Genomic DNA, 72089 nt, shown 5'->3' on the forward strand with positions numbered 1-72089 from the left:
GCAAAATCAAGGTGATGCTGACTGTTTTCTTTGATGTCCGTGGAATTGTGCATCACGAATACGCACCGGAAGGACAAACGGTGACAAAGGAGTACTATCATGATGTTCTCCGGCGACTCAGTGATGCAGTTCGGCGCAAAAGACCAGACATGTGGACGGCGAACAACTGGCACTTGCATCACGACAATGCCCCCGCACATTCATCCCAATTGATCCACACTTTCTTGGCCAAACATGGAATTACAACCGTTCACCAACCTCCCTACTCTCCAGACCTGGCTCCTTGCGACTTCTGGTTGTTTCCAAAATTGAAGACACCACTGAAAGGATCCCGTTTTGAGAGTAGAGAAGAGATAATGCGGAACGCGACGACGGAGCTGAACACCATTCCAAAAGAAGACTTCCAGAGGTGTTTCCGGCAGTGGAAGGATCGGTGGGCTAAGTGAAGGGGCCTACTTTGAAGGGGATTAGGGTCCCAACCCCGTCAGGTATTTGAAATATTTTTTCTGGCTAAAGGTCGGATACTTTTTAGACAGGCCTCGTATATTCATAAATTCTTGATTTGTAAATTATAATCAGAAGATTATATTCTACAACAAAATCATAGGTGTAACATTTTATTTTAAACTGACACAATACAGTACATTTACAGTAACACATTACCAATGTTTATTTACTCACAATTCGTAACACATAAGCAAAATGTCTTTCACCTGCTTCAGTGCACGGAAGGACATATCAAAACATAGACTCTTGTACCCTTTCAAAGATCTCAGGTTCGCCCCAAAGGTTTTGCAGGCATGTGCTGGTAATGTGTCTCTTCATTTGCAATTGGAGTTGCGTAAACAAGAACTTTTAAATATTTCCACAGATATGTCTAATGGATTAGGGTCAGGTGAATGTGTGCGCCAGAGGACTAGTGCTCTTTTACCTCCACTTGTCATAATTAGGCTTGTAATGTTGGGGACCGATTACACAAATTGACTGCAGCATGGTACAGCGCATGCATTTTGTCAAGACACTCGCGTTGTGCAGTATGGGAACGTTTCTGTTGAGGGAGTAGGAATAGAAGGGAAGGTCGGGTTCAAGGCAAAGACAAACCCATTACCCCAATAATTCATAAGTAGATTCATCCGATATTGTGTGCAGCTCTGTAGGAAGAGTGGGGGAGTATCTGGACATAATGCATGCACTGTACATAGACCGGGGACATGAGCTAGTATGAGGACATTGACTTGGTTCTGTGATCGATTACGCGAAAAACAAGGTGCATGTAAACAAATATGGATGGCTCTAAAAGTAAATGTACGCTACATAATATTACAAGGCTATATTTTTATGTACCTTTCGTTATGTGCAGAAGAATTATCGTAGAATTATTCGTGGGTTTGAGTTTCCTCTTTTCACGAGGATTTACCATCCTTTACAGAGCTTAATTCCGAAGACATTCTGAACAAAAAATGTCATATAAACATGGGTCCTATTCTGAATATTTACAGAGTTACTTTTCGTTATTGGAACGCATTGTTGTGAACACGTGATCTTGGTCAGCATGCATTCAGCAGCCAGGGTGAGCGGTATGAAAATCAAAGATAGCCATATGCAGTTACGTAGAATGACAAGTGCTGTTCACAAGTGTGCAGTCAAGTGTACTCAAGTGGACGGCGACATTTTTAAAAATGTTTTGTAAACTCTCCAAGAGCGTAAATTAGGATGCAAAATTGAACTGCAAATAATTAAGTCTGTGGAAATGGTGTGATTTGTAATAATTGTTGCGATAAGTGCGTAAGAGGAGTTCACAGCACATTTCTAGCTTCATAATACTTGCCAATTAAAGAAATGATACTTCTGAATGGTTCATTCTCTATTTGTTTTATTCTTTTACCTTCAAACTAAAGAAAAAACGTATTTTGCAAACAACTTGTAACTCTGAAAATATTGAGAATAGGAACTATGTTTATATGACATTCTTGCTCAAAATGTCTTCAGAAATAAGCTCCGTAAAGGACGGTAAATCCTCGTGAATCACCCTGTATAATATGCTTGTCATCTTGTATGTTTGTATTACATAATTTACATAAATGATTAAATGGCGATCTTACTCGTGTTAATTATGTAAGCATGTGTGCCTTACAGCTGTTTCGGTGCTATTTGACACCATCCTCAGAGCCTTCTGTGTCTCGGCATCATCTCAACTTCGCTACCTGTTGTGTGGGTGCGTTCGTGTGATGAAGAGTTGAGTCAAATAGTGTGTGTGCCCTGAAATTGATCTGTGTGTTGAGAATTTGATAGGGTGTGTTTTAGTGTGTCTGTATATTTCATATTGTTCTAGTGTGTTGAGTTTTTGGTTTCTGGGTTGTATGTGTAGGATTTTCATGTCTGTATTTATGTTATTGTTTGGGTGTGGTTGGCATAAATACAGACATGGAAATCCTACACATACAACCCAGAAACCAAAAACTCAACACACTAGAACAATATGACAACAGGCCTCGGCCCGCGAGCCGCACTATAAATACGACCGCACAACCAGACACAGGATCAGTTGCCTCAGGTACGCTGAGAAGAGTCTTGCGACCTAGGATACCACTCCACTGAAGATGTCTGCCGCAGTTGCAGACGAAACGTCTGGTATAAAACCAACTAATAGACCACGGCCTCTCAGCCCGGAAAATGAATCTACATCTATAGACTCCGGCCGTGAAAGCCTACACTGCAAGAAGTAGTATTGTATATCTCAACGGCTGTCATCTCCTTCGGGAGGAATTTCATTCACGATTTCAAGACTTGAACGTATGGAGTCAGATTTTAAGATTTTCATAGCATAGTGTTGGAAAAAGTTCTCTTTTCAGAACTTTTCCAAGTGTTCCGGTTCCAAGAAAGTATTAGTTCCAAAGAATAGTTTTGAAATAACAGCAAGTGTCTGACATCGTAATAATCACCAAAATATATTGTTTTGGAACTAGTTACATTTCCAAAAATCTTAGACCATAATATAATTCGAACCATGGCAGCTGTTATAGTTTGGTGTAAATGCAGTAATTTATGCATACTATAAAACATCGCAATTGTTTGATCATTCCTTCTGCTAAATAAAGAAAATTATTACAGTTCTACGTGATATTAGTCTGTGTTAAAGCTTTATTATCTTATTTGTAATAAACACTAAAGTTAGTTGAGCTACATTTGCACTGTTATGTTACCATATATAAATAAATTTTATAACACAATGCAATACGCTATTTAAATTTGTATAATTCTTTCTTAATTGGATATAATAAGACAATGATTTTGGAAAATAATAAGACACAATCTTACAATTTGAAATTTCATTTATTCTTATCGCTTTATTAATAACAAACAATGTAAATGAATCCGATTAGCCAAACAGACTGAATGTTTAATAATGAAACACGTCCTGTAAATTCATTGGAGTTAAAAATTTCGTGCTCTCCGGATCATACTCACCTGTGAAGGAACTACTGTACATCCAAGGACAACACCTTGGCTGAAGCTGTTATGGTTGGTGCGTGAAAAGGATTAAAAAATCCCAAAAATTGCTGCCATTGTTGAGTAAACTTCAATTCGTGTTTCACAAATAGTAGCAATATTTATTTTTTTCTGTTTCATTCATAAACAATTTATAGTTTCTCATTTCAATTATTTATTTCCTTTTAAACTTAAAATAGTAGGCCTACCATTCATTATGTTCATAGTTTAGTTAATGCATATTTATGTATGTAGTGGCAATCATTCAATCATTTCTTAATTTAGAAATACATACACGTATTTTATTAATTTTAATATCAAGTATTTAATTGAAATTGTACCAGTAAGATGTAAGAATTGTGCTGCAGCTATTTAATGTCTTATTCTGATTGCATATGCAATATATAAATATTCTAATACAATAATAAAGCTAATGTTCATTTATTCAAATCATGTCCAATAGAGACATCGCCACTGAACCTCTGCTCCATTACCACATACTCGGTTGTTCGGAGGAAGCGAGCGCGCTAGTGAGATGCACAGTGCAAATCAGTTGATGATCACTGCTCTAAAGTGAAGCACGCATCTTCTTTACAGATAATGAGGCTATTTCGGTTTCAGAAACACTAGTTGCAACACTCATCAATTAAATGTCATTGTTTCACTGTGAGCTGCCATACCAAAATATCTATTAAACACAATTGGGGCACTTAATTTAATTAGAAACAATATCGAAAGATCATTAACAGTAACTAAACACCTTATACACACAGATGAACAATGTGCCAATGTGAAATGACTAGTCATGAGTTAATGGCAATTGCTCATACATTAGATCATAGTTAACCATAAGATTACCTCTCCCATACACTGCCTCGTCTCGTAGTTGGACTCTTGTCAGCTTCCAACTGTATGTCTCACTCGTTACAGCATTACTAAACAATATTAGAATAGCTGGCATGATGAGTCTTTCCAAGACGGAGACCATGGTTGTCGCAAGAAAAATAAAGAAGGTAAACTTGCGAATTCTAAATGAGACAGTAGAGCAAGTGAACCGCTTCGGATGTACTATAAGCAGTAACATGAGCTGCAGCCAGGAAGTCAAAAGGAGGATAGCAATGGCAAAGGAAGCTTTTAATTTAAAAAGGAGCATCTTATGTGGACCTCTGGAAAAAGAATTAAGGAAGAGACTAGTGAGGTGCTGTGTTTGGAGTGTGGCATTGTATGAGGCAGAAATATAGACATTACGACGAAATTAAGAGAAACGAATAGAACATTTGAAATGTGGATATGGAGAAGAATGGAGCATGTGAAGTGGACAGACAGAATAAGAAATGAAGTTGTACTGGAAAGTGTGCGTGAAGAAAGAATGATGCTGAAACTGATCAGAAAGAGAAAAAGGAATTGGTTGAGTCGCTGGCTGAGAAGAAACTGCCTACTGAAGGATGCACTGGAAGAAATGGTGAACAGGTGAACAGTTCGGGACAGAAAAAGATATCAGATGATAGATGACATTAAGATATGTGGATCATATGCGGAGACTAAGAGGAAGGCAGAAAACAGGAAAGATTGAAGAATGCTGGGTTTGTAGTGAAAGACCTGCCCATGGGTAGAACACTTATTTATGTAGGTATGTATGTATTAGAATCAATTTTTATATATTCACTAGATAGCAATTTGTGAACAGTGTAGAGGAGAGAGTCTTGTTTACTTTGAATCTACCATTGTTTCGATTAGATTATACAAGACAAGAGAGACATTAAACGGTGAAACAAGCGTTCAGCGACTTCCGCCGATTTTCGAATAGACACCGACGCACTTGAACTGCCAACACAGAAAACAAAAAATCACACTCAATCTCTTTCACCTTCATCTTGATGGGATAATAAAAGCCTAAACTAACCTAACCTAAATGCGTCGGTGTCTATTCCAAAATCGGCGGAAGTCGCTCAAAGCTCGTTTAACCCATTAAAGAAATAAGTACTGTAGCTAGAAACAGAATGTTCGATGAAAAAGTTCACAAAAGCTCTAAATACGATATGGGTAATACTATTCAAAGAAAGGTTATATTTCATTACATTACGTCATTAAGGGTTGGATTGTGTACATTTGATTACCCCATTCTTTGTTGAAATTTTTTAAATTTAAAATTTCGTAGTAATTCTGCCAATTCTAATATGTCTGTAATTAGTTCAAGCTTAATGATTCCCTGGTGTCTGATAGATTCCGAAGTTTTGCTCAAAACAAATGTAAATAATTACTTCATGAGAATACGTATATAATACAAAAAGAAAATTCATGCCAATGCTTACCTGACAATACAACTCCCCTCTGCAACACATCATCTATATTCTGAACCATTATCCTCTGTACATCCTGCAGTTCTGTATTAAGAGCCGAAAGGTTGCGACGAGCACGTGAATCTGTGAAAACTTTCTTAGCCTTCTGAATGTAAGTATCTGAAAGACATGTATTAAATGTAAGCTTCAGTTGCAAATTAAAAAAATCAAATAAGAAAGGGATGTTGCAGATAATTATTAAGTTCTTACCAAATTCAATGAAACTGTATGGCCGTGTAACTGTGTTCACCTTCTTCCCATGCTGCGAATGGAATTCTTGGGAAAGATCTTCAAGATATGAAAATGCAAGTCTTTTGGAGTAGTTCTTTTCGGCCAATACCAAATAGCAAACATCATTTTCTATAAGATAACTGTGAAAATTTCAAATATAGAAAACCCAAGTTAGAAACAATGTGTATTATACTTCGAACAAAATATAACAGGTATAATTTACATAAAAATGTTTTACAACGACTCATATTATTTGTTCGGAATACCTTTAGTATCCGTTAACAGCAATGCACTTGACCTGACTTCACAGTCATAACCTAACCTAATTATTTTGACTAACTATTTTATACAAGAAAATGTATTACTGAATCAGTATCATGAGCAACAGGTCAGATGAAAAGAAACTGCCAGCAATATACAGTAATTAAACTCTAACTGTTGGAAAACAATGTGATTGACATGGGAGAACTTAAAGATTCCTTGGACAGAGTAGGCTACAACAAAAAATTCTAATACCATATCAGTCACAAATGAATACTTTCTCAGAAAAAAATTATTTTCTCCTAAATGTTAACACTGTTTCCTTCACTATGTACTATCTGTATGATTCTGATTTTTACTCTTATTGTTAGAGAAACTGATAAGGAATAATTTATCGCTAAATAAAATGGACGGTTTTCTTGCAAATTAAATACAATGATTTACATTTATTCTCATTTCCTCCCATTACGAAGTCTGACAACCATACTGCAGTACATGACCAAGGGATGGTTGTTTCAAGATGGACAAAAACTGTTGAAAAAGAGATATATTGAAAAGTGACAAATTAATTTTGAAATGTTAAAAAATGTTAAGTTTTATTTAGTGATGCTCGCAACTGCCAAGGTTATATCAGCGTCACCGGTGTGCCAGAATTTTATCCTGTAGGAGTTCTTTTACATGCCAGTAAATCTGAGCCTGTCGCATTTAAGCATACTTAAATGCCATCGACCTGGCCTGGGATCAAACCCACAACCTCGGGCACAGAAGGCCAGCGCTATACCAACTGTGCCAATCAGGCTGACAACTAATTGTGAATGTTGTGGGTGTTATGCTAAGTGAATTTAATTTAATTTTCTTGTAAAATGTAAGAGAAAAAAAAAGGAGGTGTTACATTCTGACTGCCCCTCGTCTAAGACCTTTGTTTCTGCAGCAGTTTCCAATGTTTCCAACTATCATGAGTATGTGCACATCGACTTAACTGTTCGTGCAGTGATAACTTCAAACTCTGACTACTTGCTGATTATAGTCAGGTGTTCTTGCAGCATAACAAACCATCACCAACCAAATCATTTCCTGACAGTCAGAAAAATTTGCAGATCAAGCACAAATCAATCTCAAATCACACTGCGCATTAAGATAGTTGTGCTTTACTTTTATCCACTGGACTGACACACACATACTTTTTGCGTTCGTGCAGAGATTGTTTCAAATTAATTCCAAACCGATCATCACTGATCAATGGCAGTAGTTGATGTTGGAACAGTTTTCAAACAGTTGTCAAACCATCACAAACTCACTGCAGAAAGAAACCTATTGAAATTGAAATTGTAAATCGCTACACAAAAAGACGATTTTATTGTTCAATAATAATACGAATGTTATAAAACTGACAAATGCTGAAAATAATGGGTATTCGTAATATGTTTAAAATTAACAGATTGGCAATAATTATAACCAATTTCTTTGCATCATTCCCATCAGAACACAGCTACCACACTCCGACTCAATGTTACAAACTAAGGAAGACGACACGTGCTTTCAATCATAAGAGTTAAACCCCCCTGGTTTAAACTAGAGTAGGCTACAGTATTATCACAGTCTAGTAAGTATATACAGCAGTGGCGTATACTGGTTAAAGGGTTTGGGATACCACTGACCCTATTATTACACAAAATATATTTTTAAATCCCTATAATAAAATTCCTTACATATTTATGTGAATTCCAGACGTCTTGATTGGGACGAAAATACGTTGATGACTTCGTCATTGAAATTACAGTTGAGCCACTTGCAAAGTTTCTGTAGAAATGACTTTTCAATGGACATCAGTGCCAAGCCGGATGAACGTTCTTGTGTATGAGTTGATCTACAGTAGGATTTTATTCTCTTCCAACGCAGAAAATGTTCTTTCTACCGATGCTACACGTAGCTGGTATTTTCACAATTAATGTTGCCAATTTAAGGACTTCAGGAATAACTTGGTTCAGCTGGTTTTCATATATGGCAGATAATATTTCATGGATAGGTATGTTCGAAAAATCAAAGACTTCTGCTGAATATATTACACTTAATTCATTTTTCAAACGTATTTGATCAAAGTGACTGTTATAGGACTGAAATAATTTGTTTACTGCCTCATTCGGGAAGTTTTCTCTATAAGCAGAAAATTTTTGAGAATCTAGAAGATGTGTGAACTGAAGCTTTCCATAATCAGAAAATCTGTCAGTAATTTCCATGTGCATACGATCTAGTATTTGATTCTGGTTGGAGAGAATATTTTGGAGGTCAAGGTATATATATATTGTTTATATATATAAGCAAAATTAATCAGATTCACCTATATTATATATACTTAATATATTAAAATCACCACACAAAGTATAATAAAATAAACGAAAAGAATAACAAACAGTTAAACCTGTGTAGTACAGCTGCCTGTATTTCAATTCATCATCTCCTTTTCTTCGCTTTAATGGTGGTTCCATTGTATTGGCTGAAGAATTTTCATTTTCCATATTACTCCATATGGACGGAAACCCACTACGTCTGAACTCGGATATAGTATTTTTTTAACTTTGATACCTCTTGCAAGTAGTATGCTATGTCTAGACTTTTTGTCTGAAAAATATTGTAGAGCACATCTGTATGTGCGAACACTCTAGCATAGACTTCAAGAAGAAATATATTCTGAAACTGTGTGAAAAAATTCTAATATCCTTGAGCCTGCACAATTACAGCATCATCCCAGTTTTCTTCAGAGTCATTACAAATGATATTTTTAAAGACAGCAGTCCGTTTTTCTCTGTATTCATTTACTGTATTTACAAGCCGAGATGTAAAACTCAATCTAGTTGGTGCTACTTTTGGGAGTTTCTTGTTCATAAATTCCTCGAGTTTTCTGATCTTTTAGGAGATGATGAGAAAAATGCAGCTAAACCCGACAGTGTTTTGAAAAAAATGCGGCATTCTGGAATGGATGAAGTAGTTTGTTGCAAAACTAAATTGAGAACATGGCTGTAACAATGGACAAATAGTGCTTGAGGATACTTTTCTTGAACTTTTGTTTTCAAGCCATTAATATTTCCCGCCATAACTGAAGCACCATCGTATGTCTGTGCAATTAACTTATTGCCGACATAATGTGTTATTGTAATAATATATTAATGGTGGCACCGGATACAGAAATGTGAGGTACACCATTACATGTAAAGAAGTGCTGTGAAGAAATATATATCATATCATATATCATACTGCCGACATTGTAGTCTGCTGTAACACCTTCCACATGCTGAAACAAAGCAGCAGCAGTTTTGTACAAACTGACATTTGTGAATCCTATAAACCATTCTTGAACATTGGCAGTACTGTCGACGTATCTTAAAACAGTGGACAATTGACTCTGATTAGAGCAGTAACTTATTTCATCAACAACAATGGCCACAAAAGGTTTTATGTTCTTTATCATAACCCCAATTATAGCAAATATTAAGTCATTCTGAATTGCGGGAGAAGTACCACGAAATACTGTTGAACTCTCAAGATGATTGGCCAGTAAATGGTCAAATTTACTTAAGGAACTTAAATATTCAATATAATTTCCTATATTGTCTGATTCCACACTCTCGTTATGACCCCGAAAAGCCAATTCTTGTTTTCCTTGAAAGCAGACTGCGTTAATAAGACGCAGTAAAATCTCCAGATTTTTTTTTTCACAAGAGCATTGTGTTGGTTGATGTGTAGAGCTTTTTGCTTATCTAGCTGTAAATCAATTCTTGTCTTTCCAAAGTTTGCAAAGTTCATGCTACTACAAATATGAGCTTTTGATTTGTCGTATTCTAGGACTGCCGTTCGAAGGGAGTTCATATTAGAAAACCCCTCTTTTGACCACACATTAGTTTCGCGGCTAAATAACAAACATGGCCAGCAAAATAGTTTAGACAGTTTAGAACTACCACACAACCAATTCCACTTACCATATGATGTTGAAGTGAAATGGCGTGTGTACTCACGCTGTTTTTCTTTTACGTCCATGGACAAATTTAACTCAGGAGTTGGTTTTTCCATTTTCACAATTTCAACTTTCTCGTTGTTATGTACGATGGTTAAAAGGCACTTTTAATAAGCCTTCTATTACACAGTCATTTTCAACACAAACCTCTCCAGAAACTTGTTCTGCCATATTTTTCACAATATCACTTAATTGGGAAATTAAAAACTTAATAATTCACAATTAATATAACTCTTAGACACTCGAACAAATCACAGATTTAAAATACTGCACTGCAAGAACACAATCACATTCAGAGCTAGCGTACTAAGCGTATTGTTGCTTCGCGCCTGCGAAGAAACCGATCACGAGAGCGGCAACTCACACGCCTACACTATACGATAGAAACAGTAGGGAGCGGGAGATGGGCAGTTGTGCGAAGGACAGCGAGAGTGGAACGGTCACAGGCTACCTCACGTAGCAAGCGGTTTCTCCAGCGATGCCGCCTTGACAACTTGTTTCTTTTCGAGAGCAGAGAGCGCATATAAATCTAACAATTACTTTAATTTTAATTACTATGGTAAAACTAATAATACAAAATTATTACATTATGTTAGGCCTATATTATAAACTTTTTCTTTTGTAATGTTCTTGGGCTACCGCCGGTAGCCCCAGTAGTCCGCAAAATACGCCCCTGATATACAGCCACGAAGCTTGAGTTGTTGAGGGTACTAGGAGCAATACTAAAATTGAGTACCAGGCCTTTCCCGGGGGTAAAAAGCGGTCAGAGTGTGGTGCCGACCACACCACCTCATTCTAGTGCCGAGGTCATGAAAAGCATGGGGCTCTACCTCCATGTCCCCCAAGTGCCTTCATGGCATGTTACGGGGATACCTTTACCTTTACCTTTACTAGGAACAATAGAATGTGCCAGTACTATTTCGCATTGTCTGTGATGAGGCGATAGTAGCGATCCTAGTGGTTAGCAACTATCTATGGATGCATATTTACTACGTATTGAGCTTCGTGACTGTACTGTATATACTAGACTGTGGTATTACAATCCATACACTAACTTTATATTATCATTATCAGTGCGTAAGTTACAGCAAACTTCAAAATAAGTAACCATGAATGTGAACATGTTAAGTGAGATCATCAGAAAATTCTGTATGGTCCCTTGTCTGAAACTTGTAGTAAAAAAAAAAAAAAAACGGACAAGGTAGAGTATCCACCGGCCCCACTGAACGAATATTACACACTTTTATCACTGCAAATGAGACGCTGTAAATCAATTTTCAACTCAAATCCTACCTGATTTTGCCACTGACAGTATGGCTACTTGTCAGCACGAAGTAACGGAAAAGTGGTGAATGTTGATAAAATTATAATAACTATATTTTTCTTAGATGATAAAGGCCAGTCAAAGTTATGAAAGTACACCTTCTATTTCGTAACTCAAAATGCAAACCCTATTTGAGCTCAATATGTAACATTTAAATTGTGCTTTGTACTTTGGAAAGGAATAAACAGATTCCTGAAAGCAAAATAGATGTGTAAAAATGTTCACTTAATTTGTATTAAACCACTAAAACATAAATGTTACAGAGAAAATAACTGCAGAAACTCGCTCTGAATACAAAGCTCATTGCATAAAACTGACACATCAGACTACATTTCTAAATTCCATTTAAACGTAATTAGGGTACAAAAAGTGCACAGTTTTACGTAATTAGGTTACAGTATATAGACTACTCACATAACAGTTTTTCATGTCTGTAGATGAACATTACGCTCTATTTAAGTGTTTAAATTAATGTAAAAACACAAAAGAATAGGGAAAGCGAAGAATAGTCATGTACTCACTGAAATAAATACGGCCCAGTTTCTATACTGCACCGAGATGGACTCAAAGTATTGAGTTTACGAAATAACATTTTAGCTTGATTTTGGTATTCCAGAATACTTTTGCCAGACTGAAACAAACATATTGAACAAATTCCATTACACCAACATTCAATATGTAATAAAACAGCACTGTCACTATACAACCATTCACATATAGAAATTAATATTCTGAACTCTAACCTGTTCATCTTCTTGCATTGTTGCTGCTAACGGCAAGCCGTCGGCTATCCTTGCAATCATAGTCATCAAAACCATTTTGAAATATGTTTTAAAATGTGAAACAAAAAGAATTTTTCAACACATCAATACGTAGAATATCATTTGAAGGCGGCTCAGAGTTCACACTCTGAAAACATATGCAGCGCTAGTTTATGTGGCCAATTATGAAACTAAATTGAAATTGACGTACACGTCACGATTTTCAGAGAGTAAAGACAATTATTTACGTGGCGCAAAAAGGACTTTCTCTTCTACTTTCATTATGAAATGAAAGTTACATTAGTGACAATGTAGAGATGCAACTCCAATTATGATTAAATATGAACAAAATAATTGTGACAGCCACATTTCCCACGCAAGTTTCTGTTTTAAAGGTGGCAGCACTAATGGCGCGTAATTTAAAAACACTCTCGCCCATTCTTTTTAAACCTATTAAACAACATAACTAAAATATCACGTGAAATGGAGGCAATAGGGTACCAACAAAGCCTCTTCGCACCATAAAGTATTTGTTACCTATAGGCCTAGTAAAATTCTTTCTTATTTGGTTCTCCAGCATTTAAGGACCAAAGTGGATATTCGGTTTCTTAATGGAATTTAAGTTTTAAAATATAAGTTGAAAATATTGTCGACCCAATGATAGTTATGAATCTTCATTTTATTGCGTTAAGATGCAGAACTTTGGCGTAGTCAGCTGGTACGGGTTTGGAAATACGTCTAACTTTAAATGTCATGCCAGCACAGTCTAGTATATATAGTCACGAAGCTTGAGTTGTGAGGGTGCTAGGAACGAAAGACTGAGCCGGTACTATTTCGCATTGTCTGTAATGAGGCGATATTAGCGCTCCTAGTGGTTAGCAAGTATCTATGTATGCATATTTACTACGTATTGAGTTTCGTGACTGTATATACTAGACTGTGATGCTAGGTCGTAGTACCCCACTCCAGAAATTCAATACCATTCAACTATGGAAATAAGACTCGAAAAAAAAAAATTAGCGAATGCGAATGAAGGAGAGTACCGATATTTTCTCTGGACCAAAATATTTTTTGCACAAAACCTTGGTTCCAGAATTAACATTGAATAATGTTAAATTCATTAGTTTTTTATTAGAACTTCACCTTGGTACAGTGAGACCTGCCGAAGCGATTCATTCATAGTGTTCTCCCAAATGGCAGATCTTTCACTGCAAACCCAGCATCCTCCAGTCTTTCATATTTTCTGCCTTCCTCTTTGTCTCCGCGTATGATCCACATATCTTAATATCGTCTCTCATCTGATATCTTCTTCTATTCCGAACTCTTCTCCCGTTCACCATTCCTTCCAGTGCATCCTTCAGTAGGCAGTTTCTTCTCAGTCAGTGACCCAACCAATTCCTTTTTCTCTTTCTGATCAGTTTCAGCATCATTCTTTCTTCACCCATTCTTTCCAACACAAGTTCATTTCTTATTCTGTCTGTCTATCCACTTCACAAGCTTCATTCCTCTCCATATCCACATTTAAAATGCATCTATTCGTTTCTCTTCATTTCGTCGTAATGTCCACGTTTCTGCCCCATACAATGCCAGACTCCATACAAAGCACTTTACTAAGTATCTTCCTCAGTTCTTTTTCCAGAAGTCCGCAGAAAATGCTCCTTTTTCTATTAAAAGCTCCCTTTGCCATTACTATCCTTCTTTTGCCAAAGCAATGTGCAACTAGAAAATGAGTCAGAGTCCTGCCATCAATCCGCAATATGCGGAACCCGAATCACGTAAAGTGAAGTGGGTAGGCATTGGATGGATACATACATACATACATATATACGAGTAAAATAAAAAAAAATATTGAAACATTTCTTCACATTTTCTTTTCTTATAAAGTTTCGTATATTCTGGGAGACTGCTTTCTGTTGACAAATTTATCTGTGCATGACATCACAAGCTTGCAGTTGTTATGGTTATTGTAGAGTAGTAATAGGTTTATTTTGTTTGGCAGAGTTTAAGGCTATAAGGCCTTCTCTTCCACTTAACCAGGTTTGAATCATATATTGGCTGTAAAAATCCTAGTCCTGCTTATTAGCATCCAAAGACTGAATTGCAATAGTGTTACGCGAAAATCTGACTGTTTCATCCTATGACCTTAGAATAATGTTATTCAATAAAAACAAAGCAGTCCTGTGCTGTATCAAAAATAGCTATGTATATCACCCAGTTTCGGGAATTAAACTACAGTTGTATTTATTTGAATGTTTTATTTCTGTTTCGGTTTACAAATGGAGAATATGGGTCTATGTAATATAAGTAATTAATGTAGGACTTGCAACATATTTTCTCTTCATATGTAGCAACAATCCAAAAATAAGGCCCAACTCGCAATTAATTTTTCATTATGGTTCACTCAGTGTATTATATGTGTCTATTATCACTTTAATATTGCAGAACACACGATTACAAATCAAGTGATCCCACATGTCTGTAACTACTCTTGATGCCGAGATATTACTGAGAGTCTGCATACCATGGCTAATTTTATACACAACTTTGGTGCTCTCACGCCCGTAACAAGAGGAGGTGGCATTATTAGGCGTGATCACACAAGTTACAAACTCTTTAGAGTGAAACCTCTCATTTACGGACATCGAAGGGACGTAACAGTCTGTCTGCATCTGGGAGGTGTCCTTTATTGGGAGGGAGGCTACCAAACCTAAGAGTAAATTTATAATATGCATTATGTATCCTTTCACACTTTAAATGAAATGTATTACTGTAGTTTAATTCTAAATATAGTATACTACAGTAAATTCTTTGCAACTTTGAATTACAGTAGATAAGACCAAAAAAGGAAAATATGTACAGTACTATGCCATGCAATTTTATTTTAGGTCTACAGTTATGCAGTACTATAATTTACAGTTTTCACTTAACCTTTATGTTCAGGTGCCATGTCTCTCGAAACAGAACAACTGATTGAAATGAAGAGAATAATTCTACTAACCCTATCATGTGTCGAATACAATTTCATGATCACAGAAGCCTTAGACCCATCAGACAGGTTACATTTTATGACTTTGTTATCCACCTGCTTCCAGCTAACAAGGGGTAGGTGGCTGGACTAGTGGTTGCCTTCGAGATCCTTATTGTCTTCTTTCATGTTAAGGAATTTTTGTACAATTCTCAAAACTAAATTTTCAATTTTTGTAACATATTATGTCTTGAAATCCAAGTTCTGTCTGCAGTCCAGGAGGTAAAGCAAGCTTTAGGGCTGTGAACAGCTGTCCATGTCTGAGAGTGTCCGTAAATGAGAGTTAAATGTATCATTATTTCTATATTTCTATATTACGTATATGAGGAGTGTCCATAAGGAGAGGTTTCACTGTATTTCATTTTCACTTTGAAAGAATTTGCAGTAGAGTAAAAAAATTTTCATAAAACCATTTTCGAACTTTTTTAATCACTACAGTGGCTCAGTGCTAACGCATTGGGATTATAAGTTGGGAAGCCCAGGTTCAAATCCAGTTCCACCCTGAATTTATAACTTCTATTGGGCAAGCAACAAGAGATATCATCATCATCCATTACAAGTGTAATGTAGATCCACCACTCATGGTGCATTAAGAATAGTCTCTGATGAACTAAGTGACCCACGCTTCTCAGCACTAGTGACATCTATGAGCTAGAATAGCTTATTTACTTTAATATGGACGCTCAGTAATAATACACTTATTTTATCTATCACCTTCTTATTTGCCATTGGTATTACATTATTACTATTTGCTTCAGTAGCAGCCTAGTCAAGTCTGTGTATCACCACCACCACAGCACCACTCATATTTCTCAGAACTGTGAACAGAAGAAATGAAGTCTGTCTGTTTCTGAATAACCTTGTGAAATTCACTGTAATTTAAATTTTTCATATTAGACTGTATCTGCAGAATTGCATTGAGTGACCTAAGTGGTAACCTGTTCTCTTCTGTCTATTGAACATTCATCAAAGAAAATACTCTTTCAATATTGGTACTATGCCCTGGTACAGAGAAATAAAATTCTACAATCTTTAGCAATTCTGAGTACTGCTCCGCAGAAACACAGCTGTGATAAAAAAAAATTCATCCACATTTTGTGTGAAAGCATATCTTTAGAACTTTCCTCTTTGCTCTCCGATAGGAAAGATTTCAATTTGATCATCTGGTCAAAGAGAAGTCTCTTATTCAGTTCGCAAGACAGTTCTTACATCCACTTGAGTATAATTTCGATACTATTCACAAATTATTGCAATGTTCCAGATTTATGTGTGACTGCATTCAATATCACGAACTTTCTTCTTACACTATAAAATCGACTGTCCGTGAAATCTGTGGCATATGGCAACCTTATGATTCTATAAAGTGCTTGTTTGTGTCTCACTGCACATTTTTCACAAATCACAGACATTAACAAGTGAAACAATTCGTATGTGATAAAACGCAGTTACATAAAGTTAGAATTAACTTAAACTTCATAGCACTAAGTTAGAAAAAAAAACATGTTAGTGTTTTAAAGGTATCCCTTCACATGCCATGAAGGCACTTGGGTGCCATGGAAGTAGAGCCTCATGCTTTCCGTGACCTCTGCACTAGAATGAGGTGGTGTGGTCGGCACCATGCTCTGACCACCTTTTACCCCTGGGAAAGACCGGTACTCAATTTTACAGGGGGCTGAGTGAACCTCGGGGCTGTTCTGGAAGTTTGGCGATGAGAAAAATCCCGTCACCACCCGGGCAAAATAATTATTATAAAAAATAGTAAAACTTTTAAATGACAGTTTCAGTAGATCACATTACAAATTTTTCGGTAATATTCTTATTAGCCTCTTTGTAACATTATAATAAAGATATTTTGGGTGCATACTAATGACAAATGAAAGATTTATAAGTTATAACAGATTTACGGAAGCATGACTGAAAGTAAGAAAGGAAAGATAGGAGGGTATAAATACTGTATAACATCTAGTATATCTGAAAACAGCTCCTTGATCGGAAATAGTCAGATGGACCGACGGATGGACAGACAGACAGATGAAACGAAGTAGATGATGAGAGTCTGAAACATAGAGGGAAAAACAGCAGTAAAAACAATTAACCTAACAGCAAAGTGCTCTCATTTCACGCGAAGTAGAGATATTTGTTTTATTAATAAAAATACTGTACAAAATATAATATTGATATACAGTTTACAATTATTGTTTTTCTGCCAACAGAATCAAGTTTACATTTATCAGCTTGTTTATGTCACCAAGTTACATAGCATATCAATGCTTATAACGTGATATTTATTCAGCATCAATAATATTCTTACTAATTCTTTTTCTTCTTTTTTGGCTTGAACCTGTCTAGTACATTATAATGTTCATTTTGTACTGATATCTTAGAACTCTCACCATCTCCTGAAGTAGTAATATCATCTATACCTGTCTGTTTCATAGATTTCACGAAGTCCTGCAAAATAAACATATACATTTAATAAAGTAGTATAACTAAATAATTATAATAATAATAATAATACCATCATCAGCAGCAACAGCACATCTCTCCTGCATTATCTTTATATTAAATTTACAATTCCACAAATCACAATTTTGAAAATATTTAGAGAAATTGCATTACATAATATTTTTAAATAACAATTATTAATTTTACATTTTTTTTTACCAACATAAAGCATAGAAGGCGTCAACATCTTATTACTGGATAACTTTCATTCAGATGTGCAAAATGAAGATCGTAATCACTGTGTATTTTAATGTATTATCGAAACATTTTGCTTACATAAAGAATTCTTGTTTCTAGCTTTTCTTTTTAACATACACGAACGAATATGGTAAACAATAGCAGTGTGTTTCAATTGGGTAGAATAACATACAGAGCAACTAGTAGCATTCAGTGTAGTTAGACTCTATTCTGTGCCTGTGCTGTATCTCGTCTTGCAACTGGGAAAAGAGAGCTAATGTTGCTGCTAATAATAGTGCCCAATGTAACCTTTTTGTTACTGAAAGCATAAAGTGATTTTTAAAACTGATAATAATGAGCACTAGATACAAGAATTGTTGAAAATTATATCCCTCAACAGAGACATATTCTTGACATCTGTGTAGAAAATTCCTCAGGTATGATTAAAGCATTTCTTGACTGATACTTTCTTTTAGTTCCTCTATTGTGTGAGAGTTATCTTATAATAAACTTTTCCTTTTAAGTTCCCCACATATAAAAATTACAGAGTAAGATTGGGGCTACAAGGGGGGCACAACCCAGTGTTGATAACTCTATCCTCAAAAATTTCTGAAATAAGATATAGTGATTCGTAAGCAGTGTGTGCAGTAGCAGAATTCAAATGAAAGAATGACTGCTGCATTCAATACCTATTAGTTGTTCGAAAATAGGTCGTACTCGTACTTTCAATGTTCTGTTTGCATTCAAACTGCACCACACACCAGTCTTTTCATATGCAGTGAAATTCAACGCACAAGCTGAGAGTTTTCTGTGCTCCAGTACCAATTGTTTTGGCCATGTAATTCGAACCATGCTTCATCTGGAAATATGATTCATTCAGGATCCGATCTCCTAACAGCAACTCTCTCTATCATCAAGTTACTAAATTGGACTCTACTCACGTGATAATGCAGTAGTAATTCGTGAACCACTTTATTTAATAATAATAATAATAATAATAATAATAATAATAATAATAATAATAATAATAATAATAATAATCCGTGGCACCACAGCCCTTGAAGGGTCCAGACCGACCAGCCGGCTGCTGGCCTCATGTTCACATGCCTAAGCAGAGGTGGACGATCATCCAACCAGAATGGAGGTATTGTGTGGTTAGCACAATGATCTCTCCAGCCATTATAGCTGGTTTTCACAATTGGATTTCATTACCTATCATAGCTCCCCAAGTGCATCACAATGCTGGGTAGACACCTGTCCCATAAAATTTCATGAGAAAATTTCTTCCCCCATGAGGCTTTAATTTAAGCAGTACAATGACAATTCTTGTTGAGGATTTTGAAACGTCTGTTTCCTGAGCAAGCCAACAGAGAGATTTTTTGGAGTCAGCCAACTTCGGTTATAGTGAACCTCTGCGGACCAGCATATTTCATTCACTATATCCGAGGTTCACTAAAACTGAAGGGTTTGTTTTTATACTATTGACGTTGCTATACATACAATATTAATGTCCACTTGGGACAGACCACGTTCAATATCAGTAATAATGTTCGCTTTATCTTCCAACTTAAACACTTTACGCTTCGACATTCTGATGTTCACAGTTAGAAACTTGAATTTAATCTAATCATGTAGGTAGTATGCACTGGCCGATTTCGCACCTCTTCCCACTAGAGGTATGCTACTGTGTACTCGGCCTTGGAATTTGCCCAGGTTCACTTTTATAAAGATGCGGGAGGAAGGGTTGAGGACCATTATACACTAATCCTTCTTGTATTTACTCTTTGGTCATTACTCTACTCCCATTTACAAAAGAAAACACTTTCTCTTCCTATTCTTCGAATAACCTCTTTCAAAGGAGTCAGAACTAATCCTTCCTTTCTCCCTCACTGCATACACTATTCTCTTTAACATGTTTCAAGCAGGAAGCTGTCTTTCAATGCACATAACATGTAGAAGGTTTGAGATTTTGTTCTGAACATATTCTTGAAAGTTTATAGGCGAAAGGGTTTCCTAAATTACCATTTTGGCCATTTTAAAATTACATTTTCTTGGAAAAGTTCTAGTTTTAGGTTCACTATAACCGAAGTGAAGGTTCATTATAAACGGAAATATTAATGTACTTTATAATGTATGCAGGTTGGGACCAACGATTTAGGTTCACTATAACCAGGTTCACTATACCCAGAGTTGACTGTATGTTCTGTTATTCACTTATTTCCTAATATTAGTTCCATAGAACTCTGCTTCTGGTAACAGATATTTTGTCATTAAGAGATTCTGTTTGCCATAACTTTTAATAAGATTACAAACAGTTTCCTTACTGGAACAGGATTGCCTGCCAGAATATTTTCTTCACTTTACTATTTTTTTTGCACGAGTTTGTTTTTAATATGTATAGTACAGCAGGGGCGTATTTTGCGGACTACCGGGGCTACCGGCGGTAGCCCAAGGAAATTACAAAAGAAAAAGTTTATAATATAACATAATGGAATAATTTTGTATTATTAGTTTTACCATAGTAATTAAAATTAAAGTAATTGTTAGATTTATATGCGCTCTCTGCTCTCGAAAAGAAACAAGTTGTCAAGGCAGCATCGCTGGAGAAACCGCTTGCTACGTGAGGTAGCCTGTGACCGTACCGTGCACGCTGTCCTGTAGCACAACTGCCCATCCCCCCTGCTCCCTACTGTTTCTATCGTATAGTGTAGGCGGGTGAGTTGGCGCTCTCGTGATCGGTTTCTTCGAAGGCGCGAAACAGCAATACGCTTAGTACGCTAGCAATTGAATGTGATTGTGTTCTTGCAGTGCATTATTTTAAATCTGTGATTTGTTCGAGTGTCTAAGAGTTATATTAATTGTGAATTATTAAGTTTTTAATTTCCCAATTAAGTGATATTGTGAAGAATATGGCAGAACAAGTTTCTGGAGAGGTTTGTGTTGAAAATGACTGTGTAATAGAAGGCTTATTAAAAGTGCCTTTTAACCATCGTACATAACAACGAGAAAGTTGAAATTGTGAAAATGGAAAGACCAACTCCTGAGTTAAATTTGTCCATGGACGTAAAAGAAAAACAGCGAGAGTACACACGCCATTTCACTTCAACATCATATGGTAAGTGGAATTGGTTGTGTGGTACTTCTAAACTGTCTAAACTATTTTGCTGGTCATGTTTGTTATTTAGCCGCGAAACTAATGTGTGGTCAAAAGAGGGGTTTTCTAATATGAACTCCCTTCGAAAAGCAGTCCTAGAATACGACAAATCAAAAGCTCATATTTGTAGTAGCATGAACTTTGCAAACTTTGGGAAGACAAGAATTGATTTACAGCTAGATAAGCAAAAAGCTCTACACATCAACCAACACAATGCTCTTGTGAAAAAAAAATCGGGAGATTTTACTGCATCTTATTAACGCAGTCTGCTTTCTAGGAAAACAAGAATTAGCTTTTCGGGGTCATAACGAGAGTGTGGAATCAGACAATATAGGAAATTATATTGAATATTTAAGTTCCTTAAGTGAATTTGACCATTTACTGGCCAATCATCTTGAGAGTTGAACAGTATTTCGTGGTACTTCTCTCGCAATTCACAATGACTTAATATTTGCTATAAGTGGGGTTATGATAAAGAACATAAAACCTTTTGTGGCCATTGTTGTTGATGAAACAAGTTACTGCTCTAATCAGAGTCAATTGTCCACTGTTTTAAGATACGTCGACAGTACTGCCAATGTTCAAGAATGGTTTATAGGATTCACAAATGTCAGTTTGGACAAAACTGCTGCTGCTTTGTTTCAGCATGTGGAAGGTGTTATAGCAGAATACAATGTCGGCAATAAGTTAATTGCGCAGACATACGATGGTGCTTCAGTTATGGTGGGAAATATTAATGGCTTAAAAACAAAAGTTCAAGAAAAGTATCCTCAAGCACTATTTGTCCATTGTTACAGCCATGTTCTCAATTTAGTTTTGCAACAAACTACTTCATCCATTCCAGAATGCCGCATTTTTTTCAAAACACTGTCGGGTTTAGCTGCATTTTTCCCATCATCTCCTAAAAGATCAGAAAACTGAAGGAATTTATGAACAAGAAACTCCCAAAAGTAGCACCAACTAGATTGAATTTTACATCTCGGCTTGTAAATACAGTAAAGGAATACAGAGAAAAACGGACTGCTGTCTTTAAAAATATCATTTGTAATGACTCTGAAGAAAACTAGGATGATGCTGTAAATGTGCAGGCTCGAGGATATTTGAATTTTTTCACACAGTTTCAGAATATATTTCTTCTTGAAGTCTATGCTAGAGTGTTCGCACATACAGATGTGCTCTACAATATTCTTCAGACAAAAAGTCTAGACATAGCATACTACTTGCAAGAGGTATCAAAGTTAAAAAAAAAATACTATATCTGAGTTCAGACGTAGTGGGTTTCCGTCCATATGGAGTAATATGGAAAATGAAAATTCTTTAGCCAATACAATGGAACCACCATTAAAGCGAAGAAAAGGAGATGATGAATTGAAATACAGGCAGCTGTACTACAGCATACTAGATCGTATGCACATGGAAATTACTGATAGATTTTCTGATTATGGAAAGCTTCAGTTCACACATCTTCTAGATTCTCAAAATTTTCTGCTTATAGAGAAAACTTCCCGAATGAGGCACTAAACAAATTATTTCAGTCCTATAACAGTCACTTTGATCAAGTATGTTTGAAAAATGAATTAAGTGTAATATATTCAGCAGAAGTCTTTGATTTTTCGAACAAACCTATCCATGAAATATTATCTGCCATATATGAAAACCAGCTGAACCAAGTTATTCCTGAAGTCCTCAAATTGGCAACATTAATTGTGACAATACCAGCTACGTCAGCATCGGTAGAAAGAACATTTTCTGCGTTGAAGAGAATAAAATCCTACTGTAGATCAACTCATACACAAGAACGTTTATCCGGCTTGGCACTAATATCCATTGAAAAGTCATTTCTACAGAAACTTTGCAAGTGGCCCAACTGTAATTTCAAGGACGAAGTCATCAACGTATTTTCGTCCCAATAAAGACGTCTGGAATTCACATAAATATGTAAGGAATTTTATTATAGGGATTTTAAAATATATTTTGTGTAATAATAGGGTCAGTGGTAGCCCAAACCCTTTAACCAGTATACGCCACTGTAGTACAGAAGAACTCTTTGTTGTAGACTATACTAATGTTGTGGCATAACTAACAGTGAACTTACGCATAATGATAACAATTTTAACAACAAGTGAGTAACATGTCAACTCAGTAACAAATTCTAAACCTGACTGGTGTGATTCAGTGTCTATTTCACTCTGCAATTATTATGCCTGAGCTTTCACAGTAAAGAATTGCACTCTGACAGCCTTGAAAGCTATTAAATACTCTGTATGATTATTGTATTCTTGATGACGAAGTATACAATACTTCAGTCATTACCAGATAGCGGATTTTCAGTCCCTGCACAGCAATAAGATGTCATGTTCCGTGGTGTATGCAGAGAGCATGAGTTCAATGGCCTCACTGCAACTGATGTATACCTAATATTCAGTATCGGAACCGAAAATCTACTGTCTGGTCATTACATAATATATCAGTAGTAATGAGAACGATGGATAAGAGTATTCCACTTGGATTTCAATCGAAAATTTATAATTAATCAGTTTTTATCGACAAAATTTAATACAGGGGATTAAATAACATGGAACAGCTATTAAACTGTTTAAACTAATTTTAAGGTATGGTCACACGTCGCTACTTTTGCTGTGCAACTTTTGTACTACAGCTGCGCAACCCAAGTGTTGCAAAAGTTGCAACTGGAGGTTGCGAGTCTGTTCACATACAAGGTGCTACTTTTGCAGCTACAGTCTAGCTGCAGGTTTCCAGCTCCATGTTGACTTCTCAATATACATTTCGTGGTTATGTTCGCATTATTATGAAACTCATGCGATAGCTTACTTATCTATTATTTGCTTTTTTTTTAGGCATTTATTAGGCATTTATTATTCATTTATTTATTTATTCTATTTATTCTGGCGTAGTTAAGGCCATCAGGCCTTCTCTTCCACAACACCAGGAATACAAATACAATAATAGAAATAAACAGAAAAAAATACACTATATACAAATTAAAGCTACACAAAAAATAAAGAGAGAGAGAAAAAAACACTATAAACAAAGTAAAGCCACACAAAAATATACACAGGTTGCAGTCACACAAACTTTAAATGAGTGATTAAGTATCATAATTAATTGTATCCTAACTAATTAACTAACATAAACAAGAAACTTACAATTTTAATCTAGATTAAGAAAAAGAAAAAAGAAACACAAATCAATACTTCTAGCAATACCTAAAAACATTAACTAAGACAAAATTTTCCAAATTAATTTTGAATTGTGATAAAGTTCGGCAGTCCCTGACGTCATTAGGTAACGAATTCCAGAGGCGAGGTATTTCTACAGTATAGAAGATGAGTATAAAGACGTTCTATGATGAGGGATAGAAAGAAGTGCTTGATGTCGGTTTCGAAGAGTTGTAAAAAATTGAAAGCGCGATAACAGATAATTCGGAGTAGAAGTATGCATGGTTCTAAACAGAAGAGACAGTGAATGTATTGGTCTTCGTTCCTTCAGACGCACCCATGAAAGTAACTGGAGGGAAGGTGTTTTATGGTCAAATTTACGAGCATTGCAGATGAATTGTATGCACACATTATGAACACGTTGTAGTCTCTCAGCTAAGAGTGAACTTACATTAGTTAGCAAGGTATCGCAATAATCAAAATGGGGCATTACAAGCGTCTGAATAAGATTCTTTTTTAGACTAAGTGGTAGAAATTCTTTCATATGGAACAAGGAGTGAAGTTGAGAAAATATTTTTTTGCAAATGTGTGTTACTTGAGTGTTCCAATTTAGATCGCTATCCATAAAAATGCCAAGATTTTAAACTGTTTCACTGTATTTAACAATAATCCCATTCAATATTATATGTGGTATAGTACTACTATCAAGAGTGCTTCGTAGACGATTATGTCCCATTACGATTGCTTGCGATTTCTCTGGATTTAGCCTTAATACAAATTTGTGTGCCCACAGTGAAATCGAATTCAGTCTTCGTTTATTTTGTTTACTGCGTCACTAGTCTCGTCAGGGTGGAAATGCAAATAAATTTGCAAGTCGTCAGCATACATATGGTATCTGCAGTGTTTTATCATATTAGTCACGTCATTAATATACATCATGAAGAGTAAAGGTCCGAGAACTGATCCTTGTTGAATTCCAGATTTCACGACACACCATTCTGAAGAATAATCGCTTTTGTCCTAAGTAATATTCAGAAATTGGCATTATTTTTACTATAAAGCTATTAAAAACGCCTATATACGTAAATGATAACCAACAGCATATTCACATAATCAATGTTGCCAACCCTCCTGTTTGAAGCTACATTAAGGAAAATTTAAAAAATGAATTGCATCATCAGCAAATATACTCTGACTGTGTTGTACATTTAGTAACTGTTACAAATCATTTATTTTCATCACATCTAACATTAAAATATATCCAAATAATAAAAGTATCGTTGGCACATTTGGATGGCAACAATGGTCGCAACCACAGCAAAAGTTAAAAAAAAAAAACTGATATCAAAAATGCTGCGGCTGCAACCCTGAGAACCCTGCACACAGCATGAAAAAGTAGCGGGCAGCAGGTTCGGCAGCTGCTATTTTTCGGGTTGCACTGTTGTTCATACGTCGCAGTATGAGAGTTGTGCAGATTTTTGTAATGCAGCGCTGCAAAAGTAGCGACGTGTGATCATATCTTTACACTTATTTGAACATAACTGTTCGGCCTACAAATTATTTGGTACACAGATGTTTACAAGATGAATCTTTTCAAAAATATCCATGTTAATGTACTCACCTTTCTATGTTCTTCCTGGACAATTTTCTTTGTCTGTGCTGCTTTCACAGCACCTTTCTTTTTACCACTTTTATTGCGAGGCTGGAAATCAATCTTTGGTGGTTTCACGAACTGCAATAAACATAATATTTAGAGAAAATAGTAAACAGTTCACAGTACAAATTGAACATGTCATGCAAATATTTAACCATATTATCTTTATGCAAGTCACAGCTACATTATTCTTGAACGAAATTTCATTTTATTGCAGACAGTGCATATATTAAAATTACAACTTACTAGCAGCTTCTTTTTAGCTTCCACTTTATCCTTCAGGGTTGGAATATCTACATCAGTAATTACTGTTGGATCCAATGTTATGAATTCAGGTTGAATCTATAAAGAAAGGAACAAACTATGAACTCATGCTGAAAACTTACATTATATTCATCAAATGTATTTCTTACACAACAAAAACTTTACACAAAATATCGTGCAATATACAGTGGTCACAAGACATCTCCAAGCCTGACAAGTGTTACAATAACGATTTTGATTCTTGGGAAGAGAGATACGGTTAGTTGTAGCAAAATTATTAGTACATAAACAAGTTCTTCATACATTTGAAATTAAAAACATCTGCTCACTGTCAGACTATTTACTTCACTGGAAGGAGCAACATATAGAGCAGCGAGTAATGTACGTTTTAAGTTTTAACATGCACACATAACAATCAGAGCAACAATATCACTTGTTTGTTCCTCCTTATCTCACCCTCCCTTGTCTGTGATGTAGGGCAGGGTCGGAGATATCTTGTGTCCACTGTACATAAAATGAAAGTGCTAAAAATGAGACAAAATTGTGCAACATACACTGTGTCCGGCTTAAACGTATAACATTTCATTATTTTATTACTTGAAAAGTATTGTTGATATTTACACTCGGTTTGCTTCTATGGGTAGGGTAACTCAAAATGTTTCCTGTGTTTGCATGGTGGGAGTGTACATCACATGCGCAAACTACGTCGTTCGCGGAAATAGTCAATTAGCATCAGTAACCATGTGGACTCCACAGCAAAAGGCATTCTGTGTGCTTTCTCTCGCGGAGTTGAAATCTGTTACGCAGGTACAACGTCGATTTCGGCGTGAATATCAACTGCGACCAACTGACGATGTTCCATCATCAATAAATGGGACAGATGGCTTCGTGAAACTGGGAGTTTGGTTTCAAAGTCAGGCCACCACACCAAGCGTGCTGTTCCAGTGGCTGATGTCGAATTGATCCGTACGTCTTTCCAGCGGAGCCCCCGTAAATCAATCTGACGAGCAAGTAGGGAGCTAAATTTATTCGTTCGACAGTGCACAATGTTGTCCATAAAAGGTTGCACCTATAGGCATACAAACTTCAGAGTCGTCATCAAATCAAACCTGAAGACAAGCCATTCTACACTTCCGGCAAGGTTAACAAACACAACCAGATCTGCACCATCGCATTGTTGCGCCTGTCGCAAATGTTACACCTGCAATGCTGCAAAACACATGGAGAGAGATGGAATACAGATTGGACGTCTGCCGCGCCTCTAATGATGCACATATCAAGGTGTATTAGGTATGTAAAAACATTTTGAGTTACCCTACCCATAGAAGCAAACTGAGTGTAAATATCAAAAATACTTTTGAAGTAATGAAATAATGAAAAGCTGGATACACTGTATAATTTGCACAAAGTTGCCTAACAATCAATATTCAACTCCTACTATGTATGGCCTAACTAAATCACACCACTCTTTATTACATCATTTTAAGCTCTTTATAGTTCAAAGCAGTGTAAATTTTTAAGAAGATTACATGATCTTTCACTATATACAAAAAGTAAATTAGTACACTTCACAGTTTTCAAACTGTGTAAGAATTCCTACCTTGTCTAACAATGCTTTTACTTCAGCCTCTCTTCTCTGTTGTTTGGTCTGGAAGGGATTGCTCTCCAGAGCATCATAATTTGGTTCACCACTTCCTGTAATTGAACAAAGAAATAACATATAGAGTAAAACCCCCCCTCTTTTAACGAATTTCTGGAGGACTAAATATTTTTTTCTTAAATGCAGGTTTTTCTTAAAAGAAAAAAGTGCAGAGACTAGAAACTGAAACACTCTTAGGTCAGAAATAGACTTTTGGGTATTCAACTGTATCTTGGAACTTAACATTTCCAATGTTTCAGAACTACACATAAGATCCAGCATCAATTCATGTAATTCTGAAATGTTCAGTCCCAGGACACGGTGAAATACCCAAAAGTCTATTATTTCTGATCACATTCACATGATCTAAAAATGCATACTCTTAAGTTACTTAACTACATTATATTTACATATTATTAATGTTCATTAAATTTACTATTAGCAAACATACTCGTATACACTAACAACAGATGTTTGCAAACACAAAATATTTTCACAAAATCATAACAACATATTTCTAAGCACTGTAATTAAATTTACAATTTTCATATGCAAATGCACAGTAACATTTCTGCAAGCTTAATTTCAATTGAGATATCGATATACACAAGTGATTGCAATGTACTCCTGCAAACACTAAAATGGTGTTCTATACTTTGTACACTGTAACTAAACACCTGGGCAATTCCTGGTGGATGCATTCTTGTCATTGGGGGTTGACACTGTTAATCAGTGACAAAAGTTCCACCAGGGACCAAGTATTGGTGATATAACCAAATCATATGGGTTTAGGCAGGAAATGCCCAACCCAATCTCAGTACATCTAGAAGCAGGTCTGGATGCTAAAAGTTGGCAGCTTCAACTCCAGAATTAGGTGCAATAAGCTAATCACCTATTCACCTTAAATTAAGTGAATTTTGAAATCTTAATAGCATAAAATGGACGGATTCTATAATGATGACATTTGATCTTAAAACAAAGAACGTGGGGAGACATCAATGAGCTTGCCAGGAACAGAGTCAGATGGAGGAGTTTTCTGAGAGCCCTAAGTTCCACACTGAAATGATGGGAACATTGATTGATACATTTTACAGAAATCGATCACAAATGTTTGGAACAGGTTTGGAATTTTGTTCAATTGAGTTATGTATTCGTAAATTCATTCAAATGTATTTATTGGAAACAAATTCGGTGATCAACCCACAGATGACGAGAATGAAGTCAAGAGATAATTTCAACCCGAAAAACTGTGACTAGAACAAGCCTTACGTAATATTAAATTAACTCAACAATCAGCACCACTGAAAGACTGTATGAATAGATAACATATACATGAACATCTTAACATGTTAATGAATAGTTTTGAAAATGAGATTGTAAAAAGAAAATGTAAAAAAGTTAAGCATAAAAAGGAAATGTAAAAAAGTTGAGCAGAGTTCAATTTATGATTTTGTGAAGGGAATTGAAGGAGAAAATTGGAAAAATAACGTAAAATAAGAAATAAAGTTCTGATTTCAATCTTTTATTGTTAGCAATATTTTATATGTTTTTATTTGATTAACACAGAAACGCCGTAATCCATTATTTGTGTAAAATAACTTCCCCTATTGAGAGACCACCCCTCTGAAAGACCAATTTTTCATGGAACCAGCAGTGGTCATTTAATACAGGTTTTACTGTACTGCAAAATGAAGAGATGTAAATTAAGAGACATTTTTAAAATACAAGAATATGACTGCCTTAATACTTCAATAAATATTCTTCCTTTTAAGGCATACATACATACATGTACTTTTTTTTTGCTAACATATTTGCACATATTGGTGTATAGTCATTTGTGTTCCCACTTTTTGACAATTATGGAGAATCTTGTTCTGAAGTTGGGGTACACATTTGGTCGGATTCTCTTAGTCCCATACAGTAGGATGACATAGGTATGATAGTATGCAGGATGGATGAGGATGAAGGTGATAATGTTAGTGAAATGAGCCCAGGGTCCAGCACCAGTTACCCAGCATTTGCTCATAATGAATTGAGAGAAAACCCTGGAAAAAACCTCAACCAGGCAATTTGTACCAACCACGATTTGACCTTGGGCCCACTGGTTTTGCAATCAAACATGTTGACCACTCTACTCCAAAGTGATGGACTGGACCTTTTTATTTTTCTCAAGACAGACATGTGGAATGACACTCACGACAGCATGTCAGGCTTCCATATATGAGAACATACGAGGCTCATCCAGAAAGTAAGTTTCCCTATTAAAAAAAAAAAAAGAACACACACTTTCAGGAAAACATTTATTGGCAACAGGTACAGCAATGTTTCAGCTATTTTTCAACATAGCCACCATCAGAATTGAGACACTTGTCATATCGTGGGATCAACTTTTGTATCCCTCTGTCGTAGAACTTTGCCGCCTGTGAATGGAACCAGTGTGTGACAGACGTCTTTAGCTCTTCGTCATTGCCAAAATGCTCACCAGAGGACAGGAATTTATTGAGGTGCAAGAAAACGTGAAAATCGCTGGGAGCAAGATCAGGACTGTAGGGTGGATGATCAAACAACTCCCAGCCAAATTCCGTCAAAACAGCTGCTGTGCGCTGAGCTGTATGTGGACGAGCATTGTCATGGAGGAGCACAACACCTGCACGCCTCTTGTTTTGAATGGCACGTCGCAATTTTCGCAGTGTTTCACAGTAACGGTCAGCGTTCATTGTTTCACCTCTTGGAAGGAAGTCAATGAGCAGAATGTCCTTCCTGTCCCAGAACACCGTGCACATCACTTTCCGTACCGACAGCGTCTGTTTGAATTTCGTCCTGACCGGAGATCCACTATGCCGCCAATGCATTGACTGCTGCTTGGTTTCCAGGGTGAAGTGCGAAATCCAAGTCTCATCGCCCGTGACGATCCTGTCGAGGAACTAGTCGCCATCATCGTGATACCGTTGTAGAAATGTCAGTGCTGCTCCTAAATGTTGCATTTTGTGTTCGGGTGTCAGGTTTTTTGGCACCCACCTGGCACACACTTTTTTGAACAGCAGGTGCTTAGTGACAATCTCATGCAACAAGGATCGCGATATCTGTGGAAAATGGCTGCTTAGCTCCGTAATCGTGAAGTGACGGTTCTCCATGATGCACTGCCGCACCAGCTCAACACGATCATCATTGATGAGGGACGGTCGCCCACTGCGCTCTTCATCATGGACACTTTGACGACCTTTGGAAAACTACCTACACCAGCGACGCACCATCTGCTTACTCATGATGTTCGGCCCATAGACCTGACAGAGCTGCTGATGAATTTCAATTGGTGCAATGGTTTGTGCATTAAAGAACTTTATCACCGACTGAACCTCGCAGGTGGCGGGAGAAGAATAAGAGCTTCCATTTCGGACCACTGCTGCCACGCTACTGGCACCAGGCGGGACCTGTCCGGCTGGCATAGGATTAATACGTCATAGATCTGTTACGCATGCGCAATTGACACGGCTAATTACGTTTACTTTCAAGGGGAAAAAATCGGGAAACTTACTTTCTGGATGCGCCTCATATTAAGGCATTATACTGATAAGGAACAAATATTCATATCTAAGCATGAAATGAATTCACAGATATCAACATTCTGCCTTGACTGTTGTGTGCACTATTTTCAGCTTCAAGAAATATTAAGAACATTTTATTTCTTTATTTATGTTTTTTCATGGTATTGTCCACATTTATTAATGGCATTCTTTGTCTTGTTGATATAATAATATAAAATGAAATGTAATTTATTGGGGGAGGGGGAATAAAATAAAATAAAAGCAGTGTTGGTTTGAGCACTAAAAACTTATTTTAAAATGATTATGCTACGTAATTGTTAACAAAATAAAAGTTATCGTCACTAAATTGACTTAATCTTCTAGGTACTGATATCAGTTTGCTATTGTACTAATTTCTTGTGAATGTGGATGGAAATGATGATGTGATGAGACAAAAGAAAGTCATTCGAGTACTTGTATTACTTGCCTGGAATGATTAAACTAGTGAAGCCACCTCCTGTTGCAACACCCAAAACATCCTCATAAGGACAGAATTGTAGGTTTCCTATCCTCTTACTCATCTTATGTTTCAAATATGGTCGAACAGCAGGTTTCACACAGCAATCTCTATAAACCTAAAAATTAACACCTATTAACTCAAACACAACAGTGGGCTAGTCATGTTGATTTATTAAAAAAATCAAGGAACACTCGCTAGGGCCAGTTCACCTGACTAATCACTGTATTTACTTGCGTAATAGATTTAATAGATGTTATCGCTTAATGTACGCACCCCAATTTTTGACAGTAATGTGTAGGGGAAAAAAATACCTGCATAATGGACGCATTATATTTTCAATTGCTATCTGTGTGAGAATGACGATGATCAAAGTGATATGCAGTAGAGTATGATGGAAGTGATGCTGCAGTAGAGGATGACAGTGATGCTAAACTAGTACCGATAGTGATTAAAATAAGAACAGTGACAGTGTTACCTTCACAAAGTATACCCAGTTTTTGCTTTATTTGTATTCAGTTTTAGGTCATGCTAACTACATTTTTTATTCATTTCATATGTTTCGCACTTTACATTATTACTGCTTGTAAGAGTTCGATATATTGATGCTCTCGAAGTTACACAATCGATCATTTTCAATATTACTCGAATGACCAATGTAGAAACCAGCTGTGATTTATTACGTGGTATGTCAGGTAATTATGATTTTTTTCCTAAAAATTTTCCCCTGCATATAATACGCAACAAAAATCATGAAAAAAGTGTGTCTATTACGTGAGTAAATACAGTAATAGTGAATAATCCTTGCTATTCAAAGCATTCTTCTAAAGCAATACATATTAAAATAAACATAATGAAACTTTCACTTTCATTTCATTCACTCAGTTTTCTGCCGAAGGACAGGTCTTTCACTGTAAACATAGCAATCTCAGCAATCTCCAATCTTCCCAATTTTCTGTTTTCCCCTTAAACTCTGTACATGATCCATACCGCTATACAGGATGTCCCATTTATCTTGTGCATTTATTATAACTTTTTTGTTTGGACAGGTATTGGAATTTTTGTTTTTGAGAGTTATGTTAGTACGAGGGGCTAACGTGAGTATAGAGATTTGGTACATGTAACTACATTATGGTACAAGATACACGTGACATCATCAATTTTTCAAATAGCACTACATATTTTAATCATGTTACATTGATTACACACATTAAGACGAGTTCAAAATTGTATCACAATGTCACCTTCCCAATCAATAACAACAAAATGCAAAATGAATGACATCAGAATGTGCCGTTTGTTGTGGTGCCCCCATTCATCTTGTGCATTAACTTACACAAAACGAAAGACGACTGACGTCCGTACACGTCGTGTGTTGTGTGTTTGCTGTCTTAACATGCAAACAAACCACAACTGTCGACACCACAATCCACGTACAGGGGCCTGCACGTTCTCCGGACCCTGTCGCCACTCGGCTTCTTCCTGTGGGGAAGGAACTGTAAAGGACAGTGTGTACCAGAACATTCTGACAACACCAGATGACATGCAGCAACGGATTCGACAGGCTTGTGTGTCCATTTGGCCAGCAACATGCAGGGCAGTCATACAGTCTTTCAGGGAATACCTTCGAATGTGCATTAATGTGAATGGTCACCATTTGGAACATCTTCTGTGACTCTCAAAGCATAATAATATCACATTGGAAGTACGTTTTTTGAACTCGTCTTAATGTATGTAATCAATGTAACATGATTAAAATATGTAGTGCTATTTGAAAAATTGATGACGTCACGTGTATCTTGTACCATAATGTAGTTACATGCACCAAATCTTCACACTCAAGTTAGCCCCTCATTCTAACATAAAGCTCAAAAACAAAAATTCCAATACCTATCCAAATAAAAAAAGGTATAATAGGTGCACAAGATAAATGGGACACCTTGTATCTTAATGTTGTCTATCATCTGATAATGATACACTTCTTTGAACAATATGATCAATGACGATGACGACGACGACGACGACGACAACAACAACAACAATAATAATAATAATAATAATATTAATAATAATAATAATAATAATAATAATAATAATAATAATAATAATACAATCAGTCTATGATTCTCACCATTTGGAGTTCTGTGGCAAGATGACTGAAAATATTTCATGTAAAAACAAGGCATTCACAATGACATCTCTACATAATTTTCTCTTATGCTACTGGTATAGGTTATGGTCTATATTTTTTTTATTATAATAAATTAATTGTCTTGCAATATATGTTCAGGGATGTTGTATATTTATCAGTTATTTTATAGTTTTGATTCCCTACTAATTTTTTTTTTTTTAAGATATGCACATGTTAACCTTCCTCAATATTTTTGGTACTGAAAATCGAAAAAGGAAGAAGAAAAAAAAAAAGAGTTCTTATATGTGAGTAAATACCGTATCTATCAAATGAATATACACATCAAGTTGTAAGAGCAGCTGCAATACTATTAAATTATTAAAATATGACAGACTTCAAAGGAAAGCTAAGGATGCAATGAAATGCTCAATAGATATTCTTATTATACCTCTACAACATTGCCCATTCCAACAGCCAATAAGCCTCTCTGACTGAATGCAAGGTTGGATGCAACAGCATGCAACTTATATTCTTGAAGTGGGCCTTCCAGGTTTCGAACATCCCAGATCTTCAGACTTCTGTCCACAGAAGAAGTTGCCATATACCTGGAATAAGATGAACACAAACACAATAAACTAAATTTACTGTCTTCTAAGGAAGCTAATTATATAATACAGATTTTTTTTTCTGAATATCCAAATTTATTTAACACTATTTTACAATAAGGTATATTAGGGTTATAATTATATACATTTCAGATACAAATAAGTACACAAATGTTGAATAACTCTTCTCGGGTTCTCAGCCAGGTGAGTTGGAGATTAGCTAATCTCCAACTCACCTGGCTGAGAACCCGAGAAGAGTTATTCTACATCAAACGCCGGGAAAGCCTCAAGTCATACACAAATGTTATTAACGAATACATATAACTTATAACAGACAGACAATTATATCACATGCAAGTACATGCCAGTATCTAAATATGTAGAATCTATTACACACAGAAACATATATATTATTACAGATGTATTACATTAAATTACATACATATGACATAAAACATATTATATATAAAGAAGTAGATATTTAATAATAATAGTAATAATAATAATAATAATTAAGAATGTTAAACAGAAATTAAACAGACACAAAAAAGAAACATATTGCATAAAAACAGACATATTACGAGTACATAGCTAATGTACACACGACAGGAAAAAAAATACATAGTACATAAAATTACACACATATGACATACAAAAAAATATTACATAGAAATTACATATATATTTATCACAAAACTGACATATTACATGGAAGTTTCATACATACGACATAAAAAAGACGGATATAAATACATAGTACACATTACATTACAAATACATTAATGTATTTAGATTTGAAAGTGAAATATGAGTATTACGTGCAGATTTTTTAAAAGGGAAATGATGGCAGTAGAATTGACTTAATTGCAAAGAAGTGAAATAATTTTGAAATTGGAACATGTGAGAAGTTAAGGTTGATTAGTTATCGAAAATGTAATACTACTATTGCTGGAACATGGTGACATGCCTTGATAACCTAGGGTATCTGATAAACCAGGGATGTAAAAGCACCTGCACTTGTTCTGCAGTGGTGTAAGGCTATACAATGTGATGGAGACTTTGTAAAAACAAATAGCAGTGAAGAAAAACATTCATTTACATTGTCACCAGACTATAACAATTTTCATTAAACATATTCTGAGAAAAAATGTGGGCCATTACTTTTTTAATGACACTCATATATACTGCACAGAAATAAGCATGATTCATTCACTTACTTTCCCTGAGAATCAATAGCGAGGCCTTGCAATGGATGTTGGTGACACAACATTTTACACAGTGGTTCTCTGACATTTGGACTCCACATGCTCACAATACCTGAAAGAAAAAAATTCAGACCCTATAAACAAGATATTATGGTGACCCTGCCATGCATCCCTCTGTGGTCACTGAGGTGATGAGGAAAAACAGGAATCGATCATGACAAGAAGGCTAGGGGTTTGGTGTAGAGAGAGATGTAAACAATGGTTTATTAATATACTGTGATGAATGATTACTGGTTCATGTAGTAAAGGAAATGGGAGTGCTGGATAGAAATAGAAATATGCTTAAAAAATTAGTCTTGAACGTTAAATATGGAAGAGACAAGAATATTGTCAAAATATGGCATGAAAGATGCCGGGGCACTTCTGCATTTCTACCACTGACCCTCAGTCGGAATGTTAATGATTTGCAATGGCTGACTGTAAAAGGGGACATAACTCCTATTATAGATCGTCATATGGAATGTAATCACTTTGCCACTGCCTACTGCGAAAGGGGGGCTCACCTGTTATAAACACTCATATAGAGTATAATTTCATGTGATGGCCAACTGTAAAAGGTATGAAATCATAAGCGGAGTTATGGGGAGGCACTGCCCCCCCCCCAAACTTGTCTGAACTCTTTTTATTTATTAACATTAGAAAATATTGAATTCAAAAGATCTCTTTTGCTTTTGTTTATGATTCAGTTTCTGTGCTTAAATTGACGAATTAATGTCTTCAAATCATGTGTCTGGACTATAATATTTATTTTAAATTTTTGAATGTATAAGAATGTCTATAGCTCATTTGAGGAATGGAAGCACTGTAATGTTTCTTTTGTAACAACCTATACTCATGTGTTAGAAGTCTGCAGGTGTTCAGGCCTCCACTTAGAGAAATATGAATAACATTCTGCACAACAATGCAGAAAAAAGAAAAGTGATCCTGGTATAATGTGTAAACTTAAAGACGAGACTAAATAAAATAATAAGAGTTTAAATTTCATATGATATTTTCAGGAAAGCTTAATATAAAAATTATAGTAATGTTACGTAGTTTTATTTATGTATATGTGTTTCTGTACAAGAGAGAAAAAGAGAGGGTTGTTTTAAATTATGCCCTATTATAATTTGTAGTACATCTACAGTCCAAACCCTATACAATTCAGTCCGAAACATCGTAAGAAACATGCCTTCCGAAAATACCTTTATTAAATGATCATATTCCGATATACTGTAGTCCACACCTGTGGAGTAACAGCACGTCTGGCGGCAAAACCAGGTGGCCCGGGTTCGAATCCTGGTTGGGACAAGTTACCTGGTTGAGGTTTTTTCTGGGGTTTTCCCTCAACCCAATATGAGCAAATGCTGGGTAACTATCAGTGCTGGACCCCGGACTTATTTTACTGCTATTATCACTTTCATCTTATTCAGATGCTAAATAACCTAAGATGCTGATAAAGCATCGTAAAATAACCTACTAAAAAAAAAGATATATTGTATTATACTGTGCTGTACAGCTATAATGGGAGGAGGAGGTAAATGATGTCCCCCATAACCCCGTTATATGAGGATTCTATGGTTTTGCTTTGCCCCCCAAGGAAACAGTTCTCTCTCCGCCTATGTATGAAATGGAAGCTGAAGCAAGGATTCAGGTAAACCAGATTAGTCTAAGAAATCAAAATTGTATATTGGAAATGTTTGAATTAGCAGAGAATTGTTGGGTTAAGAGAAGGAAATAGGGTTATTAGCAGGGGAAAGATACAGGAAGTGCCTGGATACACTTCTGGAACATTAAGGTAGATTAGAGGCTTAGGGAAGGGCGAACTTTCTTCTCCTCAGAAAGTGAATGTGACTAGAAGGTTTGTTACAGGCAGACAAGAATACTCTCTGGACTGGTGGCTAGGCACAAAGTAGTTGAACTTTCGGTGAGCAACCCCTTTTTATACTCTATGGAACTTTCTAGTACAACTCAGATTTTGAGGAAGCTCCAGAATGCTTTTATATTGATGTGTGAGGTGGGGCTGGGGAAGAGAAAACACATGGAAGGTTTGCAAGTAAAAAGAGGTGAACCAGCAATGTGCGAAAAAATCCAACGTTAAGGTGTAGCAAATGGGCACTCATAAGTGATTCACAAAAATATAGGCAAGATATATTTGTTATAAATGTTAAAAAAATAAATAAAATACAAACGAAACAAGACAGAGCCATGATCACTGTCTAGCTCATAAAACTACAACAAAAGGTAAGATTACTGTTTTCGTCATTTTCCTGTCAGCAAAATTAGACTGAGTGACTTGTTCTGCTCTCATGCGAGTTAAGTTTATATTTATGAAAAAATGGAGTGAAATAAATAAATTAAAAATTACACTCTATAAATACAATACAATATTATACCAGCTCATACAGCATACAAATATTATGGCATATCTATCATAAATGAATGAATGAATAAATAAATAAATAAATAAATAAATAAATATATATATATATATATATATAGTTGTTATAAGTATGAAATATGTTTTACCTTGTGGATGGCCAAGAGCTACAACAGCATTGTATGGATTCAGCGTCATTAGATTCAATCGTCCCATTTTACTATTGAATTGTGACACCATTTGGCCTATAGAAATATCGAGCCAACTCAGATAACCTTCTTCGCTCTACAAAAAAAAAGTATGAAGTTAACCTTGATGAGCAAACCAATGTTAATAAGGTCGATTAAACACTAGAGGAGAAAAGTGTTATGTGAATATCAAAAATATTTGCCTGTTTGTTCATTTGATAGGTTGCTTGGCTGTCAAATTATCAAAATACAGTATTCCTTAGACGTCATAGTGTTACTCTTTCTTCTTGTCGTTTTGTGTATAATGAAGCTAAGCACTGTGCATGCAAAACACAAATTTTCATTTTTCACAGCTGAGCAGCCATGCTTTCCACATGATAAAACATGAAAGACAAATCTATTACAGATAATGTCGTACTTATTTTGAATGTTTCATTGTCGAAAATAAAATAATGGAATTTTGTGACTGATGAATGTAGGATTTAGTGATATTCATAAAAAAATCCTGTTTAATGCAAAAAAATTGCCAAATTCGCAAAAGCGGGAAAAACGAGCAAATTTGTGAGCAATCGCGATCATAAAACATGTCTACAGAACGAGTTTTATTCACACCTATAAAAATTTAACTCTCTGAATTCCGTAAAAAAAGTCATTTGCGAAAACTGGGCATCTTTACTCATAGGGGTGGAAACCATTCTGGAAGTTAACAAATGAAAGGTACACGGGAAAAACGATCAAGGTCCATCAAAAATCGAAATTGAGTTAATAATGCCATCTTATAGTGGAAAGGAAGTACTATCATGTGGTCTAGCTAATAATAAGAAATAATCGTTCTTGACATTCAACTACGTCAATTTCTATTAAATACACACATAACAAAGTATTAAGTGCTTAAACTTTAAAATTCGTTTTTCTCGAAACTTTCTAAAATGGACCTTGATCGTTATTCCCGTGTACTCTTCAAATGTAAATACCTAGGAATAACATTTAGCAACGATCTTGGCTGAGGGGAACATATTACTGACAAAGTGGGAAAAGCATGGAGAGCATTGCACTTTAAGATGAGGGTAAAGAATGATAAATCCAAAGAGATTGGATATAAGTCACTAGTTGGTCCTGTAATGGAATCCTTACAGATTAGAACATATTAAGACATTGGAAAAGATTAAAAAACGGGCTCTCAAGTGTTGTCGTAATAATTCAACATTAAAATGGGACACACTCACGGACAGGCGAACGCGAATTCGATTATGCGCACTGTTCAAAACATACAGAGGTGAGCCTGCCTGGAGAGAAATAAAAAATAGGTTGCAGCCGCCAAATTACTCTTCAAGAAATGACCACTCACATAAATTGAGGGAAAGGAGACAGAGGACGGACACTGGAAAGTTTTCTTTCCTCAATCGTACTATCAGGGACTGGAATGCTTTACCTGCAGACTTACTAAATGCTTTACCAATAACCAAAAATGTATTTAAAAATAAGCTTAAGGACTTTACTAATAGATGGTAGTATATTATACATACTATTTAAAGGGTGTAATTGATGTTTTGTTATTTGAAGTGTTGTATTAATGAAGAAGTGTGTTGTGTAAGTGAAATGTGTTTGTGTCTGTGAAGTTTTATAGTTTATAGTGCAAAGTATTTGAACAGTGAAATGTGTCGCAGTGAGTGAGTTGACAGCGAAATGAGTGTAGTGCTGAAAAGTACTTGTGCATGTATGAACATATCATACTCGTGGGTTTTAGTTCGAACTTAAGGTTAAGTTACAAATTAAATTTACTTTAAATGTTATTTTAAGTGATCGTGCTTCATTTAATTTGGGATGCTCATTATTATTATTATTATTATTACTATTCATTATTATTAGTATTATTATTAACTGTCATTATTGAGTGTAATTAGTTACAATGCCACCAGGTATTTACCCATTTGCAGTGTGAATAAATACATACATATACACATAATCATCTGTGTCGTCAGTGTAGTAAGAATGAGAAATTGCTGCATTATACCATCTTTCTCAGAAGACCAACTCCACGATACCCATTTTACAAACACTATGGAGCAAATATCCATGGAAATTCCTCGAGTTGGCACCAATTCTTTATTATTTGTATATGGCAAGAAAGCAAATAAAGTTGCAGTAACACTCATTCTGTCTTATGAACTATTACACAGTAGGTTTTTCTGTCTGCTATCAATATACTTAAAATTAAGTTGAAATAAACTAAATCATACAGCAGTTGCGAGTAGGAAGTGATAAGGCAGGAACTCCATACGAAGAACACTATTCAGTTTCTTGATGCAGTGAAGTTCAATTCCTTCATTATCATACATATACACCCATTGCTTCTGTGCTACTGCAAACATTGTTTCTACATGTAGCCATCTGAAACGATATAAACAAATTTTCCATTTTCACTTCTCACTGCCAAATCTATGGGGAGGAGAGGGAATGACTAAACGACTACATATATTTCTGCCAGTTTGAAGGATTTCAAGGTGATGTTCTCTGCAATGGGTGAAGGCAGAGCATGCTCACACCTAGATGTCTCGGTAAGACACAGGAAGAGAATTATTCAAAAACCTTCTAAAGACATCACTAATCAGATGTTGGCCCTGAAAAAGACAGACTGAGTTTACAGTTAGGAAATAAAATTACTGTACATGACGAATTTCTCTGATAGAAATCTCAGTTTAGTTTTTGTGAACCAGAAGAAGAGACCACCCAGTTTGTAATCTTGTAATGTTTTCAATAAATCTCAGATGATATCAAATGTTGGTAATTAGCAAGGGACTGCCTGTCTTTTACAAGATACATATATGACAAGGGTTAGCTGAGGGGATATCTAAGTGATGTGAGGCCGAGAATCTTAAAACACTGAAATCTTTTCACACATTCCTTGGCTTACATCACTTAGATATCCCCTCAACTAACCCACTAATCTTGTCACATACCTTGTAAAAGACCGATGGTCCCTTGCTAATTATTAAATGTTTAGTATAAATAAGTCTGGGGTACGGAAATTAACCGCAATAAATCATGGCCAAGTTTATGAAACTGACTGATATTAACGTCAGCCTTTTCATATTGAAAAGGTAGGATAATAGGCCCTTGGGGCTGAATTCCTTAAGGTGAGATCTAACTTGCCACCAGTTCTATTCTGCATCCACATAATAATAATAATAATAATAATAATAATAATAATAATAATAATAATAATAATAATAATAATAATAATAATAACAACAAAACTTTAGATACTCGTCATAACTGAAACATTATTTACCTTACGTCATAAATAGCCTCCATTACATTAACTTCACAGAGAAGACGCTTTGTTACCCAGTCCATAGCAGCAACATGTCCTCTTTTACCTCCTATAAGTAGATACCGACCATTTCGACTGTAGTTCATTCTGAAAACATACAAATACATAAAAAAATGTTTTCTTCTTTGTAGTCTGTCCTCTTTACCTTGAAGTGTAAAAGTTTTCATATCTTTTTGAAGGTGTGGCCCACTTTTGGGTGAGACATTTGTTTGTGTCCCCACTATCATACCAGTACGTAACCCCATTTGAAAAACACAAATTACTATGAAATCGAAAACGATAATTTTACTCAAAACCAAAGATTATTAGAGGAGAAAAATTCGCTCTGGTGCCAGGGGTCGAATCCGGATCCTTGGTTCTATGTACCAAACGTTCTAACCATTGAGCTATGCAGAAGTTCAATCCACAGCACCGGATCGAATCCCTCTCCTTAGGAAAGAAACATTTATGGCAGTAGAGTTATTTGTCACTTCTTAATCTGTTACTGACTGTGAAACTGAAACACATGAATTGAAAATTTTAAAACAAACAATCGACACTCTGCCAATTTCAACATCAGAGTGCAAAAGATCATTCAGTACAATGAATGAAATAATATCAAAGATGAGAAATGTTCTCCTAGTCTCACAGGCAAGCAGTGCTGGTCCTCCACTTCAAGAGTTCAATCCACAACCTTATGTACATTCGTGGTTGCAAGATGGCAGATGAATCTGCATATAGGAAACGACAGCCAGTGAAAGAAAGTACATATGAGGCAATTTGGAGTCTTTTGAAAAAGACTGTAAGGTGAGTTCCAATTAAAATTTTTTCCCAACTACAGCACTGTTAACAGGTAATGATTGTTTGGTAAGCCACCTGCACAGGATAAAAATTTTCCATACATCTGACTGTGTAATGTGTGTTGCAAACGAAAAAATGAACATGGAACTCATCAGAAGATGCATGGCTACAAGAAGATGACATTGTACATAAATACTGGAGTGCAAGATGGCAAATGACTTCACTGTCAAATGCCTCGGCACAGGGGGGGGGGGGATGGAGGAGGAGAAGGAGCAGCAGCATTTTTTTGTATTACCAACACATTTATATTTTTCTTGCTCGATCATACTATAATATGTTCATTACATGTGATGTAATTGTATCTTAATGACATACATAAAAGTACTGCTTTTCATTATGTTATTGCAACTATCGATTCTCAACTAAGCATATGCAATATTGATTAATATCGTATGTGCAACAGCCTGCAAGCCTTGAGAGCACCAATCCAAAATGACAGACACGAGTTTTGAAAGTGACATTGATCGAATCACTCAAATAAATATTAATCCAACTTCAAACATTCCACTGGGAGCCATTCCCCAGATAAATTTCACAAACTGCACAATCGACAACATGTATTTAAAATAAAATAAATTCTGTTCATGTTAATTTTAATATTCTAATAAAAGGAGTTCATTTCCTGTGTTTTTAATGTGTTCTGTTTTGAGGTTAAAATCGCCATAACAAACCACGGAAAAAATCAATAAATATAGCGTACACGCCTGTCATCTGTTGCACTACTTGAGAACACACTGAAAAGACACTCACACTCGTGCCATGTTCACCATTTCATTATCAATGAAGTAACAAGGTAAGATATTTCTAAAAACTCAAAACTTTGACATTTAATTATGGTCAAACAAAAAGTCGTATGCATCTTGCCTGCAATGGTAGTTATGACACTTGCATGAAAATTACTGACACTCGCTTATGCTCGTTTCATAAAAATACTCCTGTCTTAATTACTACCATCATAGGCTCATTGCGTAATATACTACAGGGTGCGTCAAAAACACCTGACGGTTTTTGCACTGCAATACAAATCATACCCACTGAATGTCGCTGCTGTAGTGTAGTAATGCTGTAGGTATTGTGACTAGGTGCATAACGTGTATCAAACTGCAGTCGAAACCCACACTGTGTAGCAGTAACGGACTCTGTTTTGATGAACAACTTCTACTGCAGCAATATGGTGTTCAGTAGATCAACGTTTCAGCTCAACTGAACTCCAAAACATACAAAAGAACAGCCACTACAGCAGCAACATCCAGCATAACAAAAACCATCAGGTATATGCGAGTAGTGTTTTAAACATGTGGTAATCAAGAAAGGAATATAATAAATAAAATGGCAAAAAGATTACTTAACAGTAAAAACAAATGAAAATGAAAGTAGAGGATTTCCACCTGGAACCTTATGTACACTAGCCTGTGACGTAACCTACTCAGCTAGATCTGCTGATGGAGTACTAGCTGCAGTTGCTACACAGTCAAGAAACCTAAATTCATTGTTATAAAAAATCTTTATTTTGCAGAGAAAGAGGAATGGCTGTGTGTCTACCAAGGATTTTAAAATCTATTCTTCAATAAGCTATTCTACTTGGTGTGAGTTTCATTATAAAATCGAGCTTTCTGTTTGCGACCTCCCATTGCAGACCTAAGACTAAACCAACTTTCCAAGCAGGATAATTGGCTCAAATCATGGTGGGCTTCAGCAGAATTTGTCATGGACATGGACAGTGTTTTGGCAAGTTTTCTTGAGTTACACTCATTTCCTCATCATAATTCCTCCAATTCTTCATTCATTCAATGAAAATTAAAGGAAGCACAAGTTTGTTGCATAAGGATATGTACAGATATGGAAATAAAATTTGAAGCTCTCTTATTGTGTAAGTTTCGCTTACAACACACTGCGCATATGCAGTAAACAAGAGCCCCTGTATATATGTTACTTGTGGACAGTCATGCGAAATTGTTGCCTACATACAGGTTGATTCCCATCAAGACTCGCTCCAAATTTAAATTCCGTATCTGTACATAGGCCTATATACAGAAAAATAAAATAAAATAATGTTTTACATGATTTACCTGTATGGTTAGTTAGTGGGGTTTAAAAAGGGAGCGTCAGCTACTATGGCTATTTGCGCCCTTATCTAAAATCCTTCACAAAACATTTACCTGTATGGTCCAAACTCTATCAAATGTAAATCAAAGTGCTTTGTAGCACTAGTTATGTCAACAGAAGAAGCAATTTGTTGTTGTGTGAACTGAGTTGAAACTTCATCTTCGTCTGGCTGTAAAAATCTGAAAGCAACATTAGGCAATATGTTTACAGAATCTTCAATTGCACAATAAATAAAAATATGCTATTTTATTTACTAGTTACTGTTTATTTAATCTTTTATTTATAACTGCATTTTCTGCCATGACCGTGGTCAAAACGAAACATAGGAACTGCCTGCAACTTTCTTACTCTATCTGCTTGGCTATCACTTCAATTATTGATCCCAGAATTAACAAGATAACTCATAGAAAAGAGCAACAAATGGCTCAGTAGCCTGCTAAAACCTTACAAATTCTCAGGCATAATAAAAAACAAACTAAGCACTATAACTTATAATTACTGCTGTATTAATGTGCTGCATTTTTAAATACATTATATTAATTAGTGTTGGAACTAGTGTTTAGAATTGAGAGATTCATACATTTTATATATAAAATTACATACACTGCATTTAAAAACATGTGTATGTGTGACAAGTGATGTTTCGCCAACATGATGACATCGTTCTACTGCTCCCCCTGCTCAGCTGACTTCTGTGGTGAGTTACAATGCATAATAATTCTTTACATTACTGTACCTTTTCTTTTTCAAACCAATATCATTAAAACCAATTTAATAACACAATGATCAATGTTATAAATTTTATGTTTTACGTTGTCAGAAAGGGATATGTCAATGAAAATTAGCATAAGTTGAATAATGATGTTGGCATGAGGAAGTAGAACATGCTACAAAATTTCATTAATCCAGTGACTGATAATTAATTAAATTATTTTCAATAAGTCACACTGCTTTCATAGTGTACTAATACTCTTAAGATTACGTCATACATAATTAATTAACAATCCATCTATCATAACAGATGATCATATAGGTCCGGAAAACAATTTAAAAAATATGCATATATGGAATAGAGAGAAAAATCAATACAATAGATAGCAATAGTACAATATGCAATTTAGGAAGTTTAAAAATTAAACATTATATAAATGATTATGTAAAATGTCTATGGATTTCTTTAAGATATTTGAACAAATATTTTTAATATCTTGGGATGTCATATCCAGGGGCGTATTTTGCGGGCTACCGGGGCTACCAGCGGTAGCCCAAGGAAATTACAAAAGAAAAAGTTTATAATATAACATAATGTAATAATTTTGTATTATTAGTTTTACCATAGTAATTAAAATTAAAGTAATTGTTAGATATATTTTGTGTAATAATAGGGTCAGTGGTAGCCCAAACCCTTTAACCAGTATACGCCTCTGGTCATATCATATTGTTTTAAAATGTCAGTAGTATATTTATATGCCAATCCGCAGGCACCAAAAAGCAAACCCCTCACCTCTCATGTGTAATCAATTGCATTATACCTCTTACTCAAGTGAGGAACACATGGGCAGTTTAATACTTATGTTAGTTAAATGTATAAACTTTAAAAAAATTGGAAAAGTATTTACGACTAAATCTGTTGGGACCGGGCCCTTGTCTTTTAGAAAAAGAATTTACCAGGTTGCAGTCTCCCAAAGGCTGAGAACCACTGGTCTAATCATATTTTTGAAGAAGATTGGTAAATTACCAGAAGATTTTATACTATACATCTTGAATACACACTTTTAACATTATATCACTTAGGAATATATTTATGATAATCACTTTCATGTGTTAAATGTAAACTAAATTTTTAAATACCTAGTTAACTAGTTTCAGCATACAAGCAAACATTCTGATGGGGCAGATAAAAATGTTATTTTTTTTTCTTTCACCATGTTAATAATATCAAAAGAAGAGCTTATACAAATTTTGGCCACTCAACCACAATTATGAAGACTGTAAAAAATAAGTTTGCCAGGGGCCATTAACAGAAAGAAAACACAATTTCATTGGAAAAATTTATTGAAACAGACACAGAAATTTTTTAGTTATTTTTTAACATATTCCCCACTGGAAATGAGACATTTGTCATTTCATGGGATCGATAGAGGTGCAGACGGCTGTCAAATGTTGGTTCCGATCCCAGACGGCTGACTTCTATGACACAAGGACACAAACATGTATCCGATGATATGACAAATGTCTCAATTCCAGTGGGGGATATGTTGACAAATAGTGCAACAATTACTGTATCTGTTTTAATAAATATTTCCATGCAATTGAAGACATTATTATAAAAACAACCCTTGTCAAAATTGCTATTTTTCAGGAGAACAATAAAAATAAATAGAGCAACACATGTCAGCTGTTTCTGTACAACTGGTGTTCATCCTTGTGGCTACTGCACCTAACATGGGTCGTTTTTGGAGTCTATAAACATTTGAAATAGTAGCAAATGTGTCCTTAACTCAATTTCATTAAAAATGACTAGGGCTGTTTTTGTAATAATGTCTTCAATTGTGTTTTTTTTTTGTAAATGGCTCCAGGGCAAATCACTTTCTGGACGGCCTCATAATTGCTGTCGAGTAGCCAAAATCTGTATAAGCACTTCTTTTGACATTATTAACATGGTGGAAGGAAAAAATCTAACTTTTTTATCTGCCCCCATCAGAATGTTTGCTTGTTAGTGGTAGCCTTTTTCAGAACTAGTTCTGAATCATAAATATATTCCTAAGATTTTATATTATTATATTAATAAATGAATCCATGATGAGACAGCCCATGGAGGGCTTAAGGCCAAGCACGTTTACATACCTCAGCAGAGGAAAAGATCACCTACCCACACTCAACAAGTATGGGAATAATGCGTGGTAAACATGATGATACCCTCAGCTACTATAGCCTGCCTTATGAAAAAGGATTTTGCCACTCACTGCTCCTACATTGGCTGATATTGGTGTACTAATAAATAATTGTCCACAAACTATTAAAGTTAAAATGTATTTAAATCCAAACAGTCATTGTGGGTCCAGTAAAAGGATTTAAAGGTAACAACAGTCGGACTTCCGTTATTTTTTCCCCACAGTTTGTATAAGAAATTAATATGAATGACACTGACGTCATCAAAATTGCCACAACTTAATTTAAAGCCTTGAAACAGGAAAGACATAAAATCTACCAAGTTAAAAATTATTTGCCTAGTTACTACACTAATCTAGAACTAATTAATTTATTATTCTCATGCAAAGTAAAGAATAAAATACTTTACTTACCCACCCTCTTCTGATAGGAGTAGTTCTGTTCTTGCTGCTTGTTCTATAGAGAATTCGATGTTGGCTTCATATTTCTTTAGTTTTTTCTGGTGGAAACTTGTCTGTATTCCATCACCATGTAAGCCTTCTCCACGACTGTACCTGGCTAGTTTCTCCTTTGGCACTGGAACTCGTTTAAACTTTGTATTCCATGGTCTACCTTTGATAGCTGACAACTTGGAATCTTCAAAGTTCCTACCCCTCCAAGGTTTGTTCTTAAATTTCACAACTGTTACTAGAGCTTCAATATCCTTTTGGGATTTCTTAATTTCATTTTTATGTTTCAATCTATTACTTTTTTCAGCTTTTTTGAGAATTTTTTCATTTTGTTTTGTAGAACCTTCCTTTAAAGAGTCAGATTTGTTATCTGAAAAGTATCTTGTCTTCTGAAAATAATGGTATCACAGATTATATGGATCAAATTATTCTTGTACAGCCTATTCCATTATTTCTATACAAAAGTGCTACCAAAAGTAGGCATGGTTTATTTATGTACTTGGCTTCTAGTCAAGTTATATGTACCAATAACAAAAGAAAAATTGAGGGCTGACGCCAATATAATTTTGGATTTAGAGAAAGAAATCATGTGTTCTTGCAATGTGTTAATGCCAAAATGAAAGTGTAACTTCAGTGAAGATCTGTCTTAAGAAATAGGAATGTGCTTTCGTCAAGGAAAGAATGAAAAAGAAATAGAATGCATAGTGTTGGTGGAACATATGTTTCAGTAGCGAACAAAGGGGCCTAGGACTTGGAAGCTCATAATAATTCCCAGAAGCACAATAAGTTTCTGCAGGGTAAACTTACGGATTTCTTCACTTCAGCAACTAAAAGTGATGAGTCTGTGGCAACCTCAGATGGAATCTTTGCCTTTCGTACAGTTATGCACTGTAGTAATTTTCATTCACTGTCATGTCATTAACGAAGGCAATTTTTCCTGATTCCAAAGTTGTTGCTACGAAATTAACCATGGTGAAAATAAAACAGAAACTGTAACTAGGCATGTAATTTCTCCGCACTTCTAGATTGTGCTAGGCCTACTAAGGTTTTCCCAATTCTGATTCAACACTATTCTGATATGAAAAGAGAGGGTTTGGTGACAAAACTGATCGAATTTGAAAGTAAATAAAATTAAACATTTGAAACTATTGGAAAATATGTAGAAGAAACACTACATAAATTTGAGATATCTTCCAAGTGTGCCTCTTTTGATGGCGACAACTGTAATACCATATTTGGAGGTTTGTCCAGAAAGGAACTCCCATTTGGAAAACAAATCACTGATTGGCATTGACTGTCCAGCACATATTATGAACAATTGCATTCAACAGGGAGTAGAATTTTAGAAGTAGATATTGAATCTGTTGTTCTAAAAGTGTTCAATTAACTATTCTGTTAACACAGCCCTTTTGAAGGATTTCTATGAATTTGATAATGTAGAATACAGGAAACTGCTCTGCCACAACAAAATTCGTTGGTTGTCACTGTTTCCTGTCAGTAATAAACTACTACAAATATGCATTCAATTCAAACATTCTCCACTGAAAATTTGCCTTCCTATGGTAGCACTCTTGTACAGAATTAATATCGGTTAAACTAGCGCTGAATAGTTCCGGTGATTTCGGAAGTGAAAATATTTGTTTTTGGTTATTTAACGACGCTGCATAGACTACTAGATTATTTAGCGTCGATAGGATTGGTGACAGCGCGATGAGGCCGAGAATTCGCCATAGATTACCTGACATTCACCTTACGGTTAAGGAAAACCCCAACCAGCGAGAATCGAACCTACCCCCGAGCGCAACTCCGGATCAGCAAGTAAGTGCCTTAGCCGACTGAGCTATGCCGGTGGCTTCGTTAAATTTATAAGGGATTTTGGTGTAATTTCGGTATCCCCCTACACTACAAAATTCCTCTGCCTCATATCACTTACCTAAATAATCCCCGCAACTACTAACCTTGTCACATACCTCGGCTTAATGTCACTTAGCTATTCCCTCATTTAACCCATCTAACCCATAAAGAACCTTAAATCACATGTCAATCCCGTGTTTGGTGTGTTAGTTTAACCAAACATAACCTGTCAAAGATTCGTATATTATAATGCAAGGTGTATAAACGGAATACGACGGGAACTACCTCAGCGCTAGTTTATCCGTAATCTGACAGTGGGAAATTAAATTGTTTAAGGAACACGCAAACTACATGATAAATACATTACAGCATGGTAAATACTGTAGTAACCAATGAAAATTTGATTGAATTAATTAATGCTCTTGAAATAAATAAAAATGATTTAGTACTGGAAATCATGAATGTTCATGTGAATATAAAGACTATTCTTAAATCATATATGATGCAAAATACAATATTACCTTCGTTTTCATGGTTATGTTCAATATTCCAGTCGCACCAGTCCACGCGACTCTATTCAATCACAAACAGTGTCGCCATACTTGACACTTCCCTCCAGTGTTCCTTTCTGAATGAAAGTTTCCCTGTTTTTGACACCAGTCACGGACTCTAGAGTCGACCGTGCACAACTGTAGTCTGTCACCAGTATTATTCTTTATCACTTTTTTTATTCCAGTTGATTACAACTATAACGTACTTATTTATGTAAAATAAAGTTTACTTAATCAAGAAAAAGAACTCAGATTATTCACGGCCTTTTAAAACATTCAGTTCCTCGCTACATGCTACTTTTGAACGAAATAACAATGGGTAGCTTTCAATTGCTGCATGCGATCTCATTTTTAGTGGAAAAAGTCATGCACAATTGAACGCGTTTCGTTCACTTTTTCATGCGTTTGAATACGTACAGTTGAAAGAATAGTTGCTTGATACCCAAAATGCATCTGATGAGAGTGTGGCACACTGTAGTGATGCAAATTCAGCGGTTTTTGTATTATCACGCTCAGCGGGAATACTAGCTGTTTTTAATCTTTAATGTTTCTGAAATGAAATTCATATTAGCGTTATTATTGTTTAATACCGTCGATTCTAACAATCGAACAATAATAAAATGTAAGTGCGGCGGCCCGCGGCATTCCATTCAAACGTTAAAAATCGAACATCTGCTGCCGCCGTGCACTATATAGTACCACAGTATTAGGCCGGTTACACACTATACCGAGAGATGTGTAATATGAAATGTGTGCCAAGAAATGCGCGAGCGAGGCGAGACAGCATTGTCCACACACAGCGCCGAGAAATGTGTAATCGAACCAAGAGTACAGAATAGAAAATAGTTGCAGGTGTCGCGCGGTAGCCATCTTAATTTAACCTATCATTGTTTTTTCATGGTGTAGTTGTGTTGTTTTAAATTTTTAGTAATATTTTGATAAATTGAAATATGTCGATCAGGTGTGCTATATGACAGAGGAAATAAAGTGTCCAAGAACTTACCTGGACTAACCTATCATGGGTATGTATGAGGTACTAATGTCATTATATACGTAAATATCCGGAGTTGTTGTCGTCTGTAGTTTATCAATATTTAAATTTAACTTGTGTTACAGCTTTCGAAAGGATCCTGAGGTTGAAGCTGTTCGGACACCTCGTGTTGTCGCAGCACAATTTGTTCCAGTCACTTCAGGGAGGAGGATATGGATCGCACGACCTTATCATATATGTATCAGAAAGGGGGCTATGCTGTATATATTTGCACCCTGAAGAACCAAAGGTTAATTATATGAGCATTACACTGATAGAATAATATTGGTATATCTATTCGCTATAGTGTATAAAGTAGGATCGTTATGTTATATGAATTATTATTTTCAGGAAAGAAGAAGAGTAAAATTGAAGTTTGCTGAAATCTTTCTCTCCCTCTCTCTACTGTGACAGTTGTAGACGAAGTTGGGACCTCCGTTATGTCATTGGAAGGTGATACTGAAAATGAAATTCGGGTTCTATCGAAAAAGAATAAGGAAGTTAAGGAAAGGATCGTTTTGTGTACAAAAAGGGAATAAGACATTGCAACAGTATAAATGGCGAGTGGTGAAATCAGTGGGTGATTTGAAAAATGTGTTGGAAACTGTGAAACAGAAAATCTTGTTTGAACACTAGTTTTGTGATATGTCACGTTCCATTTCAAAGACTTTTGTTGGCTCAAGAGACATATGAAATGTTAAGGTAAAAAGCAAAAGAAACAGTGTGATGGAAACGTACCGGTAACAATTAATTTTCTTTCCCCTAACACATATAACTTTGTTAAAGAATTTGATACAGCTCTTCCTAATCCTCGGACTCTATACAAATGGTACAGTATCGTAAATGCAGTTCATTGTACAATAAATGAGATATCATATTCACAGCATAATATAAATAAAATGTTAACATACAAATAATTGTGTTTTTCTATGTTTATTATGTTGTAGCCTATAGTTTGAACCTTATAAATCATCAAATTTCTTAATAAAAATATAGCAGTGGATCAAACCAAGAACGAACAGTTTAAAAATACTAAAAAGGTAAGTAGTTTACATAATTTCGTGGTGCAAAACATGAATTAGTGAAATGTAACTTTTATTTTCTTTGAGACGTTTGTTACTCCATTACCATGAAAAAGATTTACATTGCATAAAACTGCAATAAGTGTATTTGATAGACTCTTTAATGCGACAGTGGCTCTGGAACTATGCATTTTCAATTTTTTTCACGGCCTTCAGTAAAACTATGACAATGTGGTCATAATATAGGAGGTGATAGAGCTTCTTTCTTAGCACCCAATTATATAAAATATTTGGAAAAATTATCAACATAAGACGCAATAGTTCCTACACTAATTACTAGGGAAATGACCAGTTTTCATAGTATTGCATTTTGGACTTAACGAGTGTTATATTTGTAACAAGTGAGGGGGGGGGCTACAACAATGTATTAAAATACAGAAGAATCAAATTTGTATAATTTTAACAAGTGCGCGATACAACATCGTATTAGAATACACAAGTATCAAAAGATTTTTTATCCTAAAAGTAAAATATTTGTGGCTGCAAACCAAAACCATGTTTTTACCACATTATACAACTCGCAGAAGTCAGTGAAACGAAAGAAAATTGTGCCTTTCTTTGGTATAATTTTTCTGGAGAAATACCATTATTCCCGCACTATATTAAACGGCATGCAGGAAATTGTATTTCACTTTATCGCGAAACGGAATGATAGTGTTCACTTTTTCATGAACAGGAACAATATTCTCTTCAGTCCAATAATGAAACCCCTGAATCACGAGTACAATTAAGATAACTGAATCCTTAATAAAATCATGTTGACTAGCAAGTAATACATACAGTAATATCTAATATAAAATCATATCTTTTCATCGGTAAGTATTGTGTGATAATAAAGTCATAATTTCATTCATAGCCAATCTTACGTTGATTGGCATTGCAAATTAGAAACCTAACCTAATTAATGTCTGATTAAATCGGTTATCTGCTTCCAGATTTCTTCTTTTATTTGAAGACCTCCCCGAAATATGGGCATAACGAACAAAACTGTAAATTCATGTTTCAGTAGAAAGGAAAATTATTTCAGGAGCATATTTCATTAGTGCTTTATTTACTATCACAATCATTTCACTAAACAGGGATAAAAGTTTATTCAGCCATTGAGTTCAATTTATTGTTATAAATAAATGCTTTAAAATTTCTATTCCTCCCTACATCACATATTTTAATAATTTGATGTTACATTCCTTTTTCCCGTCGACGTTTTCAATTCAGTATTATTATAGTTATCGTCTCGTGAGTCATACTTATTTGTATGACACCAAAAAAGTTCAATGGCCGATCTGACATATGAGAACAATTTTGCTAAGTTTTCTGCATTTAAACAGCTGAAAAATGTTTTCCCGATGTCTGTGTGTAATCGTAATCGTTGACAGAGGTCGAATGTGTCTTGAAAAATTCGCTGGGCTAGCGATCAGAACGAGAAATGTGTTTACCTCGCGCGAGGTGAGCGAGAAACTCGTTGTAGTGTGTGACGTTCCATTTAAAACAATGCTTTCGATTAAACGCATTTCTCGGCACACATTTCACATTACACATTTCTCGGTATAGTGTGTAACCGGCCTTAGACTGTGCTAGTACTTCACGTGACAACAATGACTGTAATATATAGAGATTACAGAATACAGACAGATTAAATTCAATTGCTTAAAGAATATTGTTTGTATATGACATACCGTGACAGTGTTAAATATTACACATTTTATAAATATAGCGGTAGAATATCGTTAAACCTTTCTCTATGCTATTTATCCGTAAATAATTGAGCTATGGGGCCTCAATATCAGCAACGATTTCGTAAAGATGAATGTCGTGAAGTCTAGGAAAACGGATGGGGACAAAATTAAAATAGCAATGTGATTAAGCCTCTTCTGGGACATTGTTGAACGTAGAAACGTTTTTAGGCTTTTTAAAGCGGAGAAAGATGTTTTGTTGTAGCTGTGGAAACCGGCATAGTCAAAGTCAGGCATGTAAATTTAATTAATTCAGGCACTATTTTACGAATAATATGCGACTTCAGAAATTTAACTACATTGTCGCGTCCTGCAGATGTGATGGTGTTCTCCGCAGGAAGCAACCCAACGTCTCTTCGGAAAGGGTGTGGAGATCGGCAGAAAACTAAGTCTCTCAGATTGACTCAGACACACTTTATTCAACGATTTCGTACCAAATAAGCGACGCTTTGAGCGTTACAGTAATATTTATAGATGTCAGCAAGTTAGGGGTGAGGGGACAGGTGATATGACGGCTTGGGGTAGCGTCATCTTTAATTAGGGGCCGCGATGCCTTCTAGATGTTTCCCCAGCTAATTAGAAGTCTTAGTCATATACAGCTGGCTAGAGCTCGGCTGAAGGGTCGCAATAATAAACATGTGGTCACTTCCGGAGGGATGTATTAAGGAACGATCTATACCTGCTTGCTGATATCTTTAGTTTCTTTGCTTATACTACATTTAATTTATTGTCGTGTACATAAGATTTTAAACTTGTAATGATAATGTACACACAGCTTGGTGCCTCTGACACGGGCTCGTGACACCTGCTCGTGACACCTCCCCTCTTTTAGAGCAAACATATAGTCTTACCTGACTGTATGTTTGAGGGTTGAATTTAGCACATTATTAAATTATCAAAAGTTCACTATAACCTTCATGTCTTAGTCATACTTTTTCTTTTACACAATTTGCTATAATAAAACATATATAGAGAAGCTAGACATGAACAGTGCAAGATACGTGATTATATGTATGAAGGCTGAAAAATGAAAAAATATAGAACACATAAGTCGAAGATAAACAGTACAATACACGCTATATGTTGACATTGAGTAATGCAACACCTGCGGCTGAAAACAAGACAAATGAAATGAAATATTCTACACCCAAAAGAAGATACAATTAAAGAATAACACATAAAATAGGTTCTCTCGATAGAATGAGAACAATAAAAACTTTTAGAACTGACACTCCATAAAATTCCTTCTCCCTTCTTTTTCACTGATACTGTTCTTTTAGTCCTCAATGTCCAAACTCATTAAGTTTAATTTATTTGTTCTTTTAGTTCTCAATATTCAAATTCATTAAGTTTAATTTATTCATTCCCTTGTTATCTTCCCTACTCATTTACTTAGTCGAAGCACTGGCACTTAACACTTTATTTCTCTTTCTCTTTCACTTGGCACTTTAATATAAAACACTAGGACTTGACCTCACAAAATTTAACACTTTTCGTTTCTTACACTCGCTTTATCGCCATGTGGGTTTAGTGTTCTTGGTCCGATGCGACCGCGTCCGCTGAGCCACAGCGTCGACTTCTCCCACATTCTGGTTATCAGATGTTGCCAATGAAGTGCCGGAATTCGAAGCGCTGACTCCGTCGTTCACGATGGGTAGTGACACCGTGCTTCCATGATGGTAATGCACATTACCAGTATGAATGGTCTGTCGCAGGAAACACTGTCTCGTTGAGTCTATGCAGTCGGTGTGTTGAAATATTTTCCACAGCCAGGATCCAATCCTTCTACAACATTTACAGCAACAGCAGCTGCAGCATATAGAGGTGAGTAATGCGAAGATGATGACGGCAAGGACGTGTACTGCAATTTATGTGGGTGCTCGAGTCGCCATCTTTCGTCGTCGATTAATTTGTTAATTTCTTCCATCTTGTGTGCAGTCACTCGCAACTCATCGGAATGTGACAGGACATTACTAACGGGAAGGTTCAGCTTAATCTTCTCAAGGTAAGTTTGCTGGCTGATGGTTAGGCAGCAATCAAGATCGATAGGGGTGTTAGGAATTATATCAGGAAGGGTGACATTGGACGTAATAGTTGCATAGGCAAAGAGCGTGCTGTGCGTAGAGTACCCTTTGCAGCCAGGTCGCATCTGTAGGCGACCTCTGCCCTTCAAGGTGAGTGACTTAGGCGTCTGAATTGCGCCACATAAAATGGTGAAGATCTCGGGTCTCGGAGTTACATGAAGCCATTCATTTGCATACAGCTTCACCCACAGTGTATCCCGGATCTCGATCATGCGGTGCGAGCACGTATTCGGCATTTCCGTCGTCGAAGGATGCAGCAGTGTAGCTTCACAGTCTTCTCCTGCCTTGTAGGAGGTGATTGGGAAGGACTCCTTACATATGAACTTCATCTCGTTCAGTTGGTAGCACTTCTCCACCTGGTACCTCGTCATCTTCGCGAATCGTTGATGTAGGCTGTCAGTTATAATAAATTCTCTCGTCGACTCAATGTAGAGGTGCTTCGTCGATGACTTGTTAAACAAATTAGCTGGTGCCGGGAAGGGAACAATTTGGTATAACTGGAATTGTTGCGGAATCAAAAGGGGAATTTTCAAAGCATAAACAAGGAATTTACGTTGTAGGTAAATTTGTGGAGTGATTATTCTCATCAGTTCTTGGGACGGGAGGTTTACAGGATAATCTAGGCCCGCTATCGATTGCTCATCCTTCAGTAGGTTTCTGATTTGTATGGCTGTAATGATTTGCGGCTGTATGGCTCCATCTTGTGCATGGATCAACGCATCAATTATGAGTTCAAACATTCCCTTGCATTCGTCCGTAACCCTTTCGATCTGAACCACGTGTTCTGACAACATCGCGAGCGCTTGCGTCTCGTCATCCAAAGAGCTAGTAGCTTGGTTAAAATGTGATACTAATTCTGCGAGTCCCTCTTTTAGAATTCGTTCATTCTTTTCGACGTCGCGAATAGTTGAATTAAATGAGCTTACTGCAGATTTAATTACTGTCATTTGATCCTTCGCTATGCGCAAAATCTTTCTGATCATGTTCTAATTCCGAAATTTTGTCCGTATAGTACGCAGCATCGTCCTCATCCAATGTACCGAACAATACTTTACTTAACTGACTTATAAAGTTCAGCGCGCCTCGCTTACGTCTGATCGAGCGTGCTTCTTCTATGGTGTAGTCGGCAATCACATCTTTCAAGCGCTCTACATACTTAATACGGTTACTAATATATGAACGAAACGAAAGACAGTCCGTGTAACCATACCAGGTTCGATTTTTAATTCCATCACAAAACTGAAATACTGATTGGACATGTCTTTTAACTAGTCTTAAGGATTCCCTAGTTGGTTCCATGTTCACGTAGGTTACTAACTTATGGTGGGAGGCGTACAGTTGTACATAGCCCCACGCATCAAAATATATCCCATTATTACTGGTTAGGACTGAGTGGTTATAATCGGAACAATTGCTAAAATGGAACAATACAAGGATGCATCCAGCGTATATAATCTCAATTCTCATCCTGAAAATTAGAGAAATAGAGTTTTACTCTATTGGCGTAAACAATCTGATCCTGTTTTCCACCCTTACATGAATCATAATCTCAATTAACATCTTGTAATTTAGAGAAATAGGGTTTCACTCTATTGGCGTGGACAGTCTGATTCTGTTTTCCGCGCTTACCTAAATTATGCAGTGTGAGCGTGCCGTTCTTATTCACCTTAACTATCTCGAATGGTCCTATCCAAGGTGACGTTAGCTTTCTAGACGTCCCTACTTTAATTGATTCATTACTCAATAACACTTTCATTCCTTCACTGAATTCAACTGGGCGTGCCCTATTCTTATCGAATTTTTCCTTCTGTTCTAACTTTGCCTTAATTAAATTCTCCTTCGCGATTTCATGACTCACTCTAAGCTTGTGCTTCGTATTCAAAACTAAATCATCATAATTGTACAGTGGTGATATCGGACCCTTCTGTAGCTCACCCGGCAGGTTTGCCACTCTTCCATACATTAATTCAAAAGGCGTGAACTTTGTCACTGAATGTGGTGTAGTATTGTAAACAAAGGTTGCGAACGGAATCCATTTTTCCCATTCGTCTTGTTTGTTAGAGCAAAAACATCTCAAATACTCTACAAGGACTTTGTGATCTCTCAAGCGAACCGTTCGCTTCCGGATGGTAAGCCGACGTCGTAATCTTTTCAATTTTGAATATCTTACATACATGTTTGAATAGTTGACTTACGAAATTAGCACCACAGTCGGTAAGGACAATCTGTGGAATGCCGTGTACTAGGCATAATTTCGTCACAAACATCTCCGCTACTGTACTTGCCTCTTGATTTGCAATAGGTATAGCAATCAAATACTTAGTGAGATTATCTTGACAAGTGAGAAGGTACTTATTACCTTGCTCGTTCATAGAAAATGGTCCAACAATGTCTAACGCTATTTTAATCCATGGTTCGTCTTGTGTATCGGTTATTTTCAATTCTTGTTTGGTTTGAGGTCTCGTAGCTTTGTTTCTTTGACACGTATCGCAGTTTCTAATGAAATTCTCAATATCTTGTTTCATCGACGGCCACTGGGTATACAATTTTGTTCTTTCTGTTGTCCTACCAATTCCTTGATGTCCACCTACTGGCGACGCATGCATCTCTTTAATAATGGCTTCCTTTCTTTCTTCTGTTAACTCGTCAGGCGAAATTAACGCACATAATTGGTCTCTACTTAACGCATCCGCATTCGTGTTTTTACTTCCTGCTTTATAGTAAACCTCGTATTGATACTCTTCTAATAGAAGTCGCCACCTTAATAATCTCGAACTCGGGTCCTTAACGCTGAATATCCATGTTAACGGCCTGTGATCAGTTACACTAGAAAACTTGTGACCTAACAAATAGGGACGAAAATGTTTACAACCTCATACAATTGCGAGTAATTCGCGTTCTACTGTCGAATAATTTCTCTCAGCTCTATTTAACGTTCGACTTGCATAGGCTATTGGCAAATCTTGCCCAATCTTTCCTTGGCTTAGTATGCAACCAATCGCATTCTGACTAGCATCTGTCGTTAAAATGAATGGTCTTGTAAAATCTGGATACTGTAAGACTGGCGGGTTTACCAAATGTAATTTCAAAGTTTCAAATGCCCTTTCATGTTCTTCATTCCACATGAATGTGTTTTCCTTCTTTAACAAATCTGTTAGTGGTCTAGCTTTAGCGCTGAAATTTGGTATGAATCTCCTATAGTATCCACACAAGCCTAAATACGACTTTACCTCTGTGGGATTGGTGGGTGCAGGGAATCGAACCACCGCCTCGATCTTGCCTGGGTCGGGCCTTACACCTTCTCCTGACACTATGTGCCCTAAGTAAGTTAGTTCTTCCCTTAGAAATTCGCATTTATCTGGCTGCAATTTGAGGTTATATTTTCTCAGTCTTTCAAAGACTTCCCTTAACTTGTCATTATGATCGCTAATTGTTTCCGAGAACAAAACGAGATCATCCAAATAAATTAACGCCTTAATCCCAACTAAACCAGCAAAAACATTGTTCATTAATCGTTGGAAAGTTGCTGGGGCACATTTTAAACCGAATGGCATACGGGTATACTCGTAATGACTCTGCGATGTACTGAATGCTGTTTTAATACGATCTGACTCGGCGATAGGTATTTGTAAATAACCGCTAGCGCAGTCGAGAGCAGTGAAATACCTAGATCTACCTAGTTTATCAAGAATATCCTGAATGTTCGGGAGGGGATACGAATCACCTATAGTGACATCGTTGAGCTTACGAAAGTCAACACAGATTCTCCACTTTCGCTTTCCTGACGCGTCCATTTTCTTAGGTACCACCAAGATGGGAAAGTTCCAGGGCGATGAACTCGGAACTATAACTCCATCGTCTAACATTTTCTCAACTTGCCTATTTACCTCTTCGTGGTGCACCTGTGGTATCCGATAACTTTTCACGTGTATGGCGCGCTCTGGTAAAACCTCGGGTGTCGGAATTGTGTGAGTCACACCCGTCGTAGCAGTTAATTTATCACCCGGAAGATGGAAAACGTCTATGAATTGATGACAAATAGAGCGTATACTAGCCTGTCCGTCTTTAATATGATCTAATCTTAGTAGGTTGTCCAGTGACTTATGCCTACGTTCTACATCGTCTCCTTTCTGCACAGATAGACAACAGCTGTACCTCGAAGGAGGTCGCTCATACTTTAAATCAATATTGTCTAACCTCACCTCCTCATCCGTTGTGTTTAAAACACAGACTACGACCTTGCCCTCTTTAACAGACGTCATTGTATCACCTATAAACACACCTGGGGCTACCTGCTGTTTTACTACTAACACGTCACCCGTCCCCTTTAAAGGAATCTCTATTACTGATTCACACCTAGCTGGAATCTTAACAACACTACCGCTGGCATTAAAATTTAACTGTACATTATATTTACGAAGGAAATCCTAACCAATTATTACATCTAAATGTGGCGGAAACTCATCCACAACAAGAAACTCATGCTCACACTGAAATAGTTCACGGCACACTCGCATTGCAATTTTACCCTTAACAGTTAGTAAAACTCCTGTCACACATTGCAGGGAGACTTCACTATGCTTAATTTTTGAGGGATTGGTTAGAGACCTTTCTCGCACCAATGACACTTCCGACCCTGTGTCTATCAAGGTTTTTCCACAGCTCAAATCTACACTACTCAGTTCGATTACTGAGTTCGCGAACACCAGGCTTGGCTGACATGTTACACGGGTAGCATCCTGTGTATAGCGGTTACTTTCCTTGCGATCATCATTGTTTCCCTTATTACTGTCCCCACATCTACTTATGCCACTAATCCCTTGATTATCGCTGCCAGCTCTCTGGCTACTAAACTTACAATCTTGGACGGTCCCTTGACCTCCGAACTTTAAACCTTGAGGAGTCTTTGGATTACCCGACCAGCGTTACCGCTACCGAAACCGTTGTCACTACTGAGATCGTCGTCTCGGGTATCCCTCGGGCACCTCCGGGTAATCTCTTGACTGCTCCGGATAGCGCTATCCCTATTTAACCCATTACTACTTGCGTGCACGTTACTAACTTTGCGCTCCTTGGCGTCTTCTACACTTACGCGGCGACTCGTTTCGCCCGCGACCATACAGTTAACCCCTTGGCTACTGTCTTGACATTGGCTATCTACTTCACATACATCACTCTTACTACTACTGTCATCATTGAGGTTCGTAGGGAAATCGGGCAGCTCAATTTCCCTTACGACCTGTTTCCCGAACTCTGACCGACTCTGCAATCACGAGTTCTGTGACAAAGCCTCGAGCACTTGTCACACTTAGGAGCGCCCCTGCACTCCTTAGCCATATGTCCTTCCTTCTGACAATTAAAACAAATTACATTCACTTGTGGGACGTTCCTATTCCGCTTAAAATTACCTTGATACCCCTTATACAACCCTTTATACGCATTACTGTTCACTTGACTAACTTGAGGTCTCGGGTTCGAACTCAGATTCCGCACTTGAGGGAGGGACTGTTTCTTAAATCTGCCTGACAGAATCGCGCTTTCTTCTTCTAATGCTATCTCGACAGCGTTAGGAAGAAGCATCTTTTCGTCTCTTGCGCGCACTACAGTCTGTACTCTTTCGTCTTGCAAGCCCTGAATAAAACAAGCCTTGGAAATGTATTTTAGAAAAGCGATTGCACCTTCGTGGTGACGCGTAGGTAACAATCTTACCATAGCTTCAGTGAGTTCGGACGACATCGCGTCGATCCGACTACCCCAGCTTGCAACACCTTCACTTCCACCCTGCTTACTATTAAATAACTTACACGCGAAAAAATCAATTGTGCGCCGGGTAGCATAATTTTCTTCTAGGATCGCTTTAATCTGTCCCCAATCATCTCGCCCTGATCTGGATAGTAACTTGATCTTCGCGTCCCCAGTTATTTTCGACTCTATAAATTACACAAACAGTTGCCTTTGACTTGGGGCTACAATGTCAATCGCGGTTTCTACACTTGATATAAATTCTCTTAATTCTGATTTATTTCCACTAAACACTTTTGGAATTAATTTGATAGCTTGCGTTACTGGAAGAAAACTAATACTCCCTTCATCCACATAATTTACAATTTCATCCCCAATATCGGAACTGTTCGAACCACTACCATCTAACGGTTGAGCCATATCACTTAAATCTGGGTACAAATTACCCTGAGCCACAATGAAAATTTAGAATTTAACCTGAGCCAAACACAGAAAGATGAACAATGATTATCCCGGGCTTACCTGGTAAGGAAGGTTGAACCAAGGACCTCGGCCAAAGATGTGTCGTGTTGCCAATCTGTAGCCGTCGCACAGGCCCGCAGCAGCACTGCGGAAGAGGCGCCTTCTTCTCGCAGAAGATCTCCAGGGAGCTCGTTCCGCTAACGAACCCGCGACCTGTCGCTAGCTGATCCCACTGGTAGCTGCCACCAGTTAAATTATGTCGCGTCCTGCAGATGTGATGTTGTTCTCCGCAGGAAGCAACCCAACGTCTCTTCGGAAAGGGTGTGGAGATCGGCAGAAAACTAAGTCTCTCAGATTGACTCAGACACACTTTATTCAACGATTTCGTACCAAATAAGCGACGCTTTGAGCGTTACTGTAATATTTATAGATGTCAGCAAGTTAGGAGTGAGGGGACAGGTGATATGACGGCTTGGGGTAGCGTCATCTTTAATTAGGGGCCGCGATGCCTTCTAGATGTGTCCCCAGCTAATTAGAAGTCTTAGTCATATACAGCTGGCTAGAGCTCGGCTGAAGGGTCGCAATAATAAACATGTGGTCACTTCCGGAGGGATGTATTAAGGAACGATCTATACCTGCTTGCTGATATCTTTACAGTTTCTTTGCTTATACTACATTTAATTTATTGTCGTGCACATAAGATTTTAAACTTGTAATGATAATGTACACACAGCTTGGTGCCTCTGACACGGGCTCGTGACACCTGCTCGTGACACATCTCCAAAATTTCTTACTTCAACACACAACATCGCGGCACTATCACACACCATATTTCTCTACAACCGTAAAATCTCATAATCATTTATGTCGTCATCGAAAACACACCTGACAATCCTGACCTTGTCTTCTTTTCCGTGGGCAAAGTTTTCCACTGTATTTAAAATTTCGCTTTCCTGGAAACGCTCTTTAAGGGATGCTGTCACACAATCTGTGAAGTTCAAAGAATTTACTCCTAATATATTCCTCACTAAATTCATCCTGTGTGTGTTGATCGCCTAGGCGGTGAGACACTTTCCTTAGCTTCGGGGTCCTTGGTTCTGACAGGTCCAGCTCATTTGCTCTTCTTCTAGTTTTGTCCCATAACATTTCATAGTTACCGCGAAAAGTTTGGAATGTTTTTATCAAATTCTGAATGAGACAATTTGCTTAATGGAAATCAAGGTTTACATTTGTAGCTTTATATTTGTTGCATCCAGGGTGGTAAATACCTTTGTCTTCATTACTACGTTTTCGTGGAGTATTCAATTCGATCTGAATACGATCCCTATTTTCATGCAATTTTCGTTACATATTGAAAACGATCTGAGTACAGAAGCTGAAGTTTCGAAAGTAATTATGTTGGTTAACATGTCATCGACATATTAGCGTGTTGGTCGACGTTTAATTTAACTGATAAAATTATGGAAGCTATTAATAAAAAATTACAAGTAGGAGGGATATTCTGTGATCTCTCCAAAGCTTTTGATTGTATTAACCATAAAATTCTACTACAAAAATTAGAATACTATGGTACAGAGTGATTTATATAGAACTGACACATTTCTTTCATTAATTGTTTCAAAACGAATTGTGCTAGCGACAACTTATTATACCTAAAATGTAGAGGAATTTTGGGAGATTATTTACCTATATAGCAAATGTTGAAAATGTCCTCCATCCTGCATAAGGCACAACTCAACACGTCGTTCCATGTTACTGGCCACTCGTTGGAGGACTCTGCTGTCAATAGCTTGAATCTCCTATGTGATGTTGTGCTTCAGATCGTCCAATGTCTGGGGACGTGTGGCGTAAACCCTGTCTTTTAAGTAACCCCATAGACAGAAGTCCGGCGTTGTCAAATCCGGAGATCTCGGTGGCCACAGGTTCCTGGAAATTATTCGGTCGTCGAAGAAACTTGCAATTAGTTCCATGGATTCATTTGATGTATGGCATGTAGCACCATCTTGCTGAAAATATCCTTGACTCAGCTCTACATCGTCCAGTTGCTCAACAAACTCCATGAAAATCAGTCGGTACTCTGCAGTGTTCACAGTGTGGTTAAAAAAAATTGGCCCTTTTCACTCATCAGAGATCCAGTTGTTTCCAATTTGTTTACCAGTCCCAGTATTGTGTTTCTTTTGGGAGGATTACGAACACCAAATTCTCTCTGGTATGCCCTTTGAGTAGCTGTAATTGAATTCGTAATCCAGTATTGCTTCACAAGGAAGAGTCGTTGATTTAATGTGTACTGCATTTTCACGTTGACACAAAATGTCGAAAACAGCTGCCAACAATAGTAATAAAACAAACACATGCGCATCTAGTGCTGCCAACAATAGGAATAAAACATAAACATCTGCGCATCTAGTGACAAGGAATCGAAACTCCAGAACATTTTGCTTAATTTGGTGCTAAAATTTGGTCAGTGCTGCCAACAATAGGGATAAAACATAAACATCTGCGCATCTGGTGACAAGGAATCGAAACTCCAGAACATTCTGCTTAATTTGGTGCAAAAATTGGGTAATTGAATGAATTTCCAACGGAATAAGTAAAGAAAGAAATGTGTCAGTTCTATATAAATCACTCTGTATTAAAGGCATAGCATATCAGTGGTTTGAGTCATATCTCCTAAACAGAAAACAAAAAGTGGAAATTAACGCATTTAATAACTCCTTTAAATCTACTTCAACATGGGGAAATGTTCACACAGGGGTCCCACAAGGATCTATATTAGGGCCTCTTCTTTTTCTAATTTTTATAAATGACCTTGGCCCCATAATAAAAGGAATAGGTTATCCTATACTATTTGCAGATGACACAAGTATCATAATTACAGACAATAACTTTGCCACATTCAAATATAAAACAGAAACAATTCTCCTTAAAATGTTTGACTGGTTTACAACCAATAAACTAGCATTAAACATTAATAAAACTAACATAATTCAATTTAAAGCCACTTCAAATTTAATCTCTGATCAAAGAAATAACCCCCAAACTTAGCTCAGCATGCTTCACAATTAGGTCGTTACAACAATTTCTAAACAGCAGTATCTTAAAGACAATATATTTTGCATATTTTCATTCCATTATGTCCTACGGAATAATATTTTGGGGAAATTCTGTAGATTGTAAAAATATATTCTTATTACAAAAAAGAGCCATTAGAATAATAGTTGGAGCAAAGGCTAGAGAATCATGTAGATTATTTAAAAACAAAATTAGAGATTCTAACCTTAACAAATCAATACATATACTCTACAATACATTTCCTCTTATGTAATAAAGAAAATTTTCCAACTAACTCAGCCATACATATATAAATACCCGCAGAAGGAATGATTTTCATACGCCATTATCAAATTTATCATGCTTTCAAAGGGGAGTACGTTACATGGCGATAAAAATGTTCAATAGTCTTCCTGAAGACATTAAGAATCATAGCCAAAACCCTGCATTATTTAAGGCAAAACTAAAAAATTACTTAATATCTCACACTTTCTATTCTGTAGATGAATTCTTGACATTTCACAGTACTGTGTAAATATTATAATACTATTAAATGGTAAAGATATTACATTGTATAAAATATTATTGTTATTAAGGTATTAATTCTGTACATATTTCATATTTGCATTTTATATGTATTGCATTTTATTGTTAAACGTAAGAATTGGACATGTTCTTTATTATATGCTATAAAGCAAATGTAAAAATATTATGGAACGAATAAGTCTGTCTATCTATCTATCTATCTATCTATCTATCTATCTATCTATCTATCTATCTATCTATCTATCTATCTATCTATCTATCTATCTATCTATCTATCTATCTATCTATCTATCTATCTATCTATCTATCTATCTATCTATCTATCTATCTATCTATCTATCTATCTATCTATCTATCTATCTATCTATCTATCTATCTATCTATCTATCTATCTATCTATCTATCTATCTATCTATCTATCTATCTATCTATCTATCTATCTATCTATCTATCTATCTATCTATCTATCTATCTATCTATCTATCTATCTATCTATCTATCTATCTATCTATCTATCTATCTATCTATCTATCTATCTATCTATCTATCTATCTATCTATCTATCTATCTATCTATCTATCTATCTATCTATCTATCTATCTATCTATCTATCTATCTATCTATCTATCTATCTATCTATCTATCTATCTATCTATCTATCTATCTATCTATCTATCTATCTATCTATCTATCTATCTATCTATCTATCTATCTATCTATCTATCTATCTATCTATCTATCTATCTATCTATCTATCTATCTATCTATCTATCTATCTATCTATCTATCTATCTATCTATCTATCTATCTATCTATCTATCTATCTATCTATCTATCTATCTATCTATCTATCTATCTATCTATCTATCTATCTATCTATCTATCTATCTATCTATCTATCTATCTATCTATCTATCTATCTATCTATCTATCTATCTATCTATCTATCTATCTATCTATCTATCTATCTATCTATCTATCTATCTATCTATCTATCTATCTATCTATCTATCTATCTATCTATCTATCTATCTATCTATCTATCTATCTATCTATCTATCTATCTATCTATCTATCTATCTATCTATCTATCTATCTATCTATCTATCTATCTATCTATCTATCTATCTATCTATCTATCTATCTATCTATCTATCTATCTATCTATCTATCTATCTATCTATCTATCTATCTATCTATCTATCTATCTATCTATCTATCTATCTATCTATCTATCTATCTATCTATCTATCTATCTATCTATCTATCTATCTATCTATCTATCTATCTATCTATCTATCTATCTATCTATCTATCTATCTATCTATCTATCTATCTATCTATCTATCTATCTATCTATCTATCTATCTATCTATCTATCTATCTATCTATCTATCTATCTATCTATCTATCTATCTATCTATCTATCTATCTATCTATCTATCTATCTATCTATCTATCTATCTATCTATCTATCTATCTATCTATCTATCTATCTATCTATCTATCTATCTATCTATCTATCTATCTATCTATCTATCTATCTATCTATCTATCTATCTATCTATCTATCTATCTATCTATCTATCTATCTATCTATCTATCTATCTATCTATCTATCTATCTATCTATCTATCTATCTATCTATCTATCTATCTATCTATCTATCTATCTATCTATCTATCTATCTATCTATCTATCTATCTATCTATCTATCTATCTATCTATCTATCTATCTATCTATCTATCTATCTATCTATCTATCTATCTATCTATCTATCTATCTATCTATCTATCTATCTATCTATCTATCTATCTATCTATCTATCTATCTATCTATCTATCTATCTATCTATCTATCTATCTATCTATCTATCTATCTATCTATCTATCTATCTATCTATCTATCTATCTATCTATCTATCTATCTATCTATCTATCTATCTATCTATCTATCTATCTATCTATCTATCTATCTATCTATCTATCTATCTATCTATCTATCTATCTATCTATCTATCTATCTATCTATCTATCTATCTATCTATCTATCTATCTATCTATCTATCTATCTATCTATCTATCTATCTATCTATCTATCTATCTATCTATCTATCTATCTATCTATCTATCTATCTATCTATCTATCTATCTATCTATCTATCTATCTATCTATCTATCTATCTATCTATCTATCTATCTATCTATCTATCTATCTATCTATCTATCTATCTATCTATCTATCTATCTATCTATCTATCTATCTATCTATCTATCTATCTATCTATCTATCTATCTATCTATCTATCTATCTATCTATCTATCTATCTATCTATCTATCTATCTATCTATCTATCTATCTATCTATCTATCTATCTATCTATCTATCTATCTATCTATCTATCTATCTATCTATCTATCTATCTATCTATCTATCTATCTATCTATCTATCTATCTATCTATCTATCTATCTATCTATCTATCTATCTATCTATCTATCTATCTATCTATCTATCTATCTATCTATCTATCTATCTATCTATCTATCTATCTATCTATCTATCTATCTATCTATCTATCTATCTATCTATCTATCTATCTATCTATCTATCTATCTATCTATCTATCTATCTATCTATCTATCTATCTATCTATCTATCTATCTATCTATCTATCTATCTATCTATCTATCTATCTATCTATCTATCTATCTATCTATCTATCTATCTATCTATCTATCTATCTATCTATCTATCTATCTATCTATCTATCTATCTATCTATCTATCTATCTATCTATCTATCTATCTATCTATCTATCTATCTATCTATCTATCTATCTATCTATCTATCTATCTATCTATCTATCTATCTATCTATCTATCTATCTATCTATCTATCTATCTATCTATCTATCTATCTATCTATCTATCTATCTATCTATCTATCTATCTATCTATCTATCTATCTATCTATCTATCTATCTATCTATCTATCTATCTATCTATCTATCTATCTATCTATCTATCTATCTATCTATCTATCTATCTATCTATCTATCTATCTATCTATCTATCTATCTATCTATCTATCTATCTATCTATCTATCTATCTATCTATCTATCTATCTATCTATCTATCTATCTATCTATCTATCTATCTATCTATCTATCTATCTATCTATCTATCTATCTATCTATCTATCTATCTATCTATCTATCTATCTATCTATCTATCTATCTATCTATCTATCTATCTATCTATCTATCTATCTATCTATCTATCTATCTATCTATCTATCTATCTATCTATCTATCTATCTATCTATCTATCTATCTATCTATCTATCTATCTATCTATCTATCTATCTATCTATCTATCTATCTATCTATCTATCTATCTATCTATCTATCTATCTATCTATCTATCTATCTATCTATCTATCTATCTATCTATCTATCTATCTATCTATCTATCTATCTATCTATCTATCTATCTATCTATCTATCTATCTATCTATCTATCTATCTATCTATCTATCTATCTATCTATCTATCTATCTATCTATCTATCTATCTATCTATCTATCTATCTATCTATCTATCTATCTATCTATCTATCTATCTATCTATCTATCTATCTATCTATCTATCTATCTATCTATCTATCTATCTATCTATCTATCTATCTATCTATCTATCTATCTATCTATCTATCTATCTATCTATCTATCTATCTATCTATCTATCTATCTATCTATCTATCTATCTATCTATCTATCTATCTATCTATCTATCTATCTATCTATCTATCTATCTATCTATCTATCTATCTATCTATCTATCTATCTATCTATCTATCTATCTATCTATCTATCTATCTATCTATCTATCTATCTATCTATCTATCTATCTATCTATCTATCTATCTATCTATCTATCTATCTATCTATCTATCTATCTATCTATCTATCTATCTATCTATCTATCTATCTATCTATCTATCTATCTATCTATCTATCTATCTATCTATCTATCTATCTATCTATCTATCTATCTATCTATCTATCTATCTATCTATCTATCTATCTATCTATCTATCTATCTATCTATCTATCTATCTATCTATCTATCTATCTATCTATCTATCTATCTATCTATCTATCTATCTATCTATCTATCTATCTATCTATCTATCTATCTATCTATCTATCTATCTATCTATCTATCTATCTATCTATCTATCTATCTATCTATCTATCTATCTATCTATCTATCTATCTATCTATCTATCTATCTATCTATCTATCTATCTATCTATCTATCTATCTATCTATCTATCTATCTATCTATCTATCTATCTATCTATCTATCTATCTATCTATCTATCTATCTATCTATCTATCTATCTATCTATCTATCTATCTATCTATCTATCTATCTATCTATCTATCTATCTATCTATCTATCTATCTATCTATCTATCTATCTATCTATCTATCTATCTATCTATCTATCTATCTATCTATCTATCTATCTATCTATCTATCTATCTATCTATCTATCTATCTATCTATCTATCTATCTATCTATCTATCTATCTATCTATCTATCTATCTATCTATCTATCTATCTATCTATCTATCTATCTATCTATCTATCTATCTATCTATCTATCTATCTATCTATCTATCTATCTATCTATCTATCTATCTATCTATCTATCTATCTATCTATCTATCTATCTATCTATCTATCTATCTATCTATCTATCTATCTATCTATCTATCTATCTATCTATCTATCTATCTATCTATCTATCTATCTATCTATCTATCTATCTATCTATCTATCTATCTATCTATCTATCTATCTATCTATCTATCTATCTATCTATCTATCTATCTATCTATCTATCTATCTATCTATCTATCTATCTATCTATCTATCTATCTATCTATCTATCTATCTATCTATCTATCTATCTATCTATCTATCTATCTATCTATCTATCTATCTATCTATCTATCTATCTATCTATCTATCTATCTATCTATCTATCTATCTATCTATCTATCTATCTATCTATCTATCTATCTATCTATCTATCTATCTATCTATCTATCTATCTATCTATCTATCTATCTATCTATCTATCTATCTATCTATCTATCTATCTATCTATCTATCTATCTATCTATCTATCTATCTATCTATCTATCTATCTATCTATCTATCTATCTATCTATCTATCTATCTATCTATCTATCTATCTATCTATCTATCTATCTATCTATCTATCTATCTATCTATCTATCTATCTATCTATCTATCTATCTATCTATCTATCTATCTATCTATCTATCTATCTATCTATCTATCTATCTATCTATCTATCTATCTATCTATCTATCTATCTATCTATCTATCTATCTATCTATCTATCTATCTATCTATCTATCTATCTATCTATCTATCTATCTATCTATCTATCTATCTATCTATCTATCTATCTATCTATCTATCTATCTATCTATCTATCTATCTATCTATCTATCTATCTATCTATCTATCTATCTATCTATCTATCTATCTATCTATCTATCTATCTATCTATCTATCTATCTATCTATCTATCTATCTATCTATCTATCTATCTATCTATCTATCTATCTATCTATCTATCTATCTATCTATCTATCTATCTATCTATCTATCTATCTATCTATCTATC

At 35.5% G+C, this 72089-nt stretch overlaps 2 protein-coding genes and 1 long non-coding RNA gene across 5 annotated transcripts in view; 1 reads left to right on the top strand and 2 right to left on the bottom strand.

Annotated features, from left to right (window-relative positions):
- The window catches only part of Sec22 (vesicle-trafficking protein SEC22), a 14450-nt gene extending 1824 nt beyond the window's left edge, over positions 1–12626 (bottom strand). Inside the window, exons 1-4 of the mRNA XM_069839633.1 lie at positions 12397–12626; positions 12175–12284; positions 6039–6199; positions 5802–5948 (exon numbers count right to left, since the gene is read on the bottom strand). Coding sequence (XP_069695734.1) covers positions 5802–5948; positions 6039–6199; positions 12175–12284; positions 12397–12471 — 493 coding nt within the window. The 5' untranslated portion in view covers positions 12472–12626. The remainder of the gene's footprint in view (positions 1–5801; positions 5949–6038; positions 6200–12174; positions 12285–12396) is intronic.
- A 4910-nt stretch (positions 12627–17536) lies between these two features.
- On the bottom strand, positions 17537–50734 carry LOC138709101 (WD repeat-containing protein 46). 3 transcript variants are annotated; one of them, XM_069839636.1, is made up of 13 exons: positions 50597–50734; positions 48186–48610; positions 44934–45059; positions 41893–42021; positions 40841–40991; positions 38562–38697; positions 36006–36105; positions 34632–34788; positions 32023–32170; positions 27973–28067; positions 26355–26450; positions 26076–26186; positions 17537–17890 (listed from the first exon to the last, which is right to left on the bottom strand). In XM_069839636.1, exons 1-13 carry the CDS (start codon positions 50606–50608, stop codon positions 17750–17752), a joined length of 1827 nt encoding a protein of 608 aa, XP_069695737.1. In that variant the 5' UTR covers positions 50609–50734; the 3' UTR covers positions 17537–17749. The 3 variants fall into 3 exon arrangements, with proteins under 3 accessions (XP_069695737.1, XP_069695735.1, XP_069695738.1); XM_069839634.1 differs by having other exon boundaries at positions 27973–28063; positions 32019–32170; XM_069839637.1 differs by having other exon boundaries at positions 27973–28063; positions 32019–32170; positions 48186–48607; positions 50597–50698.
- Positions 50735–51542: 808 nt separating this feature from the next.
- LOC138708609 (uncharacterized) lies at positions 51543–52509 on the top strand. Its single transcript, XR_011334715.1, has 3 exons — positions 51543–51648; positions 51743–51906; positions 52008–52509. It is a non-coding gene; the product is annotated as an uncharacterized lncRNA (long non-coding RNA).
- Positions 52510–72089: the final 19580 nt, after the last annotated feature.

This window comes from Periplaneta americana, chromosome 11 (genome assembly GCF_040183065.1).
Source record: "Periplaneta americana isolate PAMFEO1 chromosome 11, P.americana_PAMFEO1_priV1, whole genome shotgun sequence".
Taxonomy (NCBI): Eukaryota; Metazoa; Arthropoda; class Insecta; order Blattodea; family Blattidae; genus Periplaneta; species Periplaneta americana.

Bases quoted from the DNA above. Each gene is read 5' to 3' on its own strand.
- LOC138709101 (XM_069839636.1), bottom strand. The intron at 32,171-34,631 runs GTATAATAAGAA...GTTAATTTTTAG, and splicing joins GAATGGGCAATGTTGTAGAG to GTTTATAGAGATTGCTGTGT. The intron at 26,451-27,972 runs GTAGGAATTCTT...CTTTCTTTATAG, and splicing joins TAAAAGCATTGTTAGACAAG to ATTCAACCTGAATTCATAAC.